At 45.5% G+C, this 72,089-nt stretch overlaps 1 protein-coding gene across 1 annotated transcript; it reads left to right on the top strand.

Moving 5' to 3' along the window:
* The first annotated feature begins 14,646 nt into the window (after positions 1 to 14,646).
* LOC120992081 (zinc finger protein 271-like) lies at positions 14,647 to 69,516 on the top strand. The gene is made up of 6 exons (XM_040420832.1): positions 14,647 to 14,697; positions 19,786 to 19,877; positions 20,013 to 20,133; positions 20,743 to 22,250; positions 45,307 to 45,311; positions 68,382 to 69,516. The coding sequence occupies exons 1-6, from the start codon at positions 14,664 to 14,666 to the stop codon at positions 69,340 to 69,342; spliced, it is 2,721 nt and encodes a 906-aa protein (XP_040276766.1). The 5' UTR covers positions 14,647 to 14,663; the 3' UTR covers positions 69,343 to 69,516.
* The last annotated feature ends 2,573 nt before the right edge of the window (positions 69,517 to 72,089 follow it).

Raw genomic sequence — 72,089 nt, 5'->3', positions numbered from 1 at the left:
ATAGGACACATTTGCACTAGTGACCAGACATGTAGGATAGATGATCCACCAAGTAGGTCAAGGGATCATGTGGAGTATCTATATATATAGGTATATGGGGTCAGTGCATCGTGTCTTCGGCTGGGCAGCCCCCTGGGTGCAAATAGTTAAACCATTGTAGAGAGATCATTCAATAGTTATTGTTACTGCCGGGTATATCCTGAGTAACCTAGTCAAGCATAAAAAAACATCATATTGGATCTCATATTGTGGAGAACCAAAATCGGGTTGAAATCCTGTAATTACCTTAGATGCTGTGTTTCAGGGATATTGCGCTGGATGCACCGGACGGACGCTAACTTGGCGCCTTTTAAAGTGGCGAGGGGCGCCACTGCTCTATAGGTCACGGGGTGTATCCGGGTCACGTGATACTGGTGAGTCGTGCGTGCGTTCCACTTGCGTGTCAGGCACGCAGGCTAGTCGTTCACTCTGTAGTGCGCATGCGCGAGTACGGGACCAGGGCGGAACTGACGTGCGTTCCACCTGCGTGTCACTCGCTCTAGCCGCGCGTGTTTGATTATCAGGGGGCGGGAGTATCAGGTCACGTGACACGGTTGTGTATTTTGAAAAGGGGGGCTAGAATGGACACCCGTGAGTGTCCGGATAGTAAGGGCCAAATGTATATTATTGTATTTTATTTATATGTGCAAATCCTTGGCGAATCCAATGATTGGGGATGGGTTGGCACACTGAAATACACGGCAGTACACCACATAAAATACCATAGCATGCTTTTATGAAAATTGATTAAAGATAGAGACCTGTTGGTATATGATTAATCTATAATGTCCCTATCATAATAGATGATTGGTGGGGTGGATAACGGGAAAGAAGGATAAAAGGGGGGGGGGAAGGGGGGAAGGGGAAAGGGACACAGGAAAAGCTAGGGGGAGGGAAAGGGAAAGAGGGGAGGGGGGGGAAGGAAGGGGGGTTGTGTTATCTCACCCTCGCAGGTCGTAATTTCAACGGGTCTGTAAGGGAAAATGAAAAGTTTGTTAATCACACATAGGAATGATAATCTTAACCGTTACATTAGACATTAATAGAGAAATCACATTCTCGATTGAGACCATGGGGTGAGAGAGTCCCGAGTGTGTGGATCCAGTAAGCCTCTCTTTGTTTTAGATGTAAGATCCGGTTTCCGCCGCGTCTTGGAGGATCGATTTGTTCCAATACCTGGAACCGTAATTGGGATACCCGATGGTTTTTCTCGTTAAAATGATATGGGACAGGTAGCAAAGTGTGTCCGAGTCTAATGGTGGATTTGTGCTTACTTACACGATCGCGAACATGTTGAGTTGTTTCGCCCACGTACGCCAGTCCGCATGGGCACTTCAATACATAAACTACAAAACTGGAATCACATGTAAAAAATTCCTTAATTTGGTATGGTCGTCCAGTTCTTGGGTGGGTGACATGTTCGCCTCTAATAACACTTGAACATTGTGCACAATGTAAACAAGGGAATGTTCCTTGTCGTCGACTCTTTAGGAAAGTTTGTTTTGGTAGCTTAATAAGGCTACCTATGTCAGTTTAACTATGGTTTAACTATTTGCACCCAGGGGGCTGCCCAGCCGAAGACACGATGCACTGACCCCATATACCTATATATATATATAGATACTCCACATGACCCCTTGACCTACTTGGTGGATCATCTATCCTACATGTCTGGTCACTAGTGCAAATGTGTCCTATGTTGGGCAGCACCCCATATGTGAAACTACGGCACCGAAATGTACTACATGCACTAACCCATTTACCTATAGCACCATATTAAATTCTATTGATTCAAACCATAATCTCTAACAAGGTCATGTTCATTCCCAGATAACAACAAACTGTCAATTGTTTTTATACTATGCTCTCTGTAAATAATTTCTTCCCCTATGTTCAATGTACATGTATATACTAAAAATTCTCTCTAACAAAAAAATTTTTTTCTTCATCTAACAAAGATCTTAATGCATATATCATGTGACTTATACAAATATACATTATTTTTATAGATTTAAGACCACTGAAGAAGGCCGTGAAAGGCCAAAACGTCTGGTCATTCTCTTCTATGCATATAGCTGTGAAAGTTGCACTGGAACTCTGATTATGTATAATAACTAAGGATAAGGCGGTCCTTATTCCTGACATAGAGGTCTAATTGTCACAGTCTCTCCCATGAAAGGGGTCAGAAGATCTAAGAGACTGGCTGCACATGATGTGAACTGACAGCCTCTTTGGTTTCACTTGTCTCTGTGTTGTTGCTGGTTATGACCACACCTCTTGTCTCAGATGTAGCTTAAGTAGTCATTCCAACTCCTCTATTTAGTCTTGTCTCACCCATCATGCTATTGCTCTTTATAGCTCCTTTCTGGTTGTGGAAGTGCTGATGTTTGGTTCTCCACTGAGTTCCTGCTCGTCCAAGTACTTTACGGAGTTAAGTGTCTTTTCCTATTTCTAGTTTGTTGTATTTACCTAACTTTTGGTATTAGGCCTGAGGGAGTCTCCTGTTCCTTCAGCTGGAAAGGAACAGGTCACCTGTTGTCCTGACACTATTTCCAGGGCCCTATAGGGTGAGATGGAGTTTTAGGTTCCTGCGTATAAACATTCCTACCATCGAGGTCTGTTCCTACTGATAGTAGTCACTAGGTGGTGACCTTTCCCCTTTCCCTAGTTTCCAGGCCTAGTACCTTTCCCCTTTCCTCCTATGTTTGGTGTGTACCCACACCTCGCCGTGACACTTATACTACTGATTTTGGGGTGTTCACGTTGTTTTATTACAAGTAATTCCATTAGGTTTTGATTCTCTAATTGGAGTGAAAAAACGGTATAATACTACTGCTATTTAAGTCCGCTGCCTTGGAGTGACCTTGGATTCTGCCCTCTCCTTCCGACCACACATCCAAGCCCTTTCAACTACCTGCCGCCTCCAACTCAAAAACATCTCCCGCATCCGCACTTTCCTCAACTTTGAGTCTGCAAAACTAATTGTACATGCCCTCATCATCTCTCACCTAGACTACTTCAACATTCTCCTCTGTGGCCTTCCATCTAGCACTCTCGCACCCCTCCAATCTATCCTCAACTAACTAACGATTAAACTGAAACAGGCTGTTTTTCAGCTGATCCAAATTTTAGGACCACATGCCTTTAAAAGGCCAAATCTGTGCAAAGATGTGGATTCATTGTCATTTTCTGTCAGATAGTCACACGTTGTGATGGCAAGGGCAAAAAAACTCTCCCTTTTTGAATGTGGTCGTTTTGTTGAACTGCATAAGCAGGGTCTCTCACAGCGCGCCATCGCTGCTGAGGTGGGATGCAGTAAGACAGTCATTTGAAATTTCTTAAATGATCCTGAGGGTTATGGAACAAAAAAGTCAAGTGGAAGACCCCAAAAATTTTCATCAGCACTGAGCCGGAGGATCCAATTGGCTGTCCGTCAAGACACTGGACGATCCTCGACCCAAATTAAGGCCCTTACTGGTGCTGACTGCAGCCCCATAACCATCAGATGGCATCTGAGACTGAAGGGCTTCAAAAACAAAAAACGTCTTCAAAGTGTCACGGCCATGCCCATGACCGTGACTCCTTACCGCATGCTGTTGCCTGCGGTTTTGTATGGGTGTTCAACCACGGGTTGAGGGCCGCTGGTCTGTGGCCTCACTTGTGGTTGGCCCGCGGGCAACCAGTGTTGTACTTTGCAGCAGAGCAGCCTGAGCGTCGCTAGGCAGCTTGCTGCCCTGGCATGCGGTCACACCTAGCAACCTTTTATGTTAGGTGTGTGTATGTTATGCACGTTATATGTATTGTGTGCTATTCCCCTTTATGTGTCTTTCCCTTCTGTGGTACTGGAAGGGGTTAACTTCCTTCCCAGTGTGTGTGTGATGTCACTGGGTGTATCCTACCTTTGGGTGTGGCCACTTAGGCCTATATAGATCCTCTCTCTAGCAGGGCTCAGTAGGTTGCTTCAGTCTTACTAGCTGAAGCAGCCTCCTGTGTTTTCCATCCGTCTGTGAGAGCCACCACTGTGGTCATAGGTTTAGGTTTAATGTCTCATTAAGTTTATGTTTAGCTAAGTCTGTGTTATGTTTTCCTGCACATGGATCCAGTCAGCAGGGCTGTGGCAGGTGGCTGGAACTAGTGCAAGCACCTGCCATATACATAGGCTAGGCAATTGTTCCCAGCAGCTTGGCCGTTGAGACTCCTGGCTCCTCCGTGTCTAGGAGGAGTGGGTTGTCTTACTCAGCTCCTAGTTTAGGGCCATCTTGAGTGGCTAGCAGGGACTTCTAGGATCCGGAGCATGCGCCCTCCTACCATCAAGGTTGGCTCATGTAGCTAGGAGCCAGGGTCAGGTTAGGGATGCCTTTAGGAGGTGACCTGCTCCCTAATCCTGTCTTCTTGGTCAAGCAGCCATAACATCTACAGGCTTCACACGGCTGGAGGATTTCCCCCATCCTCAGCCGTGACACAAAGACCTTGTCTCCTTGAACTCCTTGAACTGCTCGTTTTGGACTTTGCAAGAGAGCACCAAACATGGGACATTCAAAGGTGGAAGAAAGTTTTATTCTCTGATGAGAAAAAAATGTAACCTGATGGTCCTAATGGTTTCCAAAGTTACTGGCATGACAAGCAGATCCCACCTGAGATGTTTTCTACACGTCACAGTGGAGGGGGCGCCATAATGGGTCTGTGGGTTCTTTTTCGTTCAGTGGAACAATGGAGCTTCAGGTAGTGCAGGGCGTCAAACGGCCGCTGGCTATGTCCAGATGTTGCAGAGAGCATTCCTCATGACTGAGGGCTCTCGCTGTGTGTGGTAACGACTGGGTTTTTCAACAGGACAACGCTACAGTACACAATGCCCGCAGGACAAGGGACTTCTTCCAGGAGAATAACATCACTCTTTTAGCCCATCCTGCGTGTTCCCCTGATCTAAATCCAATTGAGAACCCTTTTGGAATGGATGGCAAGGGAAGTTTACAAAAATGGACAACAGATTCCAGACAGTAGATGGCCTTCGTGCGGCCGTCTTCACCACTTGGAGAAATGTTCCCACTCACCTCATGGAAACGCTTGCATTCAAGCATGCCGAAACTAATTTTTGAAGTGATAAACAATAATGGCGGAGCCTACTCATTACTGGAGTTCATGTTTGGAAGTTGATTTCCGTTTTGGGGGGTTTAGTTTTTTTTTTGGAGGTGTGGTCCTAAACTTTTGATCAGCTGAAAAACAGCCTGTTTCAGTTTATTCGTTGTTTTCATTAAATTGAATCCTCAAAAAATGTTTTGTCTCACTCCCATTTCTTCTGTTGCATGTTGAAGCTCTACCTTGTTAAGATCCCGCCATGCTAAATATGATTTTTTGCCATTTTTCAAGTGGTCTAAACTTTTGATCAGGACTGTAGTTGTGCTCGCAATAGGTAAAGCATCGCAAGTGGTTTCAGTCGGCCATCTTGGGGCGCCATGCTGTGCAGCACAAGGGTCTCGGCGTCCAAGCTGAGCGTATGTAACTTCAGTACATTTTCATTACATTGAGATTGTGTTTAATACTACTGTTCAGTGATTCTGTTTTTGCAAAAGCTGGTGTCAATGTGCCTTCCGCTTCTGTGACTTTGCTGTATCCTGGGGAGCCCTCCCCGGTTTACGGTCTTACACACGCATCCAACAGCGCAGAAGCTGAATGTGCTCCTGACCAAGTTGCTGGTGCTGACTGTCCCTCCCTTTCCAAGTGGTGGACTCTGCACCTTTCAGAGAACTGTTGGCTTGTGCTGAGCCGAGGTGGAGAGTCCCAAGCCGTCATTTCTTTGCCAAAAAAGCAGTACCAGCCCTGCACACACATGTAGAACAGAAGGTGGGTCAGTCCTTGAGCCTGTCAGTGTCTGCCAAAGTGCACGGCAGCGCCGACATGTGGAGCTGTAACTACCATTAGGGACAATACATGTCCTTTACGGTCCACTGGGTGAATGTGGTTCCTGCACAGCCACACCAGCAACTTGGTCAGGTGACGCCGCTTCCGCCTCCACGTTGTCACACTGTTGGTCCAGCGACAATGTCCACCTCTGCCTCCTCATCCTCCACCGTGTCCTCAGCCTCCACTGCAGGGACAATTCACAGTGCCCCTCCAGCATACCACATGTGCAGGGCACGGAGGTGTCACGCTGTTCTGCACCTGATTTGCCTGGGCGAACTGAGTCACACAGGGGATGAACTGCTCCGTGTGATTTATCAAGAAATAGAATCCTGGCTTTCTCCGTGACAAATGAAAATTGGAACAATGGTGACTGACAACTGGAAGAACATGGTGTCGGTGCTGCGTAAAGGAAGGTTGAGCCATGCGCCCTGCATGGCACACATGTTCAATCTGGTTGGCAAGTGGTTCCTGAAGTCTTCAACCCATCTGCAAGACATCCTAAAAGCCACTCATTCACCGCAAAGCACAGCCTCCCTTGAGCTGCAGCGGCAGGACAGCATCCCCCAACATAGGCTGATATGCGACATTTTCACCCATTGGAATTCTAACCTCCATATGTTGACCAACTATACAAACAGAGAAGGGCCATCAATGATTTCTTGATGATCCAAGCGGATGGGAGTACTCCCCTGTTGTAACTTCGATGTCAGCCAGTGGCAGGTCATGCATGACACCTGCCATTTGCTCAGGCCCTTTGAGGACACCACGTTATTTGTCAGTCGCCAGGGGACTACGGGATGAATTATATCATTCCACTGCTTTATGTCCTGGAAATTAATTATATCATTCCACTGCTTCATGTCCTGGAACAGATGCTGGTAACAATGGCTGGTCAGGGGACTGGAGGACATTGGAGCACAAGCAATGTGTAGCGAAATGGGTGGTTTTTCTACTCAGGTGACAGGGGAGCAGGAGCAGCCAGAGGAGCTTCAGGGCGGTGAGGAAGACGAGGCAGAGGACCCAGACACACCGTGGCAGTATGCAGTGGAGATGGAGGCAGGGAGTCCCTCCGAGTCACTTGCACAAATGGCCTGATGCATTCTCACTTGCTTGCGTAGTGACAGCCGAATTGTCAAGATTCGGCAGAGGGATGACTTCTGGCTCTCCACCTTGTTGCTCTCTTGCTACCGGTCCAAATTGGGGGCCTGTTTTAAACCCACCGAGAGGGAGGACAAACTGAACTACTACAGAGGCATCCTATGTTGTCTATCTGCGCCATCATCCATCCTCTTACGTCTGACCGGGGGTGCCCTCTGCACTCACATTCCACTGCCATGGCTGCTGGGGAGGGATGGGGTGGCAGGAGCAGTACCAACTCCATCAGCAGCAACTTAAGTCTAGAGTTGATTATGAGCAGCTTTCTTCACTCGCATAGTGAAGAAACTACTGTACTCACCAGCCGCAGCAAGTAGACCTGAACCAGCAGGTGGTGGCATACTTGGACAGCACCCTGCCAGCCGTCATTGAAGATCCGCTGGACTACTGGGCAACCAAACTGGATTTAGTGTGGCATCAGAGCGGGGTGTTTAGTGAGGCAGGGGCCCATACTTACCTCAAGAAGAACTCTCCTGTCCTCTGGCTACCTGCCTCAGCTACTACTCTGATGCTGCCACCCGCCTGATGCCATACATCTGTTGCCAAGTGCTCCTTCTTTCACCCACCTTCATCAGTGGGTACTGGTATTTCAACCCACCACCCCACTCTGTCACCGAGTCATTTTGTGGTCTCCTGTTGCTGCTGCTGCCATCTCCACACTATCAGAAAGAAGAAAAGACCCCAGGGGTGCGGAGAGTAAAAGGGGGCGGCGCCCTACCCAATGTATCCACAAACGGTACCCTTGAGAAATAACTCGGCACAAGCTCCCGAGTACAATGGCAGAACAACAAAAGGAAATGGAGCCGAAAGTGCCAAATAAATGGTATAAAAGTAGGCTTTTATTATAATGTAACAAAACACAATTAAAATTGCAATAATATGCATGTGATGCCACAGGACAAGGAACAAAAAAGGAACAGGGAAGGAAAAAACGGCGCCACCCTGGGAGGAACACACCGGTCAAAAAAAAATAAGATCAACAGGGATATATATGGTATGATAACCTACCCTCAGATCACATACATATGCATAATAAATGGCGAGTCACTAATTAACTGCAGAGAACCACTTGCGAACAAGAACTAAAGTATGTGAAACAAGCGGCTGTAGATTAGAAACAAGCAGCAAACCACACTGGATGTGAACCTAAGGTGTCAGTGAACATCCAGGTAGGAAAAGTCAAGGGGGTAAACATGCAGAAGAGACCCACCTAAAATAGACCAGGAGTGTAACAACCAGGATGGCGCTACCCCAACGCGCGTTTCGACGTGCCTTCGTCAGGGGGTGACTTTTCCTACCTGGATGTTCACTGACACCTTAGGTTCACATCCAGTGTGGTTTGCTGCTTGTTTCTAATCTACAGCCGCTTGTTTCACATACTTTACTTCTTGTTCGCAAGTGGTTCTCTGCAGTTAATTAGTGACTCACCATTTATTATGCATATGTATGTGATCTGAGGGTAGGTTATCATACCATATATATCCCTGTTGATCTTATGTATTTTTGACCTGTGTGTTCCTCCCAGGGTGGCGCCGTTTTTTCCTTCCCTGTTCCTTTTTTGTTCCTTGTCCTCTGGCATCACATGCATATTATTGCAATTTTAATTGTGTTTTGTTACATTATAATAAAAGCCTACTTTTATACCATTTATTTGGCACTTTCGGCTCCATTTCCTTTTGTTGTTCTGCCATCTCCACACTATGTCATCTTGCCACTCTGTGGTATACTGATGCTGCTGCCATCTCCACACTATGTCACCTTGCCACTCTATGGTAGCCTGATGCTGCTGCCACCTCCATACTCTGTCATTGTACCACTCTGTGGCCTCTTGATTCTGCTGCCACCTCCAGACTCTGTCATTGTGTGGCTCTGTGGTCTCCTCATGCTGCCGCCACTTCCACCCTCGGTCATTGTGCCACTCTGTGGCCTCCTCCTGATGCTGCTGCTACCACCTCCACCCTCGTTCATTGTGCCACTCTGTGGCCTCCTGATGCTGTCGCCACATCCACACTCTGTCATTGTGCCACCCTGTGGCCTTCTGATTCTGCTGCCACCTCCAGTCTCTGTCATTGTGCCACTCTGTGGACTTCTCAAGCTGCTCTCCCACCCTCCCCACTCCATGATTGGGCCAATATTTAGCCTTTTTGGCCTGGTTGACATCATCATTTATTTGACCATTCTTCTGATCTGTCAGAAGGAAGTAAATATGAGACGCACAACGGATCCTGTCTGTGTAGCAGCTGTAAGGCCTGTATGGTCCCATAAGAACTAGCTTATGATTTGGTAGCCAAAAGTAGAAGTGGGTACAAAACACAGAAGACATGCAAATATTCCATCCACGTGTCATCTCTGTTTTAGATCCACTCCTGTTTTTTTGGCATTAGCAATACTGATGGATTACTGACCAAATTATGACCGAGTGAAGGCGGATGCTCAACAGACAGGATCAGTTTTTTTGGGGGTTATTGTTCTGACGGATCAAGGAAGGGCAAAATAATCTGTGACATCAACACACACTTACTACTGACACCCTCTCCACTCTGTCGGGGGCTCTACTTGTATAAGCGTTTAATAGAACAGGTTCTGTAGACATTAGTGTTGATCGAGCACCACAGTGCTTGGGCCGAACACATCGGGATGCTTGGGTGCTCTACAAAGCACCCGAGCACAATGGAAGAACCAGAGCATTAAACCAGGCACCCCCTGCTCTGAAGAGGGGAGGGAGTCTGGTTCTCAGGAAAAGGACAGAAATTAATGGGAACACCACTGAAATGGTTCGGGAAAAGCATGGGGATGATGTCTGGATGCATCTGGGACTCCCAAGTCGTATACAAGGAGATATATAACTTATACCAGCTGTAAATATATAATTATATACAGGAGATACCCAGGTTATACCAGCATGGTCCATATCACTATATACAAGAAGATGTATAACTGATACCAGCTGTAAATATATAATTATATACAGGAGATACCCAGGTTATACCAGTATGCTCCATATCACTGTATACAAGAAGATGTATAACTTATACCAGCTGTACATATATAATTATATACAGGAGATACTCAGGTTATACCAGCATGGTCCATATCACTATATACAGGAAGATGTATAAGTTATACCAGCTGTACGTATATAATTATATACAGCAGATACCCAGGTTATACCAGCATGCTTCATATCACTATATACAAGGAGATATATAACTTATCCCGGCTGTACATATATAATTATATACAGCAGATACCCAGGTTATACCACCATGGTCCATATCACTATATACAAGGAGATGTATAACTTATACCAGCTGTAAATATATAATTATATACAGGAGATGCCCAGGTTATACCAGCATGCTCCATATCACTATATACAAGGAGACATATAACTTATACCAGCTGTACATATATAATTATATACAGGAGATAGCCAGGTTATACCAGCATGGTCCATATCACTATATACAAGAAGATGTATAACTTATACCAGCTGTACATATATAATTATATACAGGAGATACCCAGGTTATACCAGCATGGTCCATATCACTATATACAGGAAGATGTATAAGTTATACCAGCTGTACGTATATAATTATATACAGGAGATACCCAGGTTATACCAGCATGGTCCATATCACTATATACAAGAAGATGTATAACTTATACCAGCTGTACATATATAATTATATACAGGAGATGCCCAGGTTATACCAGCATGGTCCATATCACTATATACAAGGAGATATATAACTTATACCAGCTGTACATATATAATTATATACAGGAGATACCCAGGTTATACCAGCATGGTCCATATCACTATATACAAGAAGATGTATAACTTATACCAGCTGTACATATATAATTATATACAGAAGATACCCAGGTTATACCAGCATGGTCCATATTACCATATACAAGAAGATGTATAACTTATACCAGCTGTACATATATAATTATATACAGGAGATGCCCAGGTTATACCAGCATGGTCCATATCACTATATACAAGAAGATGTATAACTTATACCAGCTGTACATATATAATTATATACAGGGGATGCCCAGGTTATACCAGCTGTACATATATAATTATATACAGGAGATGCCCAGGTTATACCAGCATGGTCCATATCACTATATACAAGAAGATGTATAACTTATACCAGCTGTACATATATAATTATATACAGGAGATGCCCAGGTTATACCAGCATGCTCCATATCACTATATACAACAAGATGTATAACTTATACCAGCTGTACATATCTAATTATATACAGGAGATACCCAGGTTATACCAGCTGTACATATATAATTATATACAGGAGATGCCCAGGTTATACCAGCTGTACATATATAATTATATACAGGAGATGCCCAGGTTATACCAGCATGCTCCATATCACTATATACAACAAGATGTATAACTTATACCAGCTGTACATATATAATTATATACAGGAGATACCCAGGTTATACCAGCTGTACATATATAATTATATACAGGAGATGCCCAGGTTATACCAGCTGTACATATATAATTATATACAGGAGATACCCAGGTTATACCAGCATGGTCCATATCACTATATACAAGAAGATGTATAACTTATACCAGCTGTACATATATAATTATATACAGGAGATGCCCAGGTTATACCAGCATGGTCTATAAAAATAGATATTATGTAAAAAGGCTGAGATGTACCTTTTCTTCAGAATGTTATTCAGATTCAAAGAATGCGTTTCACCTCATGCTTTGCTTGGACGGACAGTTGACTACCTGAGATATCTAGTAGGGGAGGAGACTCGAGCACGCGGGGTGTTTGGACGAACACCGCTGAGTGCCGAGCTTCGCGGTACTCGAGTCGAACAGCAACCATGCTCGCTCAACACTAGTAGACATCTATGTGGAATCAGCTGACGAGGGTGTAAAAGGAGTGCGATTCTTTCTGACGGTAACATCGACCTGTAAGGCTGAGTTCATACTTGAGTTATTTAGTCAGTTTCGGCCCCGTGACTGCCCAAATAAGTGACATGTGCAGTGATTCTAAGAGCGACGCCTGTCATCTGCATGTCATACTGACTCACAGTATTATTTCACTACCACAGCAGACTCCCTATGCGTGTTACTGCAAGGCACAGTGTCCTACACCACTATACAGGCACAGTGTCCTACACCACTATACAGGCACAGTGTCCTACACCACTATACAGGTTCTCTACAGCCCGGAAATAGGTGTTTTTTTTAACACGATTCACCTCAAATAAATTTGAATCAAACTGAATCTTTTCAAAAAGTTTGCCAAACCGTCCAAATTGAATTTTTGAGAAATTCGCTCATTTCTAATACGTATCTGAGGAACGCTAAAAATGTAGAGAGCTTCCAACCCAACATGTGTCCCAAGAGACACTAAGTCAGGCTGCCCAGAGGGGGGAGAATTACTGCAAACAGATGGACAATAGCAGCAGCTTCCGGGGTCCAGAAACCAGTATTACTACAAACTTCCATCTGTCCTCCTAGTAGACGGGGCAGGAATACCCCCTTATAGTGCTGCTGGTTAGGACGTCAGGGCAGCGTCCTCTCCTGATAATCGCCTGCTCCATTTACAGGCATCGATCCCCTCCACAGTACAGGGATGAGCAATGGCTGCCGCTCTCACTCCTCCCCATACAGAATCATCACTGTTCACACTGCACAATCTGCTGCCCAGAGACGTCTGAGGCGTCTGCGGCTGGTGTGAACCCCGGGCCGTGTATACCGCCTGTAGGAAGCTCTCGGGGGTCTTCCAGTATCTGCTGTGATGGAACAGGGGCTTCCTCTTCAGACCTGCATTCCCGGGAACAACTACATTTCAGTATTTTATGTAATCCATATGAGAGGTGACCACAACTACAACCCCCAGCATGTCCAGACAATATTTCAGAGGTGAGAACTACAACTTCCAGCATTTTTCCAGTTCTATAGGAAAACTATCATAAACTTCTTCTCCATGCAAGGATCATCCCTCTCATGTCACATGACCACAACTACAGCTCTTCCTCCATCTTATCTCCTCTCTACAGCTGACCCCGCCCCCTACACTGATCACATGATGGTGACATCTTCAAAGGTTCTTCACCACCTCTTCATCTCCCCACTGCTGAGCCCCGCCCCGCCCCCTCTACTGATCACATGACAGTGAGGTCACCGCAGGTCCTTCAGCTCTGGCAGCAGATACTGGGCAGGTCCTGGTCGGTAGTCAGGGCTCTTGTTCTCTCTGGTATCAGCCATTCCTCCAGCCTGCAGGTAAGATGAGCTGTGAGGAGACAGTGTGGTGGAGAGCTCAGACATGTCACCTCTGGAGATTCTCCTCCATTACACACAAGGAATCCTTCTCCGCTCCTCAGCTTAGTATGATGGGGGAGGAGTAGTGGGGATAGTGGGGGTTGTCACCATTCGCTGGCCCCTGACTGTCCTGGTGAGGGGCCCCTGCCTCCAGGAGGAGAATGAATGGAGCGGGGGCCCGGCCTGAGCTCAGCTCTCTCCAGTCTCTTCTCTAGGAGTTGTGGACACAGCTGAGCACAGCCCAGAGGTGGGACCTACATCTATCAGACATTTATCTCCTGTGGAGCCACCAGAGATCTCCATGTTGGGGCCCCTGGGATCCATGTGGTGGGGGCTCTGAGAAGCGGGGCCCCTCCAGGCTCAGGAAGTGCGGTTCTGGAGGTGACATCTGGTCTTGTCCCCTGGATGATTTCCTCTCCTCTTCTCATAAAGGCGCCTGCAGTACTAGAAGCCTCCAGCTCCTCCAGTTCTCTCCTCTTCTCCTGAACGACCACCAAGGATGGACAGGAAGGAGATCAGCAGAAGAATATTAAACCTCACCTTGGAGATCATCTCCCTGCTGAGCGGAGAGGTAAACTTTTCTAGATTTCTCTCCTCTGTATTGTATTCTGTAACAAGTCAGACATCGGGAAGGAGAATCCATCATAGGAAGTGATAGGAAGAGTCCAGGGTCCTGGAGAACGGCCTCCAGACCTTCCAAGTGACGGAGAACCTGAAGATCAGCCCCAAATATGGTGAGTGATGTGTCATGTGACCAATAGTCATGTTGTAGGAGCCATGAGAAGGTAAGTAGGCACGTTGTACCAGGAGGAGAGGACGGAGGAGAGCACATGGCCCCTGAAGGGTTTATTCCCTAAGTGTCTCTCTCCATCCACAGGAGTACACAATAGTGAAGAAGACATCGGGGGACTGTGTGACTCCCATCATCCATCTCCAGGAGTCAGGAGGGCGGAGCAGGACCCCTCACCCCATCACAGAGCCTCCCCCTCACCCCCTGATACATGAGCAGAAGATCCTAGAGCTCACCCACAAGATGATGGAGCTGCTGACTGGAGAGGTGACACTGCTGGGAATGCTGGGAAATTCTCCAGTAACAGCACTGGAGGGGTCTGGGTGATGACGGTGTCATTGTGTTGTCAGGTTCCTATAAGGTGTCAAGACGTCACTGTCTATTTCTCCATGGAGGAGTGGGAGTATATAGAAGGACACAAGGACCTGTACAAGGAGGCCATGATGGAGGAGCACCAGCCTCTTATATCACAAGGTAAGAGCCGTCATGTGCAGTGTATACACGTGTGTGCAGTGACATGTAATGGAGGAGCACCAGCCTCTGATATCACAAGGTAAGACCCGTCATGTGCAGTGTATACACGTGTGTGCAGTGACATGTAATGGAGGAGCACCAGCCTCTTATATCACAGGGTAGGAGCCGTCATGTGCAGTGTATACATGTGTGTGCAGTGACATGTAATGGAGGAGCACCAGCCTCTTATATCACAGGGTAAGACCCGTCATGTGCAGTGTATACACGTGTGTGCAGTGACATGTAATGGAGGAGCACCAGCCTCTTATATCACAAGGTAAGAGCCGTCATGTGCAGTGTATACACGTGTGTGCAGTGACATGTAATGGAGGAGCACCAGCCTCTTATATCACAAGGTAAGAGCCGTCATGTGCAGTGTATACACGTGTGTGCAGTGACATGTAATGGAGGAGCACCAGCCTCTTATATCACAGGGTAAGAGCTGTCATGTGCAGTGTATACATGTGTGTGCAGTGACATGTAATGGAGGAGCACCAGCCTCTTATATCACAAGGTAAGACCAGTCATGTGCAGTGTATACACGTGTGTGCAGTGACATGTAATGGAGGAGCACCAGCCTCTTATATCACAGGGTAAGACCCGTCATGTGCAGTGTATACACGTGTGTGCAGTGACATGTAATGGAGGAGCACCAGCCTCTTATATCACAGGGTAAGAGCCGTCATGTGCAGTGTATACACGTGTGTGCAGTGACATGTAATGGAGGAGCACCAGCCTCTTATATCACAAGGTAAGAGCCGTCATGTGCAGTGTATACACGTGTGTGCAGTGACATGTAATGGAGGAGCACCAGCCTCTTATATCACAGGGTAAGAGCTGTCATGTGCAGTGTATACACGTGTGTGCAGTGACATGTAATGGAGGAGCACCAGCCTCTTATATCACAAGGTAAGACCAGTCATGTGCAGTGTATACACGTGTGTGCAGTGACATGTAATGGAGGAGCACCAGCCTCTTATATCACAGGGTAAGAGCCGTCATGTGCAGTGTATACACGTGTGTGCAGTGACATGTAATGGAGGAGCACCAGCCTCTTATATCACAGGGTAAGAGCCGTCATGTGCAGTGTAATCACGTGTGTGCAGTGACATGTAATGGAGGAGCACCAGTTGCAAGTATGTGTTAAGTGAAGACAAATTCTCAATAAATTAAAATCTGGCAAGTGTGGCATACATTTGTATTCATTCCCTTGTACTCTGATACCCTAAGGCCTCATGCACACAGCCGTTGTTTTTGTCTGCATCCGAGCCACAGTTTTTGCGGCTTGGATGCGGACCAATTAACTTCAATGGGGCAGCAAAAGCACTCCGTGTGCTGTCCGCATCCATTGCTCCGTTTCTTAGTCCGCCAAATAATATAACCTGTCCTATTCTTGTCTGTTTTACGGACAAGAATAGGCAGTTATATCAATGGCTGTCCGAGCCATTCTGCAAATTACGGATTGCACACGCACGCCATCTGTGTTTTGTGGATCCGCAATTTGCGGACCACAAAACACCAACGATCGTGTGCATGAGGCCTAAATAAAATTCTGTGTGACCATCACATAGCCGGCTCCCAGCCTCTATGACAGGGAGCTGCGATCAGCGGCAGTTAACCCCTCAGGTGCCGCACTGATCGCAGCTCCCTGTCAGAGGCAGGGGCGCCGACACCCGCCTCCTGTATTAAACGTTAATAATTATTGGTGGCGCAGTGCGCCCTCCCTTCCACCCCCCAGTATTAAAATCATTGGTGGCAGTGGCCGCAGGGTCCCCTCCCCTCCTTTTCATTGGTGGCGCAGTGGCAGCTTCTGATTGAAGCCCCAGCTGTGTAATCCTGGGGCTCCGATCGGTTACCATGGCAACCAGGATGCTACTGAAGCCCTGGCTGCCATTGTAATCTCCCTGCTGCTGTGTGTACTATACAAAGGGCATAGGACAGAGCTCTATTAGGGTGAATAGAACAAGGGATTAAAAGATCCCAGGTTCTAGCTCCTAAGGGGGAATATAGTTATTAAATAAAAAGTAGGAAAAAAACTACAAAAACACCAAAATAATAAGTATAAATCACCCCTTTCCCAATTTTACATATAAAATATATAAACAATAAATAAATAAACATATATCGCCACGTCCGAAAAGTCCAAGCTATTAAAATATTTTTAAAAAACTATGCAGTGAACGCCGTAACATAAAAAAAAACTAAAAACTGCACGATTCTCCATTTTCTTTGTCACCTTTTCCCCCCCAAAAATAGGATAGGACTGTTCGATTATGGGCTGGAAGTTCCATAAAATGCAGAACGCACACAGCTTTTTTTTGGTGTTTATTTTTTTCGCCTGGTATCGAATAGTATCGAGTATCGCAATACTTTTTTATGGTATCAAAACCAAATCAAAAATTTGGTATCGAGACAACCCTAGGTAGGTATAACAGGTTGTGCTTGCCAGCTTCCACTCAGTGAGATGTAACTTGTAGAGATAAAGATGAAGAAGACAACCCTTCTGTAAGTGAAGGCCCGAAATTTCGAGCAGGCTTCAGTAACGGTTCTTAGAGTGTGACCACAAAAACAGGAACCAGACCATGCAAGACCATCATGGGAGAATGCCTATGACTTCTGTCTGCTCCTCCAGCCTCTTCCTGAGCACTCTCAGCAATAATGGAAGCTATATATACACCAGCTTCTCTTCCCAGCTGATCGATAAACTGTCTGATGTTAGAACATGGTGAGAGCAACACACAGAGCAAATTTGGATCTTAGTATTACCTCTCTAGTATTACAACAGCTGCTTTTTTGTTACTCACTTCTTCACTATTCGATAGAAGTTGTAGAGTTGAGGCTCCACTCCTCTGGATAAAGCTTCTTATAGCCTGTTTACTGAAATGAACAATTTGGTAAATTAGCTTGACTGAAGAAGCATTTGGTGGTTGTGAGGCTATGGTTGGAAGTGAGCTAAGGCTAGCCTGAGAGCCCTGGATTTTTCAGGTTGGATGACGATCCCTTTTTATGACTCATATTGTGGACCCACAATCTGTCTACATGTGCACCCAGGTCTCAGGCAAAGTCATCCATAGTGAGGACTTTTCTGAGGCTGGGGAATCAGGAAGTTGTCGCGTAACGGATGTTTGGGTTTTAGCCACCACTTCAGACCTTGGTGAGTTGAAGGATATCTCCAAATGTTTCTTATGTAGGCTCTTGAGGCATCTGTTCCAAGGTGTGTATATTGTCTTGGAGAAAGTGGACATGAGGTATTTTGGCTCCTGTGTTAGGACTAGCTCCCAAGTAATTGATCTGGGAGCCATTATCCTGTAACAGCTGTATGGTTGTGTGCAGATCCATCAGAAGGGAGCCTGTCAGAAACCTGGCTCCGAGCAACAGCCTGGGAGAAGAAGAAACATAGAAGGGCAGACAAGTAACTGGTAGATGAAGAATGCCCGCATTTGTGTGCACTACGAACATGGGAGTTTCCTGTGGCTGGGCAGCATGGGAACGTGCAGGTAGATATCCATGGGATGTATTGTGGCCAGAAAAATGTTACTCTTTTAAACACATGACCAATTGAAAAGTCCTTTTCTTTAATTATCTGTTTCTGAAGAGGACACTTCTAATACTTTTCCAATAATCCATAAACAAAACAAAACCCTGTTCACCGGTTCACTGCTCTGCTTCAATGCGCTTACATATCTAAATAAGTTCAGCGTGAAAAAAACTTCTCCTTTGTTAGTACATATAAAAAAACCAACTTTGGACTGACCACCACTTTTACCACTTAATACACCTCCAACGCGTTTCTGATGCACACTGTGTCCTTAGTCATGGCACTATAATTTCAGATCTGCAGATATTTCTCTGAGAAAACTGAAAATCCCATTTGGTTGGAAGATATTTCAAATGTTGTGTCCAATATGTATAATCCAGGCCCTCAGGGATCCTTCTACATCGGAGGCTTGAAATGACCAAGGTCTCTGTGTACTATAAAAAATGGTGACCGTAGGGAAGTTTCCAGATGAAGGAAGCAGAGCTTGACGACCATCAGAAGTGATGTGCTTATCACCCACTTTGTCCTGGGCAGAAGTGACCAGTTGGTTTCTGGTTGCCCAGCAGAGGCTATAGGGCTGCTTCTCAAATAGTGAAGAAGAAAGGAATGGTCTTCCCAGGGAAAGGCGACTTGGAGGGGGCTATAGATGCAGAGTTTTCTGCAACACCTTGGTGCCTGGTGGACAGGAGATTAGGAGTAGTTGGTTTACTTCTTCCTTGCACACTGACTAATTTACGAAAGTCTTCACTTTGGGTTCTCACTCTCAAAGTTTACCTCATAAGAAGTGGTGTCATTGTGTCAAGACGATGGCCTGAAACCTTGCTGGTTGGTAGGGTGCTGTAAGAAGAAACCTCTAGTACTGACACTTAGGCCTCATGCACACGGTAGTTGAGAAGCCGTTCCGTGCATTGGGGTTCGCAATTTGCGGTCCCCAATGCATGGGAAACGTCCGTGCGGCGACCATGAAGCATTGACACCCATTCAACTTGAATGGGTCCGTGATCCGTCCGCAACACAAAAATATAGAACATGTTCTATTTTTTTCCGGTGCGGAGGTATGGACAGAAACACTGTGGAAGCACTCCGTAGTGCTTCTGTGGGGTTCTGATCCGTACTTACGTTTTGCACCACATCTTCAGGATTGCGGACCCATTCAAGTGAATGGGTCCGTATCCGTGATGCGGGCTGTACGCGGCCAGTGCCCATGTATTGTGGACCCGCCATATGTGGTCCGCAATACGGCCATGGCCGGGCAATGGCCATGTGCATGAGGCTTTATACCTGTGTCCTCATTCTACAAACATGGCCAATTCACTTTCACAGACTAGAAGTTATTTGGGACTGTGGCCTGCTATGAGCTGGAACCTTGGCACAGGTGGTGAGGAGAAGAACTTTGTTATTTATCCCTGATAACTAAATGTAAAAGTGAAGGAGCTGAGAGAAGTGTCCGATCTATAGACAGATCTACAGGAGGCCATGTATTCAGTCACTGTGTGCTTGTGTCTCCACAGATGGATCCAGTAGGAGAAATCCACCTGAGAGATGTCCTCGTCCTCTGTATTCCCAGGACTGTCCAGAGGAGAAGGTCCCAGAGAATCCTCAGGTAGATGGAGCTGAGCCCTATACACATCTATATTGGGGGTCCTTCAGTCATAGAGGGGTCATAGATTATGGGGGTCTCTTCTGTGGATCTGTTAGATTTCCCACCTGTCTTCTGTATTGTACTGAATTGTTACAGATGACAAATCAGGGGGAAGATCTGACTGATATTAAAGTGGAGGATGAAGAAGAGAGGATGATGGGCGATCCCCCGTGTAAGAGTGAGGTGGAGGAGGACATTCCTGGAGATGTCACTACAGGTATGTAATCGTAAATGGAGAAAGTGACTCCAGATTCTGTCCTTGGTGCCTTTAGGGCAGGAGGATAATCTGATCACCGGCTGCTGCGCTTCTCTTTGATTGGAGATGTCCCCATCACATCATGAAGTGTTCCTCTTATCCAGCTAACGGCGATCTCTGATCAGATTCTTCTTTGATCCTGGCTGTTCCTGCAGGACATGGCGGTCAGTCATATCCACATCCAGTTTGCAGCATAAAAGTTATTTGTTCCACAGTCTGCGATTTTCTCCGCTCACACCAGGTCTAAAAAAGGGTGCATGGCGGGACATTCATTATTTTCTATTCCTGTTTTAGGCCTAGAAAATGGTCTAAATCTAAGACAGCAAGGAAGCTGGTTTACATTTAGACCCGTGGTGGAAACGCTGAAGTTATGTAAAGGCTGGCGTCTCTACATAACTTCGGCAGATCCACCACCAGCTAAAGGGGTTATTAAGATGCCGGTCTTAATAAATGACCCTTTGTTTCTCCTTCCTACCAGATTCATTTCCAGCCTAATTGGAATATTATAATGTATTTTGTGTATTGTATGGTTTAAAAAAATATTACAAATTCAAATTTTTATATCAACAGGAAATCCCAGTAGGAATTCTGAAGGAAACTTCATGTTATCACTAAATTATAATGAAGATATCATGCAGCGCTCTTCAGGAGAAAACCTTAATGTACATCCAGGACTTCACAGTACAGATCTATTATATAATCCCCTTAATGATCAAGAACCTTTTCCTGACCAATCACAAATTGTGACCACAACTAAAGGTCAGAAAGGGGATAAAAGGTTTCACTGTGTTAAAGAGTTCACAAAAATCTCAGGTCATTCTACAGACAGAGGATTTCACACAAGGGAAAAGCCATACTCCTGTTCAGAATGTGGGAAATGTTTTACAGATAAATCAAATCTTGTTATACATGAAAGAAGTCACACAGGAGAGAAGCCATATTCATGTTCACTTTGTGGGAAATGTTTCACACAGAAATCAGATCTTGTTACACATGAGAAAATTCATACAGGAGAGAAACCATATTCATGTCCTGAATGTGGGAAATGTTTTACAGAAAAATCTAATCTTGTTAGACATGAGAGAATTCACAGAGGAGAAAAGCCATATTCATGTTCAGAATGTGGGAAATGTTTTACAAATAAATCATGTCTTGTTACACATAAGAGAAGTCACACTGGAGAGAAGCCATATTCATGTTCAGAATGTGGGAAATGTTTTACCGATAAATCTAATTTTGTTAGACATAAAAGAAATCACACAGGAGAGAAGCCATATTCATGTTCAGAATGTGGAAAATGTTTTACAGATAAAACAGATCTTGCTAGACATGAGAGAATTCACACAGGAGAGAAACCATATTCATGTTCAGAATGTGGAAAATGTTTTACATATAAATCAGTTCTTGTTGGACATAAGAGAACTCACACAGGAGAGAAACCATATTCGTGCTCAGAATGTGGCAAACAATTTACACAGAAATCAGATCTTGTTACACATGAGAGAATTCACACAGGAGAGAAACCATATTCATGTCCAGAATGTGGGAAATGTTTTATAGATAAATCATGTCTTGTTGCACATAAGAGAAGTCACACAGGAGAAAAGCCGTATTCATGTTCAGAATGTGGGAAATGTTTTACAGAAAAATCAAATCTTGTTAGACATGAGAGAATACACACAGGAGAGAAACCGTATTCATGTCCAGAATGTGGTAAATGTTTTACAGATAAATCATGTCTTGTTGCACATAAGAGAAGTCACACAGGAGAAAAGCCGTATTCATGTTCAGAATGTGGGAAATGTTTTACAGATAAATCATGTCTTGTTAAACATGCGATACGTCACACTGGAGAGAAGCCATATTCATGTTCAGAATGTGGGAAATGTTTTACCGATAAATCAAATCTTGTTAGACATGAGAGAAATCACACAGGAGATAAACCGTATTCATGTTCACTTTGTGGGAAATGTTTTACAGATAAATCAGATCTTTCTAGACATGAGAGATATCACACAGGGGAGAAACCATATTCATGTTCAGAATGTGGGAAATGTTTTACACGGAATTCACATCTTGTTAAACATGAGAGAATTCATAGAGGAGAGAGGCCATATTCATGTTTAAAAACTGGGAAATATTTTACAGAAAAGTCACATCTTGTTACACATGCGATAAGTCACACAGGAGAGAAGCTGTATTAATGTTTAGAATGTGGGGAATATTTTACAGATAGATCTTGTTATATATGCGACAAATCACATAGGAAAGAAAACAAATTCATGTTTAGAATGAGGGAAATGTACAGATCTTTTTAGACATGACAAGACATGACCTGCCACCAAAAAGTGTTTTGTTTTTTTTTGTGACCATCATGGTATATCACATTGTCAAATCATTTTTTAGTATCTTTATTGATTAATTTCATATGAGCAAAATTAAAAAAATAAACCATTTAATTATCAACAATTCGTAATTAACAATACAATACAACCTCCCTGAAACAATTGAGACAACCTATAAAGGTATCAGAAAGACACAAAAGAGTCCCTGTATTTTGTATGCAGCAATACATTTATTAAGGGAGGGAAAGCCTGTGCCGCCTACGAATTCCAGGAAAAGGAAATTTCATTGAGTAAGTTTTGGATTTCCTGATAGTCCTGTGGCAGCATAGCATACAATGGGACTTGAAAAGCAATATTATTTGGAAGGAGGGAGGGGGGTACTGTACTTTAAGTCGCCAACTGTAGCACTCTTCTGCTGCTATAACATCCAGACAATAGTGTCTGATGAATGTTGAAGACGGGGCCCATATTGCCTGTATGCAAATCCATCTCATAGACACCTGAGCCAGTTCAGCCAAGGAGGAGGAATTGGACCGGGTGGAGTGCGCTTTAACTTGCAATGGAGACCGCAGATTCAAAAGGTCATAGCAGTAGTCAATGGTTACCTTTTTACCAATTGCAATGGATGCTTTACTGGCCTTCTTGCCCTTATTAGGTCCTTGGAACTGTAAGAAGAATTTTTCTGCCTTCCTATTTGTTTCTGTCTTTAGGATGTAAATAGGAAAAGCCTTTCTGACATTCAGGAAATGACAGTTTATTTGATCATTGTGAATGGAATCAGAGGCAAAAACAGACAAAGAGATCTCTTGATGAATATAAGAAGTGGAGGCAACTTTTGGAATGAAACCAGGCATGGTACGCAGAACCAGACAATCTCCAAGATCTCTGCAGTATGGTTCTCTACAGGATAGCGCCTTTAACTCACTAACAGATTTCGCACATGGGATGGCTATTAGAAATACTTTTTTATAGGTCAATATTTTTTGAGAGGCATCTTCCATAGGCTCAAATGGATGCATGGCAAGGGATTTAAGTACAGTTGAAAGATCCCAGGATGGCAAAGACGGATAAAAACTGGTTTAAGATTTCTAAGAGCTTTAAAAAAAAGTTCTGACTAAAGATTGACCTGTAAATTTCCCTTGTAATTGGGCATTGATAGCCGTAAATGGATTTTAGGAGTGTTGGGTTTCAGCCCTTTATCAAACCCCTTTTTAGTGGTGTCACGTGCCCGAGGCCCAAGGCAAAGCTCTGGGACGTCTCGCCAACAGGCAAAAACAGACCAGGGACCAACAGAGTACTTTATTACACATGTAATAAAAGAACATGACAGTAAAGCAGGTTAAGCAGTAGTGGTAGCACTACCACAGAACCAAGTTCACCAGCAGACCAGAGGCAAACCCAGAGGCGGAGAGCCAGTTAGCCTTGTTCTTCACAGAGGTGGTGGTGGGGATGAACTGGGCCAAGGGCTGACTGGTCTGTTTTTGTTGCTTTGTCTGTTCTCCGTACCTGTCCTGTGATGATATTGATGTTGTTATCCTTGTCCATGCCTTGCCTGTTCTTCTGTTCCTGTTCTGTGTCTGAGTCCACTCTGTTCAGCCTAGCAGTGTTCTAACTGCGTCTGATAGCCTGGCAGTGCCGACTGCTTCTGATCTAGTCTGTTCCTTGTCTGTCCAGCAGTGTCTTACTGCTCCTTCTCCTGTGTTTGTCCTTCCTTCATGAGAGCGCCTTGGGTTCTTATCTCACCGTTCTGAGTCTTAGCATATCAAAGGAGACACGTCCAGGATGCTCGGAAGGTGAGATCCTTCTTTTAGGAAGATAAAGGCGAGTTGATACACCATGTCTGGTGTCCATGCAATGCCCCATCATACCAGAGGTGATGAGCTGGATTCTGGAGACATCCGCCCCCTCCTGAACAAGTTATGAAGGACAACATATTATTGTTCATTCTCTGGTTAGGAACCTCCCTGCTGACAAAAGGGGCCAGAGAGTCTGCAGTCCCCTGTCCTGAAGTGTGATCAGAAAACGTGCCCATCATCGTTAGCATCTCTGTGCTAACTATCTCCAGGGGAGCAGTTTGGCTGTTTCCCAGGTACGAGGCAGACAGCTCAACTCACTCTATGCAGTCTTAAACCAATTCATAAATCAATTACCCCCAACATGGCTGCTGGCAGGGGCGTTGCTAGGGTCTCAAAAGATCCGGGGCCCAAGCCCCAATAAAAATGCCGCCCCCCCCCCCCCCACCGCATTTTGCTGTATACAGCAGCACTTACCTATCACATCCAGGGCCTCCAGGTGACGTCTCCTCTGATGTAGATCTTCTTTGTCATCATCTTCTCCATTTGGTCCGTACAACTTCTTTCAGCAACGACTTGTCTCTGCAGAGTATGACACACAGACATCTTACCTTCATCACTTTTCTATCATCATCCCCCAACTGGAGTCCTCACAGTGTAATCCTGCTGCTCGCTGTGCTCCCTAATACCCCTAAATACTATCCTGAAGAAACATTACTGCCCCCCCCCCCCATAGTAATAGTGCTCCTCATAGTCCCACCAATAGTTTCTCCCTTCTAGGATGCCCTCATTAGTAATACTGCCCCCTATAGTGCCCCCAACAGTGATAATGCTCCCCAAGAATGCCCCCATTAGTAGAAGAGCCCTTCAGTATTAATAATACCCTCACAGAGCCCCCAGTAGAAATAAGGCCCCCTATTTTTCCCCCAGTGGTAATGAAGCTCTCTACAGACCACTTAGTAGTTATAAGGCCCCCATAGTGCTCTTAGTAGAAATAAGGCGGATCTTTAGGTCCATTCTATAGAGCCCCCAGTAGTAATTAGACCGCTTATAATGTCCCCTGGATTTGCAGTGCCCCCTGCAGTTATATACCCCCCCTCCACCATACAGTCCCATGTAAATAACATCACACCATCTCTCCAGCCCCCTCCAAAATACAGTCCCATGTAAATAACATCACCACCTCCCCAGCCGCCTCCAACGCACAATCCCATGTAAACATCACCCCCTCAACATTCAGTCCCATGTAAATGACATCATTCCCCCCACCATCCACTTTCAACATACAGTCCCATGTAAATAACATCTTCCCCTAAACATTCAATCCCATGTAAATAGCATCACTCCCTCCCTCCCTCAGACCCCTGTAATATTCAGTCCCATGTAAATAACATCACTCCCTCCCACAGCCGCCATCAACATACAGTCCCATGTAAATAACATCACCCTCCCCCAGCCCCCTCCAACATTCAGTCCCATGTAAATAACATCACTCCCTCCCCCAGCCGCCTCAAACACTCAGTCCCATGTAAATAACATCACTCCCTCCCCCAGCCGCCTCAAACACACAGCTCTATGTGAATAACATCCCTTCCTTCAGCCCTTATATACAGTCCCAGTTAAATAACTACAACTCCCAGCATTGCTTTGCCTCTCCCTTCACTTACCTCTCCTCAGCAGTTGGCATGGCCCAAGCTGTCATTACTTCCCAAAAACGACTGTACCAACCCTGCACACGTATGTTGAGCAGACGGTGGGCTAATCCTTCAGCCTGTCAGTGTCTGGTAAAGTTCATGGTACCGCCAACGTGTGGAGCTATAACTATGGTCAAGGACAATATATCTCCTTTATGACCCACTGGGTAAATGTGGTTCCTGCCCAGGCAAACCAGCAACTAGGTGACGGCAGTGCTGCCTCTGCGTTCTCAAACTGTGATTTCTGCACCAACGTCCTCCTCTGTCTCCTCATCCTCAACCTTGTCCTCAGCCTACACTGTAGGCACAATTAGGAGTGGTCCTCCAGCATATCACCTATGCAGAGCATGGCGGTATCATGCTGTTCTGCATCTGGTTTGCCTGGGCGAATGGAGTCACACTGGGGAGGAGCTGCTCCGTGTCCTTCAAGAGGAAATCGAATCCTAGCTATCTCCTCACCAACTTCTCAAAAGACAGAATCAGTTTTTTGGGTTGTCCTTGTGATGGATCAGAAGAAGGGCAAAATAATCAGTGATGTCAACACAAACTTACTTCTGACACCCTCTCCACTCTGTCGGGGGGGCTCTACTTGTATCAGCGTGTAACAGAACAGGTTCTGTAGACATCTATGTGGAATCAGCTGACGACAGTGTAAAAGGAGTGCACGGTTAAGTACATTATATTTGATACTAACATTGACCTGTAAGGTCTCATGCACACGATAGTTGTTTTTCTCGGCCTCCGTTCCGTTTTTTTTGCGGATAGGATGGGGACCCATTCAATTCAATGGGTCAGCAAAAAAATGCTGATAGTTCATCCGTTTGTGTTCCGCGTCTGTTGTCCGTGTTTCCCTTCAGCAAAAAAAATAGTGCATGTCCTACTTTTTTCACATTTGCAGACAAGGATAGGCATTTATTACAAGGGATCTGTGGGAAAAAATGGATCCTCCAAAAAAACTGATGCTGCATCAGTTTTTTTTTTTGCGGACGCACAATTTGCGGATGCAAAAAACAACTGTCGTGTGCATGAGGCCTAAGGCTGAGTTCACACTTTAGTTATTTGGTCAGTTTTGGCCCCGTAACTGACCAAATAAGTGAAGTGTGAACTGATTCTAAGACTGACGCCTGTCAACTGCCTGTCATACTGACTCACATTAACTGTTTCACTACCACAACGAACTAGCTATGCATGTTTCTGCAATGCACAGTGTTGTACACCGAGATACAGGCTCTCTGCAGCCAGGAAATAGCTGATTTTTTATGCGCTTCATCACAAATTAATTCGGGTCTAATCAAATTCAGTAAAGTGTCCGAATTGAATTTTTGAAAACCTTGCTCATCTCTAATATATACCCTGGAGGACTGTGTAATGATCTTCATTTCATATCAGATAAGGTCTCCATTATCTTATCCAGCTCTGAAACCATGAGTCTACTCGACTCATACCAGAAAGCAACTTACCTATAGTAAATTAGGCCAATGGATTGTCCAACAGATTATCTGTTAGGAGTTGGCATCACCGTAAATATATCATAGCTGGAACTCTAGATCTGAAGGATATATTTATTTAGGACTTCAGAGACATTAGCAGCCACAGCAGCCTGAGGGTAGGGTTCTCTAAGAGCACGCTCAGCTTGGAGGAGGGACCCACAGACAATAGAAGGTACAATAGAATGGCATTTGTAGGTAGAACAGGAGTGGTGATTTGTAGTTAAAACTTAACTTTTAATTATTATATATAGAATAAGGTCCCTAAGTATTTGGATACAAAATAAGTGCTAATAACACAAGGGATACAAAAAATAATAATTGATTGGTGCAAGGCCGCACCTTACATAAAGAGAGGTTAGTGCACGGCGGCACCTTTGATAACCAGTGGTCCTACCGTTTTAGGCCAGGGTCCTCTGGTCACTGTCGATGTTCAGGTAGCATTCGATTTGCTGTGGAAAAGAGCAATTAGGGCTGGGCGGGGGTATTAATGGGTCGGAGGTACCTAGACAGCCCTAGTATATGGGTACTATCTCAGCCCTAGCATCCTATTCACGGAGCATCCGTTCTGATAAGAACGACCCCGTCCGGAACCTTGCCCTTTTGCTACTTGGCCCTATTGTGCCCTAGTGTAGCTAATCCCTACACGCATGTTTCGTATAACAGACTCATCAGGGGCATATAGGCACACATAAAGGGGCAATGCAATGTAATAACATACAGTGTTTGTCTTAATTTTAGTGGTCAAACACACGCAGTTATATACAGTTATAATTAACAATATTTGACACAGTCGATACCTTGAAGCGGTAGCCTTTAGTCCAGGCAACGCTTATGTATCAGGGCGCCGTTCTTGCCTCATGATATAAAGGCAGCATTGAGAGGATAGCCTGATGGTGACAAATCCTTCTCATGAAGCGCAGCGGTATGTCCAGAGGCCGTGATAAAGCCTGCTTGCCGGACATCGCTCGCTTCTATTTAAACATCATTTGGCCTCAGAAAGAGGCTTGGAGCACAGCGCGATGACGTCAGTGCCGTAGTCGACGCCATCGCGCATGCGCTGTCAGTGTGGGAGATGGACACCGTTGAGCCTCAGAAGGAGGCTTGGAGCGCAGCGCGGTGACGTCAGCGGGCCAGCCGACGCAGCGGCGCATGCGCTGTCTATGCTGAAGATAGGCAGCGAGTATACTTGCCTAGTTAGATAGCAATACGTCATTACTCCTGGACGGGAATTAGGTCATCAGCCCGGGACAGATAGTTTCCATCGGCCAGTATTTGATAGGTTGCCTAGTAACCGGGACGCTGTGTGGCAACCATTATAATAGCACCGTCTATAGCAAGTGCGGTGTATCTTAGAGTGGCATTTGTTGCAGTATAATTGAAATAAAGGTATTCTGGTCAGTTTGGTCCAGACACGGGTACATTGGCAGCAGTGTTCAGTGAGTGATTCTTATATATATTACAGTAAGCCTGTCCGGGGTCTAGGACAGGAGTTTACATCCTTATTGGCATTTGCTTACTTTTGATATAAAACAAGGTATTTCTTACATCACAAGTGTATATACACAGAAGGGCTGCATACAATAGAGTTGTTGATATGTTAGATGTATCGGGTGACATAATGATATGACACATAGTGGGTGTGGTCATTTTAAGGGGATAGCACCGGCATGATTGTACGGTGTGTCCCTGAGACAGCATGTGCCATTTTTATAACGCATGGCATAAGCTCAAACGTGCCTCTTTGAGTCATATGTGGGGATACAAGTCCCTTATTATGTTATTGACTCCTCTGATGGCTCTCAGATAAAGCAGCCAAAGCAAAGTTGTTCATTTAGGCCTTTGGGGGCTGCAGTACGCAGAGTATGGATCCATCGTGCTTCATGTTGTAAAAGCATACGGTCCCAGTCTCCTCCCCGCAGAGGGGGGGCGACTACCTCGATACCCATAGCTTTAATGCTCCGCGGGTCTCCATGATGGTATTCGTGTACGTGACGCGATACAGCTGTGTCTCTTCTGTTACTGATGTCCCCCAAGTGTTCGCCAATACGTCGGCGTAGTTCTCGCTTCGTTTTGCCAATATATTCTAGGGGGCATTCGCAGGTGATTCTGTAGATGACTCCCCTAGTGCGGCAGTTTACAAAGTCCTTGATTTTAAAAGACTTTTGTAAATTGATGCTGACAAATTCCTTGCCTGTTTGTAGCGTATTACACGCGATGCATCCGCTACACCTAAAACACCCTAGTGGTCTTCGATCCAACCAAGTTCCTTTTGCGTTTGGCTTGTGATGGCTGTGCACCAGTATGTCTTTAAGGCTCTTTCCCCTCCTAAAGGTGATCTGGGGATAGTCAAAGATCCTCTCCTTAATGTCCGGATCCATCATTAGGATGGGCCAGTGTTTCTGGAAAATGTTTCTAACATCGCTGGCCGCCTCATCGAATGTGCCTATTACTCTGATCTTTTGTCTGGTATCTGGAGGTTTAATTCTGGGTACCAGCAATTCAGTACGTGATGCTGTTAATGCCAGTTGGTATGCCGACCTCAGTACTGAGTCAGGATAACCTCTGGAAAGGAATCTGTTCCTCAGGATCCTGGCCTGGTTAACAAATTTCGTTTTTTCAGAGCAATTGCGTCTTAGACGCAAGTATTGCCCTCGTGGTATTCCCCTCTTGAGCGGTAGCGGGTGGCTGCTGTTTCAATGTAAGACCGAATTTGTTGCTGTGGGTTTACGAAATATGGTGGTGGCCACCTCATCCGAATCGCTTCTCTGGATTAGTATGTCCAGAAAGGGTAACGTATTTTTGTTTGTCTCGTAGGTGAAGTGTAGGCCTAACGCGTTTTCATTAAGTTTGCCCACAAACGTTGTGAAGGCTGGTAGAGATGCATTCCAGATGATGAATATGTCGTCGATGTACCGGGCCCACAGTACAATGGGCCCGGTCCATGACGACATCCCCTCACTGAAAACGTTATTGGTCTCCCACCAGCCCAGGAGCAAATTTGCATATGATGGTGCACAAGAGCATCCCATCGCGGTGCCCCTGAGCTGGTGGTACCACTTGCCGTCAAAGAGAAAAAAATTATGTGTAAGGATGAATCTAAGGATTCTAAGGACAAACCGGTTGTGCTCCCCAAACTGTTGGCCCCTCATACTGAGATAGTATTCTACTGCTCTGAGGCCTGCCTCATGAGGTATAGATGAGTACAGGGCCTCTACATCTATGCTTGCTAGAATCGATTGTTGGTCTAGTGTGATGCCGTCTATTCTTTTGAGGAGGTCCATGCTATCTCGTGTATAAGAGGGCAGCGAGGTGACGAAGGGTAGGAGTATCTGGTCGACATATTTGCCCACATTCTGACAAATGCTCCCTATCCCTGATACTATGGGTCGTCCTTTCAGGGGGTTTGTCCCTTTGTGTATCTTGGGGAGACTATAAAATGTTGCTGTCACTGGGAACTTGGGGTATAGAAAATCAAATTCGGTCTCTGAAATGATCTTGTTCATTTTCGCCTCTGTTAGGATATCACGTAGCTCGACCAGGAAGGGGGTTGTCGGATAGCAGGTGAGTGTGCTATAGTTCTGCTTATCTCTCAGAAGCTGTAGGCACATCCTGCAATAATCCTCCGTATCCATAATAACGGTGTTGCCCCCTTTGTCTGAGGGTTTAATCGTGACTGTTTCATCCTTTTGTAAATTTGACATGATTTTCTGTTCTCTGCTAGAGAGGTTACCCGATAGTCCGGAGGCTGCTAGTTCGCCCAGATCTGTAGTCACTAGTTGTAGAAACACATCCAGACATGAGATGTCTCCTACCGGGGGCATTTTTTTGCTTTTTGCCCTTAGGGAGGTGAACGGTCCTTTTCCTTCATCCTGGTCGTTGGTGTCGGATAGACTATTTAGTAGTCTCACATCTTCCAGCATATCCACAGGGATTCCCAGTTCACGGCACTGGCGCTTGTCTCCTGTTTTAAAGCATTTATGCCATCTCAGTTTCCGGATGAATAAGTTTAGGTCTTTTACCCATGAGAACTCATTAAAGCGCTGTGTCGGGACAAATGAGAGTCCCTTACTCAGTACCGCCCTTTCTGAAGGTGATAGCGGCCTTTTTGATAGGTTGATTATTTCGGGCCCTGTTGCTCCCGTTGTCTGGAGCGGTTCCTCAGAGGGTAGGAGATGCCCTGATCTAAAAAATTAGACGGAGCACTACCAGATTGGCCTCTTCCCCTGTTTCCCCTACCTTTTCCTCTTCTGTATGAGTTTCTGGTTTTGTTTCCATTGGGTTGTTCCCGCTCGCTGTCTGAGATATCCGTTTCTGTGGTAGAGAGGTCGGAGGCTGCCTCTCTCGCTGTTGATTTTTCGCGAAGTACGCAATAAGCCTTATTTTCTTCGAATTCTCCCAGATCGTGATTGAATTGTCGATGTTTTCTGTCTCGTAAGAAGAATTGGAATTTTTCAACCGATGTCTGCAGTAGTTTTTCTGCGTTGCTAAATTCCGGGTCTTGTGAGAATGTTTTTGTTATCTCGATTTGTGCTTTTAGTTTCTCACTGAGGCTCTCCAGTTGAATTTTTTCCTCCTCGAGCAGTAGAGTCATAAATTGTAAAGAGCTCGATGTCGCTAGTTGTTCCCATCTACCGTTGAATCCTGCGCTCCTTTGTTTGGGTACTGGGACAATGGGAATTCTTAGACCTCTTGGGACAATTCCATGTTTAATGTAATTGTCTAGGCTTTGTACCTCCCACCAACTGGAGGTGTGTTCACGGTATAATTTATTTAGTTCTTTGAAGGCGGATTTGAATGATGGTGTGAATTTTTTCTGAGTATATGTTTTATCTGAAAACACTTCCTTAGCTTCTGCAAGCCATGCCTCCGTGTCTAGACCCCCCGCCAGAAACCCTGCCATGCCACAGGGAGAGTTACTAATAGCTAGGGGGAGCTATATGTTTGATTGATGACTTAATCACCAAATTTTATAAACTTTTGTAGGTAGAACAGGAGTGGTGATTTGTAGTTAAAACTTAACTTTTAATTATTATATATAGAATAAGGTCCCTAAGTATTTGGATACAAAATAAGTGCTAATAACACAAGGGATACAAAAAATAATAATAGATTGGTGCAAGGCCGCACCTTACATAAAGAGAGGTTAGTGCACGGCGGCACCTTTGATAACCAGTGGTCCTACCGTTTTAGGCCAGGGTCCTCTGGTCACTGTCGATGTTCAGGTAGCAATATCCGACACCAACGACCAGGATGAAGGAAAATGACCGTTCACCTCCCTAAGGGCAAAAAGCAAAAAAATGCCCCCGGTAGGAGACATCTCATGTCTGGATGTGTTTCTACAACTAGTGACTACAGATCTGGGCGAACTAGCAGCCTCCGGACTATCGGGTAACCTCTCTAGCAGAGAACAGAAAATCATGTCAAATTTACAAAAGGATGAAACAGTCACGATTAAACCCTCAGACAAAGGGGGCAACACCGTTATTATGGATACGGAGGATTATTGCAGGATGTGCCTACAGCTTCTGAGAGATAAGCAGAACTATAGCACACTCACCTGCAATCCGACAACCCCCTTCCTGGTCGAGCTACGTGATATCCTAACAGAGGCGAAAATGAACAAGATCATTTCAGAGACCGAATTTGATTTTCTATACCCCAAGTTCCCAGTGACAGCAACATTTTATAGTCTCCCCAAGATACACAAAGGGACAAACCCCCTGAAAGGACGACCCATAGTATCAGGGATAGGGAGCATTTGTCAGAATGTGGGCAAATATGTCGACCAGATACTCCTACCCTTCGTCACCTCGCTGCCCTCTTATACACGAGATAGCATGGACCTCCTCAAAAGAATAGACGGCATCACACTAGACCAACAATCGATTCTAGCAAGCATAGATGTAGAGGCCCTGTACTCATCTATACCTCATGAGGCAGGCCTCAGAGCAGTAGAATACTATCTCAGTATGAGGGGCCAACAGTTTGGGGAGCACAACCGGTTTGTCCTTAGAATCCTTAGATTCATCCTTACACATAATTTTTTTCTCTTTGACGGCAAGTGGTACCACCAGCTCAGGGGCACCGCGATGGGATGCTCTTGTGCACCATCATATGCAAATTTGCTCCTGGGCTGGTGGGAGACCAATAACGTTTTCAGTGAGGGGATGTCGTCATGGACCGGGCCCATTGTACTGTGGGCCCGGTACATCGACGACATATTCATCATCTGGAATGCATCTCTACCAGCCTTCACAACGTTTGTGGGCAAACTTAATGAAAACGCGTTAGGCCTACACTTCACCTACGAGACAAACAAAAATACGTTACCCTTTCTGGACATACTAATCCAGAGAAGCGATTCGGATGAGGTGGCCACCACCATATTTCGTAAACCCACAGCAACAAATTCGGTCTTACATTGGAGCAGCAGCCACCCGCTACCGCTCAAGAGGGGAATACCACGAGGGCAATACTTGCGTCTAAGACGCAATTGCTCTGAAAAAACGAAATTTGTTAACCAGGCCAGGATCCTGAGGAACAGATTCCTTTCCAGAGGTTATCCTGACTCAGTACTGAGGTCGGCATACCAACTGGCATTAACAGCATCACGTACTGAATTGCTGGTACCCAGAATTAAACCTCCAGATACCAGACAAAAGATCAGAGTAATAGGCACATTCGATGAGGCGGCCAGCGATGTTAGAAACATTTTCCAGAAACACTGGCCCATCCTAATGATGGATCCGGACATTAAGGAGAGGATCTTTGACTATCCCCAGATCACCTTTAGGAGGGGAAAGAGCCTTAAAGACATACTGGTGCACAGCCATCACAAGCCAAACGCAAAAGGAACTTGGTTGGATCGAAGACCACTAGGGTGTTTTAGGTGTAGCGGATGCATCGCGTGTAATACGCTACAAACAGGCAAGGAATTTGTCAGCATCAATTTACAAAAGTCTTTTAAAATCAAGGACTTTGTAAACTGCCGCACTAGGGGAGTCATCTACAGAATCACCTGCGAATGCCCCCTAGAATATATTGGCAAAACGAAGCGAGAACTACGCCGACGTATTGGCGAACACTTGGGGGACATCAGTAACAGAAGAGACACAGCTGTATCGCGTCACGTACACGAATACCATCATGGAGACCCGCGGAGCATTAAAGCTATGGGTATCGAGGTAGTCGCCCCCCCTCTGCGGGGAGGAGACTGGGACCGTATGCTTTTACAACATGAAGCACGATGGATCCATACTCTGCGTACTGCAGCCCCCAAAGGCCTAAATGAACAACTTTGCTTTGGCTGCTTTATCTGAGAGCCATCAGAGGAGTCAATAACATAATAAGGGACATGTATCCCCACATATGACTCAAAGAGGCACGTTTGAGCTTATGCCATGCGTTATAAAAATGGCACATGCTGTCTCAGGGACACACCGTACAATCATGCCGGTGCTATCCCCTTAAAATGACCACACCCACTATGTGTCATATCATTATGTCACCCGATACATCTAACATATCAACAACTCTATTGTATGCAGCCCTTCTGTGTATATACACTTGTGATGTAAGAAATACTGTACCCTGTTTTATATCAAAAGTAAGCAAATGCCAATAAGGATGTTAATTCCTGTCCTAGACCCCGGACAGGCTTACTGTAATATATATAAGAATCACTCACTGAACACTGCTGCCAATGTACCCGTGTCTGGACCAAACTGACCAGAATACCTTTATTTCAATTATACTGCAACAAATGCCACTCTAAGATACACCGCACTTGCTATAGACGGTGCTATTATAATGGTTGCCACACAGCGTCCCGGTTACTAGGCAACCTATCAAATACTGGCCGATGGAAACTATCTGTCCCGGGCTGATGACCTAATTCGCGGCCAGGAGTCATGACGTATTGCTATCTAACTAGGCAAGTATACTCGCTGCCTATCTTCAGCATAGACAGCGCATGCGCGGCTGCGTCGGCTGGCCCGCTGACGTCACCGCGCTGCGCTCCAAGCCTCCTTCTGAGGCTCAACGGTGTCCATCTCCCACACTGACAGCGCATGCGCGATGGCGTCGACTACGGCACTGACGTCATCGCGCTGCGCTCCAAGCCTCTTTCTGAGGCCAAATGATGTTTAAATAGAAGCAAGCGATGTCCGGCAAGCAGGATTTATCACGGCCTCTGGACATACCGCTGCGCTTCATGAGAAGGATTTGTCACCATCAGGCTATCCTCTCAATGCTGCCTTTATATCATGAGGCAAGAACGGCGCCCTGATACATAAGCGTTGCCTGGACTAAAGGCTACCGCTTCAAGGTATCGACTGTGTCAAATATTGTTAATTATAACTGTATATAACTGCGTGTGTTTGACCACTAAAATTAAGACAAACACTGTATGTTATTACATTGCATTGCCCCTTTATGTGTATGCCCCTGATGAGTCTGTTATACGAAACATGCGTGTAGGGATTAGCTACACTAGGGCACAATAGGGCCAAGTAGCAAAAGGGCAAGGTTCCGGACGGGGTCGTTCTTATCAGAACGGATGCTCCGTGAATAGGATGCTAGGGCTGAGATAGTACCCATATACTAGGGCTGTCTAGGTACCTCCGACCCATTAATACCCCCGCCCAGCCCTAATTGCTCTTTTCCACAGCAAATCGAATGCTACCTGAACATCGACAGTGACCAGAGGACCCTGGCCTAAAACGGTAGGACCACTGGTTATCAAAGGTGCCGCCGTGCACTAACCTCTCTTTATGTAAGGTGCGGCCTTGCACCAATCTATTATTATTTTTTGTATCCCTTGTGTTATTAGCACTTATTTTGTATCCAAATACTTAGGGACCTTATTCTATATATAATAATTAAAAGTTAAGTTTTAACTACAAATCACCACTCCTGTTCTACCTACAAAAGTTTATAAAATTTGGTGATTAAGTCATCAATCAAACATATAGCTCCCCCTAGACAATAGAATGGCAGGATAATCTGGCTATAAATGTATTAACTTTAGTAGGAAGAACCCACTATGTAAGTTATACTCTATAGGCCTGAAGCTGTGCACTTTACACACCTTTTTGTACTTTAACCTCAATAGATGATTCACTTTATGCAGATGAATGATCTGATGAAGTATACACTTCCACAGAACAAAAGTGAGCAGATGACTTTCTGGCCTTATTCTCTCAAGTACAGTAGCTCCTGAGTAGAGGTGTAGGTCCCCAACCCAGACCAGAACATAGCACTCTCTGCTTAGCTTCCCACAGAAGAAGACCTGTTCAGGATTGAGAGGCGGTCTATAGTGAATCTGGACTGAATAAGTCAGTAAGGATCATTTCCAGGATGTTTCCATTCTGCCATCATAGCTTTTTTTCAAAGTTTCGACCACTTTGAAGGCTCTAGGCCCCCTAGAGGTAGATACCCCGTGGTCATCATCCTGTTCTCCCAACCAGATGGACATGAACAATTTCTTTGTTACTTTCTTTCCTTAGAATGTTATTTCCCTCATCCTTCTTCTTCTTGTCAGAGGAGGAAAACAGTTTATCCTGAATTCTTCGTCAGAATGGTGCACTGACCTGGGTTGTTGCACCTGGCAATTCTTTGCGTTTTCCTGAAAGAAGAGAGACTGACTCCTGTCATCTGGATCTTCAAATCAGTCAGCACTGCAGAGATGGTTCACAGCGAGGTCACGAGGGCGACATTCTGGCACCATAGTAATTCCTAGCTATAGGACAAGACATATATCAGATTTCTTGCAGCAAGGTGCTTTCATTTGGAAGTTGTCTTCCTTACCTCTAAACCTCTGTCACCAGGACCTGCTGAAGAAAATACATTAGTTAAAAATGTATACCAAGAAAGGAAAAAACATATAAAATTATACAACCAAGTGAACTGCTATCAAAGAAGCAGCGCAGCCCAATGTTCAGACTAGACAGTGTGAACAGGACCAGAGAGGTGAAGCTTCATCTGTACCACGCTCAACAAAAGGAACCGACCTCCCAGACGTACAGGCTTTTATAGGGATACAGACATTGATCTTCTCAGGAATACGTAGAGAAGAGTGAATCGAAGCTGACAAAGTGGAATTCGATCTGAATTTCAGGAAAAATTAAATTAGCAACAAATGCGAGTTTCCTCGCACTTTGTGGTAACAAATCAAATTTTTTCCTAAAATGGCTGCTAAAAATGTCCGCTACACGTGTGAGGACATGGGGCAAGGAACTCTGGGAAGGCGGGATGACCCATAATGCCAAGCATGCAGCCAATCAGCAGGCAGCCAGCCCTGTGATGTCACAGCCCTATAAATAGCCTCAGACATCTTGGATTCAGACAGCGAGAGACGTCAGAAGGCACTAGGGACAGTAATAGGAAAAACCTCATTGTGGAAAAAAAAGCGATTTACAAGTGCAGGGATACATTGTTCAAGGTGCAGGGAGAGGATAGGGAGGAATCATTCCATGGCATTTATGTAGAACAGGGTTCAGTAGGGGAGGTTACAGCCTGGGTGATAGAAACAATTCTATTACACCTTGCTGCACTGAATAGAGATCCAAATAGCCATTATACAGCTCTGTAATTCCAAACTGTTCTTGTTATTGGGGCTGAAAAAGAAAAATATATTCTGCGTTCAGCACTGCAGTTATCTGTTTAAAAGCCTTTAGTGTCGTACCGTATATCATTAGAAAAATTTAAATACATTTGCCATTCGTTGCTGCAATTATATGTTGAAAAACCTTTATTGACGTATATCAGTGTCACTCCCTGCCCTGTGAGTGATCTGAGAAGATCTGTCAGACTTGCTGCACGTGAATCTATCTGACAGCTTTGTTGTGGCTTTGGGCTGGATCCCACCCCCTCACAGGTTCTGCTTATTAGTTAGTTAGTGATGCTATTTATACCTGCCTCTCACTATAGCCCTTACGGTTTATAGTTTCTCCTGGAGTTCTCTGCTGATGTTTGGTGGATCTCCTGCTCCCAGTTCGTCTTCAGTTAAGTCCTCCCTCCTTCCCCGGTGTTGTTTGTACTGGCTAGGCCTTAGGTTGATGCTGGTTCCTTCATCTTGTGCAAGGAACCGGTTGACTTTTCGCCTGCTCCCTAGCTGAGGGTTTGTGTCAGTTGCAGCAGGGCTTAGGTTCGTGTGCATGAACACTTCTACCATTGAGATTTGTTCATGTTGGTAGCAGTCAGGGATTGTCAGAAGGTGACCTTTCCCTGTTCCCTAGCTGTGGGGCCTAGCCTGCTGTTTTGTTTAATTTTGTTGTGTTTGGTTTGCTTCCCTTCCCTCACCACCCGTGACATTATAAACCGCCCGTACCGTTATTTTTTTTTCCTTGCTCTGTGCAAAATGATGCTCTGGTTGGTCGCATGCAGGGATTGTCTTTGCAGGTTGCTGACCTTCGTAATTCAGTTTCACTGTGTCAGAGATTTCTGGCATCAGGCGCCGCTGGTGGGAACCAGATCATCCTTGAACCAAAGGTCGCTCTCCCAGATAGGTTTTCCGGGAGAAGTGATAAGGGAGTCTTGTAAATTATATTTTCGTCTGCGTCCGATTTCATCTGGTGACAAAAATCAAAGAGTGATGCTCAGTCTTGGGCTTTTTCTCTGCCGATCGGTTCTCAGTCCCTCCGATCGGTGGACGAATTTTTCAGAGCACTGGGCCTGATTTATGATGACCCAGACCGGGTCTCTCTGTCGGAATCAAAGCTGCATAGCTTGTGTCAGGGAGTCATATTGTGCTGAATTTAGAAGATGGGCGACTGACTCGGAGTGGAATGACCCTGCACTCCGTAGTCAGTTCTGTCAGAGGCTGTCTGAAAAACTTGAAAAACGCCCTTGTTTTTCATGAAAATCCCGATTCTTTGGAGGCGGCCATGGCTCTAGCCATAAGGATTGATAGACGTCTGAGGGAGAGGTTCAAGGTTCCCCTCAGGCAGGAGGCACTGTCATTTGGGGAATCTGTCCCTCGGGGTACAGTGACACCTGAACCAGGGACTGGAGAGGAACTTAGGCAGTTAGGTCAGGTCTCTTCTTGCCTTGGTAATAGAAACTCTAGAGTGCAGAGAAGACTGTTATTTCTGTGGTAAAGAAGGACATTTCGTTAATGTGTCCTTTTCTTAAGCCTCAAAGTGGTAACAAAAATAAAAAGGGGGGTTCTTTAAAAAAAAAAAAAGTTCCCTTACTCTTTGTAGCGTGAATGAAGAGTCAGAACAGGTATATTTGTATTCTACCTGCAGTACCTGATTCCTCCTACCTGCCATGGTGACGCTAGACTTTGTTGACAGTGGCGCAGGCATTAATCTTGTTGATTATCAATTTGTTCAGAGTCATGGTTTTAGAACTAAGCGCATTAAGCAAAGAGATATCAGTGTTTGCTATAGATTCCGCTCCTCTCTCGCAAAAATGTCTAACTCATATTGTGCAGGTTTTTCATTTGAGGGTGGGTGATTCTTATGTTGAATCCATTTCTTGTTTTGTTTTCAAAGGTTTACCTGCTCTGCTGGTTCTGGGTTTACCATGGTTGACCAAACATAATCCTAACATTGATTGGCAAACTAGACGAATCAGTAAGTGGAGTGATTTTTGTATGGACAACTGTCTTGGCGCATCTATTTCTGGGGTATCCACTAAGGTGTTACCTCCGTTTCTTTCTGATTTTTCGGACGTATTGTCGGAGGGTGGAGATCAGGAGTTGCCCCCCCACTGAGAGTATGATTGTTCGATCAATCTTATTCCCGAAGCAAAATTGCCAAAATCTTGGTTATATAATCTTTTCCAACCTGAAAAAGTAGCTATGCGGGAGTATATTGCCGAGAGTTTGACAAAAGGACATATTAGACCATCTAAATCACCTATGGCAGCGGGCTTCTTTTTTGTAAAAAAAAGACTGGTCCCTTAGACCGTGCCTAGATTTCCGGGAACTGAATCTCATTACTGTCCGTGACCCTTATCCCCTTCCCTTGATTCCGGATCTATTTGATCAGATTGTCAGTGCCAAGGTGTTTTCTAAGTTGGATTTAAGAGGAGCTTATAATCCGATAATAATCAGGGAAGGGGATAAATGGAAGACGGCCTTCAATACTCCTGAGGGTCACTTCGAGAACCTGGTTATGCCCTTTGGTTTAACTAATGCCCCGGCAGTCTTCCAGCACTTTATCAATGACATTTTTCATCATTTGGTGGGGAGGTTTATCGTTATTTACCTCGATGAAATACTGATTTACTCACCCGATATGGAGTCTCATCAGGATCATTTAAGACAAGTATTATTGATCCTTCGGGAGGATAAATTGAATGCTAAGTTGGAAAAATTTGTGTTTTCTGTTCAGGAACTGCAGTTTCTGGGTTACTTACTTTCTGACTCAGGTTTTTTCATGGATCCCGAAAAGGTCCGTGTGGTACTAGAATGGGTCCGGCCGGAGAATCAGAAAACTCTGATGCGGTTTTTAGGATTTACTAATTAATACAGGAAGTTCATCCTGAATTATTCCACTATTGTCAAACTTTTGACCGATATGACTAGGAAGGGCGCTGACTTCTCTTTCTGGTCGGAAGAGGCATTACAGGCTTTTTCTGCAATTAAGGAATGTTTTGCTTCCGCTCCCATTCTGATGCATGATTCTTGTGAGACCTGTGCACGCGCTAAGGTGGCTTACACTATGCCATCAGGATCTCTTCTTCCTTTGTCCATTCCATCTCGTCCTTGAATGCATTTGTCCATGGACTTCATCACTGATTTACCAAGTTCCTCTGGGAAAACTGTGATTTTGGTGGTGGTGGACCGCTTCAGTAAGATGGCTCACTTTGTACCATTATTAGGTTGGCCCAATGCTAAAACTGTCGCTCAAGTGTTTATTGATAACATCGTTAAATTACACGGCATCCCCTCTGATGTGGTGTCTGATAGGGGGACGCAATTTGTCTCCAGGTTTTGGAAGGCGTTTTGTACTTGTCTGGGTATTCAGTTGTCTTTCTCTTCGGCTTTCAATCCTCAGTCGAATGGTTAAACTGAGCGCACTAACCAGAACCTGGAGACGTATTTGAGGTGTTTTGTCGCTGAGAATCAGGAAGAATGGTCCTCGTTTTTGTCCTTGGCTGAGTTTGCCTTGAATAACCGTAGACAGGAGTCAACTGATAAGTCACCATTTTTTGTCGCATATGATTTTCACCCTCAGTTTGGTACTTTTTCTGTGACTGAATCTACTGGTATACCTGAAGAGAGATTCTCTTCTTCGTTTTCTTCTATCTGGCGGAAAATTCAGGTTAATTTGAAAAAGATGGGCGAAATATATAACCGGATGGCTGACACGAGACGTATGACTGGTCCAGACCTGTGTGTGGATGATTTGGTGTGGTTGTCCACTAAGAACATTAAGTTGAAGGTACCCTCTTGGAAGTTGGGCCCAAGATGTATTGGGCCATTATTAATCCGGTGGCATTTCGTCTAGAACTTCCGCAGGCCTGGAAGATCCATAATGTGTTTCACAGGTCCTTGTTGAAGAAGTATGTTGAACCTGCTGAACCATCTCCTCTGCCTCTTCCTCCTGTCTTGGTAGATGGTAATCTGGAGTTTCAGATCTCCAGAATACTCAACTCGCGTGTTCTTCGGAGTTCCCTTCAGTACCTGGTGCTTTGGATGGGATACGGTCCTGAGGAAAGAATGTGGGTTCCGGCTACCGATGTCAAAGCTAGCCGCCTTGTGAACGCCTTTCACAGGGCACACCCGGATAAAGTTAGTCTTAGGTGCCCGGAGGTCACCCGTGTGTGTGTGTGGGGAAGGGGGGGGTACTGTCACGCCATGCCCTGTAAGTGATCTGAGACTTGCTGCACGTGAATCTATCTGACAGATTGCTTTGTTGTGGCTTTGGGCTGGATCCCACCCCCTCACAGGTTCTGTTTGTTAGTTAGTGATGCTATTTATACCTGCCTCTCACTTTAGCCCTTGTGGTTTATAGTTTCTCTTGGAGTTCTCTTCTGGTGTTTGGTGGATCTCCTGCTCCCAGTTCATCTTCAGTTAAGTCCTCCCTCCTTCCCTTCTGTTGTTTGTACTGGCTAGGCCTTAGGTTGACGCCTGTTCCTTCTTCCTGTGCAAGGAACGGTTGTCTTTTCGCCTGCTCCCTAGCTGAGGGTTTGTGTCAGTTGCAGCAGGGCTTAGGGTTGGACGATATCAAAAATATTCCCACGATAACGATATTAAGAAATTTATCGCGATAACGATATATATCGCGATAAATGCCCATTTAGAAGAAAAAAACACTTGGGGCCACAAGGAGACATTATACTGTATGGGGGCAGCCACAAGGAGACGTTACACTGTATGGGGGGCAACAAGAAGACGTTACACTGTATGGGGGGGGGCACAAGGAGACGTTACACTGTATGGGGCAGCCACAAGGAGACGTTATACTGTATGGGGGCAGCCACAAGGAGATGTACACTGTATGGGGCAGCCACAAGGAGACGTTATACTGTATGGGGGCAGCCACAAGGAGACGTTATACTGTATGGGGGCAGCCGGGCAGCCACAAGGAGACGTTACACTGTATGGGGGCAGCCACAAGGAGACGTTACACTGTATGGGGGCAGCCACAAGGAGACGTTATACTGTATGGGGGCAGCCACAAGGAGACTTTACACTGTATGGGGGCAGCCACAAGGAGACTTTACACTGTATGGGGGCAGCCACAAGGAGACGTTACACTGTATAGGGGCAGCCACAAGGAGACGTTATACTGTATGGGGGGCAGCCACAAGGAGACGTTATACTGTATGGGGGCAGACGGGCAGTTCCCCAGCCTCTGATCAGCCCCACCCAGCCTCTCCCTCTTATCAGCCCCCTCTGGTAACCCCCCCCCCTAGTATTAATCATTGGTGGCAGTGGCCACAGGGTCCCCCTCCCCATCATTGGTGGCAGTGCCCCTTCCCCCCAGTATTAATCATTGCTGGCAGTCGCCACCGGGTCTCCCCCCCCATCATTGGTGGCAGTGGGCAGTGCACCCCCCCCCCAGTATTAATCATTGGTGGCAGTGGCCACAGGGTGCCCCTCCCATCATTGGTGGCAGTGCCCCCCCCCCTCCCCAGTATTAATCATTGGAGGCCACAGGGTCATCCCCCCATCATTGGTGGCAGTGGGCCCCCCCTCCTTCCCCAGTATTAATCATTGGAAGCCACAGGGTCTTCCCCCCGATCATCGGTGGCAGTCGGCCCCCCCTCCTCCCTCCCCAGAATTAATAATTGGAGGCCACAGGGTCGTCCCCCCATCATTGGTGGATGTGGGCAGTGCCCCCCTCCTCCCTCCCTCCCCAGTGTTAATCATTGGAGGCCACAGGGTCGTCCCCCCATCATTGGTGGCAGTGGGCCCCCCCTCCTCCCTCCCTCCCTCCCCAGTATTAATCATTGGAGGCCACAGGGTCGTCGTCCTCCTCCTCCCCCCATCATTGGTGCCAGTTTGCAGTTCCGATCGGAGTCCCAGCAGTGTAATGCTGGGGCTCCGATCGGTTACCATGGTAGCCAGGACGCTACTGAAGCCCTGGCTGCCATGGTATGTTAGTGAGCAGCATTATACTCACGTGCGTCGTGGCCGCCGGTCGCTCCTTCTTCTGTCTGTGCGGCGCATTGCTAAGGCTTATAGCATTAGCAATGCGCCGCACAGACCTATGAGAAGAAGGAGCGCCCGGCGGCCACGACGCACGTGAGTATAATGCTGCTCACTAACATACCATGGCAGCCAGGGCTTCAGTAGCGTCCTGGCTACCATGGTAACCGATCGGAGCCCCAGCATTACACTGCTGGGACTCCGATCGGAACTGCAAACTGCCACCAATGATGGGGGGAGGAGGAGGACGACGACCCTGTGGCCTCCAATGATTAATACTGGGGAGGGAGAGAGGAGGGGGGGCCCACTGCCACCAATGATGGGGGGACGACCCTGTGGCCTCAATGATTAATACTGGGGAGGGAGGGAGGAGGGGGGCACTGCCCACATTCCCGGCACCCGACCTCTGAGAGGACGCTGTGATCACCTGAGGGGTTAATTGCGCGGATCACAGCGTCCTCTCAGAGGTCGGGTGCAGGAAATTCCTTCCCTCCCCCACGCCGGCCGAACTGCTAAGAGCGCCGCCGCAAGCGGCCAGCAGGTATCGGGGACATTTGCACGAGTAGAAGTACTCTGCAAATGTCCCGTATCGGTTCATGCTGGGGCGGGCGGCCGCAGATTTAGAAGCGGTCAGCGTACATGACCGCTCCTATGACGTCACGAAATACCGCGGTATTTACAAAACGGCGATATCGCCATATCGCCGTTTTTTTAATACCGCGGTATATCGTGATACCGGTATATCGCTCAACCCTAGCAGGGCTTAGGTTCATGTGCATGAACACTTCTACTATCGAGATTTGTTCATGTTGGTAGCAGTCAGGGAAAGGCTTAGGGATTGTCAGTAGGTGACCTTTCCCTGTTCCCTAGCTGTGAGGCCTAGCCTGCTGTTTTGTTTAATTTTGTTGTGTTTGGTTTGCTTCCCTTTCCTCACCACCCGTGACAATTAGTAGAAAAATAAAAATACATTCGCTCGTGCACTTATATGTTGAAAAACCTTTAGTGACATATATCAGTAGAAAAATAAAAATACATTCGCCATTCGTTGCTGCACTTATATGTTGAAAAGCTTTTATTGACGTATATCAGTAGAAAAAGAAATATACATTCGCTGCTGCACTTATACGTCACTAAAGGTTTTTCAACATATATAAGTAGAAAAATAAAAATACATTTGCCATTTGTTGCTGCACTTACAGTTGCAAGAAAAAGTATGTGAACCCTTTGGAATGATATGGATTTCTGCACAAATTGGTCATAAAATGTGATCTGATCTTCATCTAAGTCACAACAATAGACAATCACAGTCTGCTTAAACTAATAACACACAAAGAATTAAATGTTACCATGTTTTTATTGAACACACCATGTAAACATTCACAGTGGAGGTGGAAAAAGTATGTGAACCCTTGGATTTAATAACTGGTTGAACCTCTTTTGACAGCAATAACTTCAACCAAAAGTTTCCTGTAGTTGCAGATCAGACGTGCACAACGGTCAGGAGTAATTCTTGACCATTCCTCTTTACAGAACTGTTTCAGTTCAGCAATATTCTTGGGATATCTGGTGTCAATCGCTTTCTTGAGGTCATGCCACAGCATCTTAATCGGGTTGAGGTCAGGACTCTGACTGGGCCACTCCAGAAGGCGTATTTTCTTCTGTTTAAGCCATTCAGTTGTTGATTTACTTCTATGTTTTGGGTCGTTGTCCTGTTGCAACACCCATCTTCTGTTCAGCTTCAGCTGGTGGACAGATGGCCTTAGGTTCTCCTGCAAAATGTCTTGATAAACTTAGGAACTCATTTTTCCTTCGATATAGCAATCCGTCCAGGCCCTGACGCAGCAAAGCAGCCCCAAACCATGATGCCCCCACCACCATACTTCACAGTTGGGAAGAGGTTTTGATGTTGGTCTGCTGTGCCTCTTTTTCTCCACACATAGTGTTGTGTGTTTCCTCCAAACAACTCAACTTTGGTTTTATCTGTCCACAGAATATTTTGCCATTACTGCTGTAGAACATCCAGGTGCCCTTGTGCAAACTGTAAACGTGCAGCAATGTTTATTTTTGACAGCAGTGGCATCATCTGTGGTATCCTCCCATTAAATCCATTCTTGTTTAGTGTTTTACGTATCGTAGATTCGCTAACAGGGATGTTAGCATATGCCAGAGACTTTTGTAAGTCTTTAGCTGACACTAGGATTCTTCTTCACCTGATTGAGCAGTCTGCGCTGTGCTCTTGCAGTCATCTTTACAGGACGGCCACTCCTAGGAAGAGTAGCAGCAGTGCTGAACTTTCTCCATTTATAGACGATTTGTCTTACCGTGGACTGATGAACAGGAAGGCTTTTGGAGATACTTTTATAACCCTTTCCAGCTTTATGCAAGTCAATAATTCTTAATCGTAGGTCTTCTGAGAGCTCTTTTGTGCGAGGCATCATTCACATCAGGCAATGCTTCTTGTGAAAAGCAAACCCAGAACTGGTGTGTGTTTTTTATAGGGCAGGGCAGCTGTAACCAACACCTCCAATCTCATCTCATTGATTGGACTCCAGTTGGCTGACACCTCACTCCAATTAGCTCTTGGAGATGTCATTAGTCTAGAGGTTCACATACTTTTTCCACCTGCACTGTGAATGTTTACATGGTGTGTTCAATAAAAACATGGTAACATTTAATTCTTTATGTGTTCTTAGTTTAAGCAGACTGTGATTGTCTATTGTTGTGACTTAGATGAAGATCAGATCACATTTTATGACCAATTTGTGCAGAAATCCATATCATTTCAAAGGGTTCACATACTTTTTCTTGCAACTGTATGTTTTGAAAAACCTTTATTGACGTATGTGACGAATACCGCACCTCGCTGCCGCCGGACGTCAAATACGTAGAGCCAGCAATATGGTACGGTATAGTCACTGGTTACCAAGGCGTGACGTTATGCCGTCCCTGAGGAGCAGGTAAGGTCAGCTTGGTACAGTGTTCACAGACTCCTCCTGTCCACATGGGCACAGAGAGGCAACAAGCTGAGGGGAGCCTTTTCACTGCCCCAGTGAAACAGCGCTTGCTCAGCCCGGGAAGACTGACACCAGCTTCTCGTTTGATATAAGCCCGGTCCGCTAACAGGATTATATAGGGTGAGAAACCAACTCGCAGTAGCGTATAACTAGGCTGAAACACGGACGTGGGAATTCGTGATCGAGATACAAGACAGCATAAGATTAAATTATATATTTAATCGCCTTAAGGGATCACTAGAAATAACACTATACACACAAAGAATATATACAGTGGTCTGAAGTTGCAAATACAGGTAGTATAGTACAAACAGGATTAAACAGAGCAAGAAGGTCAGTTTAACAGATGGATGAGTCCTTTGGGTTGAGGAATAATGGTACGGTAATCCTTGGCCGTCGTCACCTGGGAAGCAGTGATGTCAGCCGTTTCCAGGTCCCTTCCAAACACGTATGCAGCATGTCCCCCCTTCAGAAAAAAGAAACGCCCGCTGGCTTGCATTGGCTTTTTTGACCTGTAGCTGGCCCCTCCCCTCCCGGTCTCTGGGAGGGGTCCACGACTCCTCTTCTGGGCTGACAGCCAACGACCCACAAAACCTATTAGGGCTCATAGCTCCAGACCAGAAGGTCACATGGAGATGGTTCTGGGACCAACGGACCCGCCTGGGTCTTCCAACAGTCTTGAAGGAGTTCCCAGAGATGCTTAGCACTTGTTGGCCCTTTTGCCTTCACTCTGCGGTCCAGCTCACCCCAAACCATCTCGATTGGGTTCAGGTCCGGTGACTGTGGAGGCCAGGTCATCTGGCGCAGCACCCCATCTCTCTCCTTCATGGTCAAATAGCCCTTACTTTCAAAGTTTTCCCAATTTTTCGGCTGACTGACTGACCTTCATTTCTTAAAGTAATGATGGCCACTCGTTTTTCTTTACTTAGCTGCTTTTTTCTTGCCATAATACAAATTCTAACAGTCTATTCAGTAGGACTATCAGCTGTGTATCCACCTGACTTCTCCTCAACGCCACTGATGGTCCCAACCCCATTTATAAGGCAAGAAATTCCACTTATTAAACCTGACAGGGCACACCTGTGAAGTGAAAACCATTTCAGGGGACTACCTCTTGAAGCTCATCAAGAGAATGCCAAGAGTGTGCAAAGCAGTAATCAAAGCAAAAGGTGGCTACTTTGAAGAACCTAGAATATGACATATTTTCATTGTTTCACACTTGTTTGTTATGTATATAATTCCACATGTGTTAATTCATAGTTTTGATGCCTTCAGTGTGAATCTACAATTTTCATAGTCATGAAAATAAAGAAAACTCTTTGAATGAGAAGGTGTGTCCAAACTTTTGGTCTGTACTGTATATCAGTAGAAAAAGAAAAATATGTTCGGCGTTTAGTGGAGCAGCTATATGTGTTAAAGCGTTTAGTGGGTTATTTCAGTAGAAAAAGAAAAATATATTCAGCGTTCACTGTTGAAGTTACATTGCCTTCCAAAAGTATTCACCCCCCCCTTGACTTTTTTTGTATTTTGTTACATTACAGCCTTAAGCTCAATTTTTTTGAATCTGAATTTTATGTGATGGTTCAGAACACTTAGTCTAAGTTGGTGACGTGAAATGAGAAAAATATATAAATAAAACTATTGTTTAGAAATCAAAAACAGAAAATTGGCATGTGCGTATGTATTCACCCCCTTTGTTAGGAAAACCATAAAAAGCTCTGGTGCAACCAATTACCTTCAGAAGTCACATAATTAGTGAAATGATGTCCACCTGTGTGCAATCTAAGTGTCCCATGATCTGTCATTACATATACACACCTTTTTTGAAAGGCCCCAAAGGCTGCAACACCTAAGTAAGAGGCATTACTAACAAAAAAACTGCCATGAAGACCAAGGAACTCTCCAAGCAAGTAAGGGACAATGTTGAGAAGTATAAGTCAGGGTTAGCTTATAAAAAAATATCCAAATCTTTGCTGATCCCCAGGAGCACCATTAAATCTATCATAACCAAATGGAAAGAACATGGCACAATAGCAAACCTGCCAAGAGACGGCCGACCACCAAAACTCATGGACCGGGCAAGGAGGGCATTAATCAGAGAGGCAGCACGGAGACCTAAGGTAACCCTGGAGGAGCTGCAGAGTTCCACATTGGAGACTGGAATATCTGTACATAGAACGACAATAAGCCGTACACTCCATAGAGTTGGGCTTTATCGCAGAGTGGCCAGAAGAAAGCCAATACTTTCAGCTAAAAACAAAAAGGCACGTTGTGAGTTTGCAAAAAGGCATGTGGGAGACTCCCAAAATGTATGGAGGAAGGTGCTCTGGTCTGATGAGACTAAAATTTAACTTTTCAGCCATCAAAGAAAATGCTATGTCTGGAGCAAACCCAACACATCACATCACCCAAAGAACACCATCCCCACAGTGAAACATGGTGGTGGCAGCATCATGCTGGGGGGATGGGACTGGGAAACTGGTCAGAGTTGAGGGAAAGATGGATGGTGCTAAATACAGGCATATTCTTGAGCAAAACCTGTACCACTCTTTGCGTGATTTGAGCCTAGGATGGAGGTTGGAGGTTCACCTTCCAGCAGGACAATGACCCCAAACACTGCTAAAGCAACACTTGAGTGGTTTAAGGGGAAACACGTAAATGTGTTGGAATGGCCTAGTCAAAGCCCAGATCTCAATCCAATAGAAAATCTGTGGTCAGACCTAAAGATTGCTGTTAACAAGCTCAACCCATCCAACTTGAAGGAGTTGGAGCAGTTTTGCAAGGAGGAATGAGCAAAAATCCCAGTGGTAAGATGTGGCAAGCTCATAGAGACTTATCCGAAGCGACTTGGAGCTCTGATTGCCGCAAAAGGTGGCTCTACAAAATATTGACTGTAGGGGGGTTAATAGTTATGCACATCGCCTTTTTCTGTTATTTTGTCCTATTTGTTGTTTGCTTCACAATAAAAAAAAAAAAAAAACATCTTTAAAGTTGTAGGCATGTTCTCTAAATTACATGATGCAAATCCTCAAACAATCCATATTAATTCCAGGTTGTGAGGCATCAAAATACGAAAAAAGGGGGGATGAATACTTTTGCAAGGCACTGTATATGTGGTAAAGCCTTTACTGGCGTATTGCAGTAGAAAAAGAAAAATATATTTGCCATTTAGTGCTGCAGTTATATGTTGGAAAGACTTTAGTGGCGTATATCAATAGAAAAAGAAAAATATATTCAGCATTCATTGTTGTAGTTATATGTGGTAAAGCCTTTAGTGGCGTATTTCAGAAGAAAAAGAAAAAAATATTCTCCGCTTTTAGGGGTGTTTTAATTTCTTTTTTTATTTTAGCTAACAATATGTCAGACAGAGAAGTGCCAGGCCCTGCACAGGAGAGTGCAGAGGCCTAAATGTTTCTGGCGCAGGCACAGGTTGCAGCAGAGTAAGGGGCGTGGCACCAGAAGTCGCAATGTCATCTAGCGGTCGTGTCTTGACAAGCAACCCAGCGGTTCTTGATTGGTTAACTCGGTCATCCACTTCATCCCAAGTGAAATCATAAACCCCCAGCCAAGAGTCAGTGGGTTCGTTAGACACAACCCTTAGTTGGTAGAGATGTCGCAAACATAAAATTTTCCGTTCACAAATGGCGAATGCGAATTTACGCAAATGTTCGCCAACAGGCGAACCGCCATAGACTTCAATAGGCAGGCGAATTTTAAAACCCACAGGGACTCTTTCTGGCCACAATAGTGATGGAAAAGTTGTTTCAAGGGGACTAACACCTGGACTGTGGCATGCCGGAGGGGGATACATGGCAAAACTCCCATGGAAAATTACATAGTTGATGCAGAGTCGGGTTTTGATCCATAAAGGGCATAAATGACCTAACATTCCTAAATTGTTTGGAATAACGTGCTTTAAAACATCCAGTGTGTGTATACGATCAGGTATGATGTTGTATCGATCAGGTAGTGTAAGGGTTACGCCCGCTTCACAGTGACAGACCAAACTCCCCGTTTAACGCACCGCAAAGAGTTGTCAATAGTTGACACACTCATGACATAAATTTTATTCCTCTATGCGTCAATCTTGGTGTAGTGATGACTGTGCTCGTGCGCACGTTCGGGAGATTGTAGGCGATGGCGGTTTTTCAAAGCCTATGGTCGTGCTGAGGTAGTTCAGTGACAGTTAAGTGACCCAGAAAGCAATGATTCTGCAGTGTGGGCCCATTGTTGGCCTAGTAGGCTTTAATGATCACCTTAGATGATCACAAAGAAAATTAATGTTTTTTCTATGAAAAATTATCCAGCCGATCGCTTTTGGTCTGTTCACAATGAAGCAACGACCTTATCATCTGGGGTGTGCCAACATTGCCAACCCACTCATAGAGGTGATCGCTTCATTGTGATACGCAAGCCCCTTCACCACAAGGTAACGATCACGAAGGGGAATTGATACATGTATGTGCCTTTTTTTTTGTTTTTGCAGCACCAAAGGCCAGAAAAATTAGGCATGTACACATGCCTGAAAAATTAGGTATTGTTGCAGTCGCTGCTGTAGCAGCGCCCGGAAAAATGTATGTTTTCCAGGCAGAAAGTGTACTAAAACATTGCGGCTTGAACCCTAGTTGGTGGCGGAGAAGTCACGCAAGTCATCCGGCATGCAGAGATTAAATACAGCAGCGTGGGGACCATTTTTAGCCCAAGGCATCTCATCAGGCCTTTTTTAGTCAAATGCATCCCCCACTGTCAGTCCCTTTGGGATCCATATGTATATATACGGTAGTGCCTGCGCTAACGCTATTAAGTTTTCTCTATATGCACTCAGGCAGACAGAGCCGCTGCTTGGTACCTAAATGGATTACGGCTGCTCCGATCCAAAGTGGTAAATATAACAAAGAAAAAGAACAAACTAATGTTCGGTACCAGCGCTGGGGATGTAGTAGATTGAATAGATTTGGTAATTACCTTGTCCCGGCGGGACCTGGGGTATGGTCAAATGGGATATCCACCGACTGTCCAGTCTGGCAGTGGGATGGAATAATTCTGCAGTGCTTCTTGTTTGCTTGTTGCTTCTTGCTCGGAACCCCATATAGATGTGTTCCGGGCAGCTGCTGCAAAAAAAGTGTCCTTACTGAGGTCGTCCGATCCTCTGCGGCATGTAGCGGTGGTGCGCACGTGTTCTTCGGCGTCTTCTTGTGTTCCGGCCAGAACACAAGAAGACGCCGAAGAACACGTGCGCACCACCGCTACATGCCGCAGAGGATCGGACGACCTCAGTAAGGACACTTTTTTTGCAGCAGCTGCCCGGAACACATCTATATGGGGTTCCGAGCAAGAAGCAACAAGCAAACAAGAAGCACTGCAGAATTATTCCATCCCACTGCCAGACCGGACAGTCGGTGGATATCCCATTTGACCATACCCCAGGTCCCGCCGGGAGAAGGTAATTACCAAACCTATTCAATCTACTACATCCCCAGCGCTGGTACCGAACATTAGTTTGTTCTTTTCCTTTGGGATCCATGCCTCATTCATCTTAATAAAGGTGAGGTAATCTAGACTTTTTTGACCTAGACGACTTCTCTTCTCAGTGACAATACCTCCTGCTGCGCTGAAGGTCCTTTCTGACAGGACACTTGAAGCGGGGCAGGCCAGAAGTTCTATCGCAAATTGAGATAGCTCAGGCCACAGGTCAAGCCTGCACACCCAGTAGTCAAGGGGTTCATCGCTCCTCAGAGTGTCGATATCTGCAGTTAAGGCGAGGTAGTCTGCTACCTGTCGGTCGAGTCGTTCTCTGAGGGTGGACCCCGAAGGGCTGTGGTGATGCATAGGACTTAAAAAGCTCCACATGTCCTCCATCAACAACACGTCTGTAAAGTGTCCTGTCCTTGCCGGCGTGGTCGTGGTAGGAGGAGGATTACTTTCACCTCTTCCACTGTTAGATTCCCGTTGTGCTGTGACATCACTCTTATACGCTGTGTAAAGCATACTGTTTTGGAACTGCTGCATCCTTTCCGACTTTCGGTAACATTTCAGCCACTTTCTGCTTATACCGGGGGTCTAGTACCGTGGCCACCCAGTACAGGTCGTTCTCCTTCAGCCTTTTTATACGAGGGTCCCTCAACAGGCATGACAGCATGAAAGACCCCATTTGCACAAGGTTGGATGCCGAGCTACTCATGTCCTGTTCCTCGTCCTCACTGATCTTATTGAAGGTCATTAAATGACTTTTATCTGCAAGGTACTGTGCCACCCTATATGAGTGGTGGGCAGTGGGCACAGTACAGTCAGTGGGCCTGACACTCACTGGCAGGCAACTGCAATTATATTACAGAGAAAAAATAAAATGACTTTTTTTTATCTGCAAGGTACTGTGCCACCCTATATGAGTGGTGGGCACACAGTACAGTCTGTGGGCCTGTGGCCTCTCACACACGGGCAGGCAACTGCCATATATATATAGAAAAAATAAATAAAAGCAGACTGATGTACCAGCCCTAAAAAGGGCTTTTTGGGGTGCTGTCAGGACGCTGTCCTTACAGCAGATGAGTCTTTGAGGACTGGAGTGGACACAGAACACTGGCCTAGCTAACGCTTTCCCTATTAATTCAGCAGCAGCAGCACTCTCCCTGCTCTAACACTGCAGCTTCAGAATGAATCTAAGATGGATGCTGTCCTTGCTTTTTTATAGGAGGTGGGAGGGTCTGGGAGGGAGGGTATGCTGATTGGCTGGAATGTGTCTGCTGACTGTGAGGTTTAGGGTCAAAGTTTGCTCAATGATGACGTATAGGGGGCGGACCGAACATCGCATATGTTCGCCCGCTGCGGCGAACGCGAACAAGCGATGTTCGCCGGGAACTGTTCACCGGCGAATAGTTCGGGACATCTCTATTAGTCGGCATTGCCCGGGAGCAGCCCCTGTGCCCTCACCTGTCCTCAACCTGCCTCTGTCCTTTTCTGTTCCATCAGCCAGAGAAGTATTATATGCTGTGGGCTCAGCTCCACTATACAGCGAGGACAAGCTACTAGAGGACAGTCAGCAGCTACTGGCCAGACAAGATGTGGAGGAGACTTCCGCCGCTTCCTCCGCTAGGCGGGCAAGTAATGATGAGGAGAGTGGCGTGGGAGCTGGTTTTGCGAGCGGTCAGGCTCCTGACCCAGAGACCGTTAAGGAGGACATCAGTGACGTGCAGACAGTACTCGATGATGAAGCCGATCGCACTTGGGAGCCGGGTGAAGAAGGGTCTTCATCATCATCAGGAGAAGAGGGTGGCAGCTTGCCCGTGAGGCAGCGGCGGAGCCAGCAAGGTGGTAGCGTTGTCGGGAGTCAGCAGGGTGGCAGCAGTGGGAGGTTGTGAGCCAAACAGGCCTGGGGTAGACCACCCGCTTCGCAGGAGCCTACCTGCCTGGGAAGTAGTGGTGCAGGGGTTCATGGAGAAAGTGGCAGTAGCAGTCAGTCTGTGCGTAGTGTAGAGGGTAAAATCAGCTACTCAGCAGTGTGGCAGTTCTTTGTAAAGCTGCCGGAGGAGGTTAACATGGCCATATGTAGAATATGTGGGCAGAAGGTGAAGGTTGGCCAGGGTGCCAATGTTGGCATCACGGCCCTGCGTCAACATATGCAGCATCACCATAAAGTGGCCTGAGACAACCATTGGCTCCGATGTGGTGGTCCAGCCTGCTGCAGCAACTGCTGCATCACCCGGTGGCACACCGCACCCGATTTCACACAGTCAAGGCTCTACCACCTCAGCCGAAGGGAGCTATCTGTCCTTCCCATCATCTGCTGGGCCCAATGCTCCTGCATCGCGATGCTCGAGTCAAACTGGTGTTCGGCCAAGCATGCTCGCTCAACACTAGTAGACATCTATGTGGAATCAGCTGACGAGGGTGTAAAAGGAGTGCGCTTTTTCTCGACGGTAACATCGACCTGTAAGGCTGAGTTCATACTTGAGTTATTTGGTCAGTTTCGGCCCCGTGACTGCCCAAATAAGTGACATGTGCAGTGATTCTAAGAGCGACGCCTGTCATCTGCATGTCATACGGACTCACAGTATTATTTCACTACCACAGCAGACTCCCTATGCGTGTTACTGCAAGGCACAGTGTTCTGCACCACTATACAGGCACAGTGTCCTACACCACTATACAGGCTCTCTGCAGCCAGGAAATAGGTGTTTTTTTTAAAAGCGATTCAACACAAATAAATTTGGATCGAACCAAATTTTTTCAAAAAGTTTGGCAAACCGTCCGAATAGAATTTTTGAAAAATTCACTCATTTCTAATACGTATCTGAGGAACGCTAAAAATGTAGAGAGCTTCCAACCCAACATGTGTCCCAAGAGACACTAAGTCAGGCTGCCCAGAGGGGGGAGAATTACTGCAAACAGATGGACAATAGCAGCAGCTTCCGGGGTCCAGAAACCAGTATTACTACAAACTTCCATCTGTCCTCCTAGTAGACGGGGCAGGAATACCCCCTTATAGTGCTGCTGGTTAGGACGTCAGGGCAGCGTCCTCTCCTGATAATCACCTGCTCCATTTACAGGCATCGATCCCCTCCACAGTACAGGGATGAGCAATGGCTGCCGCTCTCACTCCTCCCCATACAGAATCATCACTGTTCACACTGCACAATCTGCTGCCCAGAGACGTCTGAGGCGTCTGCGGCTCCATTACACGGAGGGAGCGTTGGTATGAACCCTGGGTCCTCTTCAGACCGGCACTCGCGGGAACAACTACATTGCAGTCTTTTATGTCGTCCATATGAGAGGTGACCACAGCTATGTACAGAGAACTACAACCCCCAGCATGTCCAGACTGTTATATTTCAGAGAACTACAACCCACAGCATGTCCAGCATGTTATATATCAGAGAACTACAACCCCCAGCATGTCCACTGTTAAGTACCTGAGAACTACAGCCCTTAGCATGTCCAGACAATATTTCAGAGGTGACCACAACTATGTACAGAGAACTACAACCCCCAGCATGTCCAGAATGTTATATATCAGACAACTACAACCACCAGCATGTCCAGAATGTTATATATCAGAGAACTACAACCCCCAGCATGTCCAGACTGTTATATATCAGAGAACTACAACCACCAGCATGTCCAGAATGTTATATATCAGAGACCTACAACCCCCAGCATGTCCAGACAATATTTCAGAGGTGAGAACTACAACTCCCAGCATTTTTCCAGTTCTATAAGAAAACTATCATAAACACCTTCTCCATGCAAGGATCATCCCTCTCATGTCACATGACCACAACTACAGCTCTTCCTCCATCTTATCTCCTCTCTAAAGCTGACCCCGCCCCCTCTACTGATCACATGACAGTGACATCACCCAGGTCCTTCAGCTCCGGCAGTGCAGCAGATACTGGGCAGGTCCTGGTCGGTAGTCAGGGCTCTTGTTCTCTCTGGTATCAGCCATTCCTCCAGCCTGCAGGTAAGATGAGCTGTGAGGAGACAGTGTGGTGGAGAGCTCAGACATGTCACCTCTGGAGATTCTCCTCCATTACACACAAGGAATCCTTCTCCGCTCCTCAGCTTAGTATGATGGGGGGAGGAGTAGTGGGGATAGTGGGGGTTGTCATCATTCTCTGGCCCCTGACTGTCCTGGTGAGGGGCCCCTGCCTCCAGGAGGAGAATGAATGGAGCGGGGGCCCGGCCTGAGCTCAGCTCTCTCCAGTCTCTTCTCTAGGAGTTGTGGACACAGCTGAGCACAGCCCAGAGGTGGGACCTGCATCTATCAGACATTTATCTCCTGTGGAGCCACCAGAGATCTCCATGTTGGGGCCCCTGGAATCCATGTGGTGGGGGCTCTGAGCATGGGTGTAGGAACCCCCATTAATCTGGGGGGACAGCATTTTTGCTCGCCGGGTATATTCTTATTCAGTAAACTGCGGGTTGTTTATATCGTTAAATTTTAAGTGTGTGTGTGTGAAGATACAAGCGGCACTTTTGCTCTCAGTGATGCGATGCGCGTGTCCCGGAGAAGATCCACAGATAGTTGTATAGTAAGGACCAGCACTCGCTCTAATAGTAATTTCAAGTAGATTTAATGGTCACATACAAGTGATAAGTGACGCCTTTCGGCTACTGTGAGCCTTTGTCAAACGTAATGGATACAAGTTGCAAACAATTTAAATAGCCCTCGGTGGAGCCGGAAATGACATCAGGTTACCATGACAACATTGTAAACAGAGGACACAACAATGCAGAAATGGTGATTAAACAAGTGGATGAACAGATAACTATCATTGCTTTAACAGGGCACCATGCTTTGCAGTGCTACATTCTATTGATCATCATAATAATATTATAGTATAATGTTCCATACTGGATGCTAGAAACTGTACCAAACTTATACAGAAGAAAAAAGGAAAAAAAGAACATAATTAATTCTCAGTGCACCATGCTTTACAGTGCCACATTTTGCTAAACCTTATATAATGATGTAAAATACTGAATGCAGAAGTGCTACAATTTTGCGTGGTAAACTTACGCCCTGATCAAGCACTAAATGACATGGATTGGAGTCAAGTTCTCTGTTAAAGAAAGAAAGAGGGAACATGTTGAAAGGGTTACTGCACACTGTGGCTTACAGAAAACTATTTAAATCATAATCACGATTTAACCCCTTAGGTTCTAGGGTTTGGAGGCGATGAATCCAAAAGGCTTCTCTTTTTTTGAGCATCTTACACCCGTCTCCTCCTCTCCGGGGCAGTGACACGCGCTCTATTATCTGGAAGCACAGCTGGGAGATGGCATGTCGGTGTTTCTCAAAATGATATGGGAAGGGAAGTAGTACATTTTTCTTTCTAATGGTAGATTTATGTTTGCAGAAACGGTCTTTCATCCTCATGGAGGTCTCACCGACATACACAAGTCCACAGGGACACTTCAAGAGATAGACCACGAAATTGCTATTACAGGTAAAGAAGCCATTTATTTTAAACTTTTCCCCTGTGTACGGGTGGGTGAAGTGTTCTCCTTTAATAGCACTAGAGCAGTGTATACATTGAAGGCATGGATATGTCCCATTCTTGGGTGTTGAGAGGGCGGCCTGGCGTAGAGGGTGTCTGTCGCTACCTACATCAGCCCTGACTAGGATGTCTCGAATATTTTTACACCTTTGGTAGCATATCATAGGTGGAGATTGAAATTCCGTAACATTGGGGTAGGCTCTGCTGAGAATACTCCAATGTTTGTTGAGGTCAGTCCTGCATTTATTGATCCAAGGGTCGGTATTTCACCACAAAGGGAACTCGTGGCTGTTTATCACTAGTAGTGGTGCTGTCTTTAGGTGGTTTCGCCTGTTGTGTATTTAATAGGTCTTGCGGATAACCTCTGTTACGGAATTTATCTATCATTTCTTCCTGACGCGCCGTTCTCATGTCGGTGTCGGACACTATCCTGTTCACTCTCTGGAGTTGTGAATGGGGGAGTGATTTGTTGACTGCAGGAGGACGGTTACTGGTGAAGTGCGGCAGACTGGTGCGGTCAGTATTCTTGGTGTACAGGTCTGTGTGTATCTGCCCCTTCTCATCCTTTATAACCCATGTGTCCAGGAAATAGATTCTAGACCCATCTGAGTGCACGGTGAACTGCAGTTCCTTCCAGACAGAGTTGATGTACTGCCTGAATTGTTCGAGGGTTCGAATGTCGCCCCGCCACACGCAAATAGGATAGTGTCTGACACCAATATGAAAACAGCGCGTCAGGAAGAAATGCTAGATAAATTTTGTAACAGAGGTTATCCGCAAGACCTATTAAATACACAACAGGCGAAACCGCCTAAAGACAGCTCCACTACTAGTGATAAACAGCCACGAGTTCCCTTTGTGGTGAAATACCGACCCTTGGATCAATAAATGCAGGACTGACCTCAACAAACATTGGAGTATTCTCAGCAGAGCTTACCCCAATGTCACGGAATCTCAATCTCCACCTATGATATGCTACAAAAGGTGCAAAAATATTCGAGACATCCTAGTCAGGGCTGATGTAGGTAGTGACAGACACCCTCTACGCCAGGCCACGCTCTCAACACCCAAGAATGGGACATATCCATGCCTTCAATGTATACACTGCTCTAGTGTCATTAAAGGAGAACACTTCACCCACCCGTACACAGGGGAAACATGTAAAATAAATGGCTTCTTTACCTGTAATAGCAATTTCGTGGTCTATCTCTTGAAGTGTCCCTGTGGACTTGTGTATGTCGGTGAGACCTCCATGAGGATGAAAGACCGTTTCTGCAAACATAAATCTACCATTAGAAAGAAAAATCTGTTACTTCCCATTCCGTATCATTTTGAGAAACACCGACATGCCATCTCCCAGCTGTGCTTCCAGATAATAGAGCGCGTGTCACTGCCCCGGAGAGGAGGAGACGGGTGTAAGATGCTCAAAAAAAGAGAAACCTTTTGGATTCATCGCCTCCAAACCCTAGAACCTAAGGGGTTAAATCGTGATTATGATTTAAATAGTTTTCTGTAAGCCACAGTGTGCAGTAACCCTTTCAACATGTTCCCTCTTTCTTTCTTTCTTTCACAGAGAACTTGACTCCAATCCATGTCATTTAGTGCTTGATCAGGGCGTAAGTTTACCACGCAAAATTGTAGCACTTCTGCATTCAGTATTTTACATCATTATATAAGGTTTAGCAAAATGTGGCACTGTAAAGCATGGTGCACTGAGAATTAATTATGTTCTTTTTTTCCTTTTTTCTTCTGTATAAGTTTGGTACAGTTTCTAGCATCCAGTATGGAACATTATACTATAATAATATTATGATGATCAATAGAATGTAGCACTGCAAAGCATGGTGCCCTGTTAAGCAATGATAGTTATCTGTTCATCCACTTGTTTAATCACCATTTCTGCATTGTTGTGTCCTCTGTTTACAACGTTGTCATGGTAACCTGATGTCATTTCCGGCTCCACCGAGGGCTATTTAAATTGTTTGCAACTTGTATCCATTACGTTTGACAAAGGCTCACAGTAGCCGAAAGGCGTCACTTATCACTTGTATGTGACCATTAAATCTACTTGAAATTACTATTAGAGCGAGTGCTGGTCCTTACTATACAACTGTTATGTACTGCTGACATCAGCCCATCGCTATATCAGTCAGCTACATAACATAACGTTTTTTCTGATGATTCAGATACCTGTTTAAAGGGTTTCTACCACCAGAAATACCGTTATGTAGCTGACTGATATAGCGATGCGCTAATGTCCGCACTACATAACAGTGTATTTCTAACATTAGTCCCTGCAGACATTTTTGCTAAAAAAGCACTTTTATTATATGCTAATGAGCCTCTAGGTGCTATGTGGGCGTAAAATCAGCACCTAGAGGCTCCGTCCACTCGCCCATTATCCCGCCCAGGTCCAGTGTTCTGCCCGCCCCGCTCCTCTTGATTGATGGCACGGTCCGCCGCATCGCTGCCGAAATCCCGCGCCTGAGCCGTTCACTTCTGTCTTCGGCGCAGTGAGTGAATGATGCGATCCTGGTGCCGGATTCCTCACTGCGCCTGCGCTGACTACGTCACAGTGAGGAAGCCGGCATCAGGAGAGCGGCCTTCACTCACTGCGCCGAAGACAGAAGTGACCGGCGCAGGCGCGGGATTTTGTCAACGCTGCGGCGGACCGTGCCATCAATCAAGAGGAGCGGGGCGGGCAGAACAGGGGACCTGAGTGGGATAATAGGCGAGTGGACGGAGCCTCTAGGTGCTGATTTTACGCCCACATAGCACCTAGAGGCTCATTAGCATATTATAAAAGTGCTTTTTTAGCAAAAACGGCTGCAGGGACTAACGTTAGAAATACACTGTTATGTAGTGCTGACATGGGCGCATCGCTATATCAGTCAGCTACATAACGGTATTTCTGGTGGTAGAAGCTCTTTAAACACTGTTACATTTACACACTTCAAATGTTTTATATACCTTTTTAGAAGTGCCTATCTAGGACAGGTGTCAGGACTGTCTTGGCCACTCTGCAGGCAGGGCACAGTGGGCACTACTTGGGCAGGCTGCTGGAGCTGGACTGGAGTCTGGAGAAGAAGAATGATTTCAATTCTCCCTCCCTGCCTCTCTCTCTGATGTCACTTCCTGTGGACCTGACTTCCTTATCAGAGAGAAGGAGGGAGGGACTGGGAGGCAGAGGAGGAGCGAGGAGACCGGAGACTGAACAGTGAGTGAACCACTGCGCTGGCAGCCGCATCACTGACTGTGAGGAGGAGGGAGGAGGGAGGAGGGAGGAGGGGGAGGCTCGGGAGCGCAGCTCAGCTGATCACCCGGCCACCGCAGAAGTAAGTGACTGACAGCTTTAAATATGCGATCGGAGTCTCGGACGGGTGGCAACCCTGAAGCCTGGGGGGGATTTAACCAAATCTGTCCCCCCCGCATTATTTCCTGGGGGGGATCCGTCCCCCCCGTCCCCCCCGCTTCCTACGCCCATGGCTCTGAGAAGCGGGGCCCCTCCAGGCTCAGGAAGTGCGGTTCTGGAGGTGACATCTGGTCTTGTCCCCTGGATGATTTCCTCTCCTCTTCTCATAAAGGCGCCTGCAGTACTAGAAGCCTCCAGCTCCTCCAGTTCTCTCCTCTTCTCCTGAATGACCACCAAGGATGGACAGGAAGGAGATCAGCAGAAGAATATTAGACCTCACCTTGGAGATCATCTCCCTGCTGAGCGGAGAGGTAAACTTTTCTAGATTTCTCTCCTCTGTATTGTATTCTGTAACAAGTCAGACATCGGGAAGGAGAATCCATCATAGGAAGTGATAGGAAGAGTCCAGGGTCCTGGAGAACGGCCTCCAGACCTTCCAAGTGATGGAGAACCTGAAGATCAGCCCCCAATATGGTGAGTGATGTGTCATGTGACCAGTGACCTATAGTCATGTTGTAGGAGCCATGAGGAGGTAAGTAGGCACTTTGTACCAGGAGGAGAGGGCCGGAGGAGAGCACATGGCCCCTGAAGGGTTTATTCCCTAAGTGTCTCTCTCCATCCACAGGAGTACACAATAGTGAAGAAGACATCGGGGGACTGTGTGACTCCCATCATCCATCTCCAGGAGTCAGGAGGGCGGAGCAGGACCCCTCCCCCCATCACAGAGCCTCCCCCTCACCCCCTGATACATGAGCAGAAGATCCTAGAACTCACCCACAAGATGATGGAGCTGCTGACTGGAGAGGTGACACTGCTGGGAATGCTGGGAAATTCTCCAGTAACAGCACTGGAGGGGTCTGGGTGATGACGGTGTCATTGTGTTGTCAGGTTCCTATAAGGTGTCAGGACGTCACTGTCTATTTCTCCATGGAGGAGTGGGAGTATATAGAAGGACACAAGGACCTGTACAAGGAGGCCATGATGGAGGAGCACCAGCCTCTTATATCACAGGGTAAGAGCCGTCATGTGCAGTGTATACACGTGTGTGCAGTGACATGTAATGGAGGAGCACCAGCCTCTTATATCACAAGGTAAGAGCCGTCATGTGCAGTGTATACACGTGTGTGCAGTGACATGTAATGGAGGAGCACCGGCCTCTTATATCACAAGGTAAGAGCCGTCATGTGCAGTGTATACACGTGTGTGCAGTGACATGTAATGGAGGAGCACCAGCCTCTTATATCACAAGGTAAGATCTGTCATGTGCAGTGTGTACACGTGTGTGCAGTGACATGTAATGGAGGAGCACCGGCCTCTTATATCACAAGGTAAGAGCCGTCATGTGCAGTGTATACATGTGTGTGCAGTGACATGTAATGGAGGAGCACCAGCCTCTTATATCACAAGGTAAGAGCCGTCATGTGCAGTGTATACACGTGTGTGCAGTGACATGTAATGGAGGAGCACCAGCCTCTTATATCACAAAGTAAGAGCCGTCATGTGCAGTGTATACACGTGTGTGCAGTGACATGTAATGGAGGAGCACCAGCCTCTTATATCACAAGGTAAGAGCCGTCATGTGCAGTGTATACACGTGTGTGCAGTGACATGTAATGGAGGAGCACCAGCCTCTTATATCACAGGGTAAGATCCGTCATGTGCAGTGTATACACGTGTGTGCAGTGACATGTAATGGAGGAGCACCAGCCTCTTATATCACAAAGTAAGAGCCGTCATGTGCAGTGTATACACGTGTGTGCAGTGACATGTAATGGAGGAGCACCAGCCTCTTATATCACAAGGTAAGAGCCGTCATGTGCAGTGTATACACGTGTGTGCAGTGACATGTAATGGAGGAGCACCAGCCTCTTATATCACAAGGTAAGAGCCGTCATGTGCAGTGTATACACGTGTGTGCAGTGACATGTAATGGAGGAGCACCAGCCTCTTATATCACAGGGTAAGATCCGTCATGTGCAGTGTATACACGTGTGTGCAGTGACATGTAATGGAGGAGCACCAGCCTCTTATATCACAAAGTAAGAGCCGTCATGTGCAGTGTATACACGTGTATGCAGTGACATGTAATGGAGGAGCACCAGTTGCAAGTATGTGTTAAGTGAAAACAAATTCTCAATAAATTAAAATCTGGCAAGTGTGGCATACATTTGTATTCATTCCCTTGTACTCTAAAAACCCTAAATAGAATTCTGTGTGACGATCACATAGCCGCTCACAGCCTCTATGACAGGAAGGTGCGATCAGCGGCAGTTAAACACTCAGGTGCCGCACCTGAAGGGTTAACTACCGCTGATCGCAGCTCCCTGTCAGAGGCAGGGGCGCCGACACCCGCCTCCTGTATTAAACGTTAATAATTATTAGTGGCGCAGTGCGCCCTCCCTTCCACCCCCCAGTATTAAAATCATTGGTGGCAGTGGCCGCAGGGTCCCCTCCCCTCCTTTTCATTGGTGGCGCAGTGGCAGCTTCTGATTGAAGCCCCAGCAGTGTAATCCTGGGCCTCCGATCGGTTACCATGGCAACCAGGATGCTACTGAAGCCCTGGCTGCCATGGTAAGCTCCCTGCTGCTATGTGTACTATACAAAGGGCAGCAGGGAGAGTGCGAAGTCCTATTCACCCTAATAGAGCTCTACTAGGGTGAATAGGACAAGGGATTAAAAAATCCCAGGTTGTAGCCCCTAAGGAAGAAATAGTTATGAAATATAAAGTTAAAAAAAAAAACCCCACCAAAATATTAAGTATAAATCACCCCTTTCCCAATTTTATGTATAAAAAATGAATAAATAAACATATCCTATATCGCCACGTCAGAAAAGTCCAAGCTATTAAAATATAAAAAAAAATCATATGTGGTGAACGCCGTAACAGAAAAAAATAATAATAAAAACTGCGCAATTCGCAATTTTTTTTGTCACCTTGTCCCCCCAAAAAATAGGATAGGACTGTTCGATTATGGGCCGGACGTTCCATAAAATGCAGAACGCACGCAGCTTTTTTTTGGTGTTTTATTTTTTTCTCGTGGTATCGAATAGTATCAAGTATCGCAATACTTTTTTATTGTATCAAAACCGAATCAAAAATTTGGTATTGAGACAACACTAGGTAGGTATAACAGGTTGTGCTTGCCAGCTTCCACTCAGTGAGATGTAACTTGTAGAGATAAAGATGAAGAAGACAACCCTTCTGTAAGTGAAGGCACGAAATTTCGAGCAGGCTTCAGTAACTGTCCTTAGAGTGTGACCACAAAAACAGGAACCAGACCATGCAAGACCATCATGGAAGAATGCCTATGACTTCTGTCTGCTCCTCCAGCCTCTTCCTGAGCACTCTCAGCAATAATGGAAGCTATACATACACCAGCTTCTCTTCCCAGCTGATCGATAAACTAACGCTAGAACATGGTGAGAGCAACACACAGAGCAAATTTGGATCTTAGTATTACCTCTCTAGTATTACCAGAGCCGAATGAACCATTTGGTAAATTAGCTTGACTGAAGAAGCATTTGGTGGTTGTGAGGCTATGGTTGGAAGTGAGCTAAGGCTAGCCTGAGAGCCCTGGATTTTTCAGGTTGGATGACGATCCCTTTTTATGACTCATATTGTGGACCCACAATCTGACTACATGTGCACCCAAGTCGCAGGCGAAGTCATCCATAGTGAGGACTTTTCTGAGGCTGGGGAATCAGGAAGTTGTCGCGTAACGGATGTTTGGGTTTTAGCCACCACTTCAGACCTTGGTGAGTTGAAGGATATCTCCAAATGTTTCTTATGTAGGCCCTTGAGGCATCTGTTCCAAGGTGTGTATATTGTCTTGAAGAAAGTAGACATGAAGTATTTTGGCTCCTGTGTTAGGACTAGCTCCCTAGTAACTGATCAGGGAGCCATTATCCTGTAACAGCTGTATGGTTGTGTGCAGATCCATCAGAAGGGATCCTGTTCAGAAACCTGGCTCCGAGCAACAGCCTGGGAGCAGAAGAAACATAGAAGGGCAGACAAGTAACTGGTAGATGAAGAATGCCCGCATTTGTGTGCACTATGAACATGGGAATTTCCTGTGGCTGGGCAGCATGGGAACATGCAGGTAGATATCCATGGGATGTATTTTGGCCAGAAAAATGTTTTCCCTTTTAAACACATGACCAATTGAAAAGTCCTTTTAATTTTCTGTTTCTGAAGAGGACACTTCTAATACCTTTCCAACAATCCATAAACAAAACAAAACCCTGTTCACCGGTTCCAGACTGATTCACTGCTCTGCTTCAATGCGCTTACATATCTAAATAAGTTCAGCGTGATAAAAACTTCTCCTTTGTTAGTACATCTTTGGACTCACCACCACTTTTACCACTTAATACACTTCCAACGCGTTTCTGATGCACACTGTGTCCTTAGTCATGGCACTATATTTTTAGATCTGCAGATATTTCTGATCTCTGAGAAAACAGAAAATCCCATTTGGCTGGAAGATATTTCAAATGTTGTGTCCAATATGTATAATCCAGTCCCTTAGGGATCCTTCTACATAAGAGGCTTGAAATGACCAAGGTCTCTGTGTACTTTCAAAAATGGTGACCGTAGGGAAGTTTCCAGATGAAGGAGGCAGAGCTTGACGGCCATCAGAAGTGATGTGCTTATCACCCACTTTGTCCTGGGCAGAAGTGACCAGTCAGTTTCTGGTTGCCCAGCAGAGGCTATAGGGCTGCTTCTCAAATAGTGAAGAAGAAAGGAATCGTCTTCCCAAGGAGACTTGGAGGGGGCTATAGATGCAGAGTTTTCTGCAACACCTCGGTGCCTGGTGGACAGGAGATTAGGAGTAGTTGGTTTACTTCTTCCTTGCACACTGACTAATTTACGAAAGTCTTCACTTTGGGTTCTCACTCTCAAAATTTACCTCATAAGAAGTGGTTTCATTGTGTCAAAACAATGGCCTGAAACCTTGCTGGTTGGTAGGGTGCTGTAAGAAGAAACCTCTAGTCCTGACACTTAGGTCTCATGCACACGGTAGTTGTGCAGCCGTTCTGTGCATTGAGGTTCGCAATTTGCGGTCCCCAATGCATGGGAAACGTCCGTGCGGCGACCATGGAGGAATGACAGCCATTCAACATGAATGGGTCCGTGATCCGTCTGCGCCGCAAAAAAATAGAACATGTTCTATTTTTTTCCGGTGCGGAGGCACGGACAGAAACACAGCGGTTCTGTGGGGTTCTGATCCGTACTTCCATTCTGCACCACATCTTCAGGATTGCGGACCCGACATATGTGGGCCACAATACGGCCATGGCCGGGCAATGGCCATGTGCATGAGGCCTTATACCCGTGTCCTCATTCTACAAACATGGCCAATTCACTTTCACAGACTAGAGGTTATTTGGGACTGTGGCCTGCTATGAGCTGGAACCTTGGCACAGGTGGTGAGGAGATGAACTTTGTTATTTATCCCTGATAACTAAACGTAAAAGTGAATGAGCTGAGAGAAGTGTCTGATCTATAGACAGATCTACAGGAGGCCATGTATTCAGTCACTGTGTGCTTGTGTTTCCACAGATGGATCCAGGAGGAGAAATCCACCAGAGAGATGTCCCCGTCCTCTGTATTCCCAGGACTGTCCAGAGGAGAAGGTCCCAGAGAATCCTCAGGTAGATGGAGCTGAGCCCTATACACATCTATATAGGGGGTCCTTCAGTCATAGTGGGGTCATAGATTATGGTGGTCTCTTATGTGGATCTGTTAGATTTCCCACCTGTCTGCTGTATTGTACTGAACTGTTACAGATGACAAATCAGGGGGAAGATCTGACTGATATTAAAGTGGAGGATGAAGAAGAGAGGATGATGGGCGATCCCCCGTGTAAGAGTGAGGTGGAGGAGGACGACATTCCTGGACATGTCACTACAGGTATGTAATCGTAAATGGAGAAAGTGACTCCAGATTCTATTTTGGTGCCTTCAGGGCAGGAGGATAATCTGATCACCGGCTGCTGCGCTTCTCTTTAATTGGAAATGTCCCCAACACATCATGAAGTGTTCCCCTTATCCAGCTAACGGCGATCTCTGATCAGATTCTTCTCTGATGCCGGCTGTTCCTGCAGGACATGGCGGTCAGTCATATCCACATCCAGATTGCAGCATAAAAGTTATTTGTGCCACAGTCTGCGATTTTCCCCGCTCACACCAGGTCTAAAAAAGGGTGCATGGCGGGACATTCATTATTTTCTATTTCTGTTTTAGGCCTAGAATGGTCTAAATGTAAGACAGCAAGGAAGCTGGTTTACATTTAGACCGGTGGTGGAAACGCTGAAGTTATGTAAAGGCTGGCGCCTCTACATAACTTCGGCAGATCCACCACCAGCTAAAGGGGTTATTAAGATGTCGGTCTTAATAAATGACCCCTTATATTTCTCCTTCCTACCAGATCCATTTCCAGCCTAATTGGAATATTATAATGTATTTTGTGTATTGTATGGTTTAAAAAAATATTACAAATTTTATATCAACAGGAAATCCCAGTAGGAATTCTGAAGGAAACTTCATGTTATCACTAAATTATAATGAAGATGAAGATATCATGCAGCGCTCTTCAGGAGAAAACCTTAATGTACATCCAGGACTTCAGAGTACAGATCTATTATATAATCCCCTTAATCATCAAGAACCTTTTCCTGACCAATCACAGATTGTGACCACAACTAAAGGTCAGAAAGGGGATAAAGGGTTTCACTGTGTTAAAGAGTTCACAAAAATCTCAGGTCATTCTACAGACAGAGGATTTCACACAAGGGAAAAGCCATACTCCTGTTCAGAATGTGGGAAATGTTTTACAGATAAATCAAATCTTGTTAGACATGAGAGAATTCACACAGGAGAAAAGCCATATTCATGTTCAGAATGTGGGAAATGTTTTACAAATAAATCTCATCTTGTTGCACATAAGAGAAGTCACACTGGAGAGAAACCATATTCGTGTTCAGAATGTGGGAAATATTTTACTGATAAATCAAATTTAGTTAGACATAAAAGAAATCACACAGGAGAGAAGCCATATTCATGTTCAGAATGTGGAAAATGTTTTACAGATAAATCAGATGTTTCTAGACATGAGAGAATTCACACAGGAGAGAAACCATATTCATGTTCAGAATGTGGCAAACAATTTACACAGAAATCAGAGCTTGTTAAACATGAGAGAATTCACACAGGAGAGAAACCATATTCGTGCTCAGAATGTGGCAAACAATTTACACAGAAATCAGATCTTGTTAAACATGAGAGAATTCACACAGGAGAGAAACCATATTCATGTCCAGAATGTGGGAAATGTTTTATAAATATATCAAGTCTTGTTGCACATAAGAGAAGGCACACAGGAGAAAAGCCGTATTCATGTTCAGAATGTGGAAAATGTTTTTTAGAAAAAGCAAATCTTGCTAGACATCAGAGAATTCACACAGGAGAAAAACCGTATTCATGTCCAGAATGTGGAAAATGTTTTTCAGATAAATCATGTCTTGTTGCACATAAGAGAAGTCACACAGGAGAAAAGCCGTATTCATGTTCAGAATGTGGGAAATTTTTTAGAGATAAATCATGTTTTGTTAGACATGAGAGAAGTCACACAGGAGAGAAACCATATTCATGTTCAGAATGTGGGAAATGTTTTACAAGGAATTTAAATCTTGTTAAACATGAGAGAATTCATAGAGGAGTGAGCCCATATTCATGTTTAAAAACTGGGAAATGTTTTACAGAAAAGTCACATCTTGTTACACATGCGATAAGTCACACAGGACAGAAGCTGTATTAATGTTTAGAATGTGGGGAATGTTTTACAGATAGATCTTGTTAGATATGCGACAAATCACATAGGAATGAAAACAAATTCATGTTTAGAATGAGGGAAATGTACAGATAAATGTACAGATATTTTTAGACATGACAAGACATGACCTGCAACCAAAAATCCAAGTGTTGTTTTTTTTTTTTTGTGACCATCATGGTATATCACATTGTCAATCATTTTTTTGTATCTTTATTGATTAATTTTCATGAGCAAAATTTTAAAATAAACCATTTAATTATCAACAATTAGTAATTAACAATACAATACAACCTCCCTGAAACAATTGAGACAACCTATAGAGGTATCAGAAAGACACAAAAGAGTCCCTGTATTTTGTATTTTGTATACATTTATTAAGGGAGGGAAAGCTTGTACCACCTACGAATTCTAGGAAAAGGAAATTTCATTGAGTAAGCTTTGGATTTCCTGATAGTCCTGCGGTAGCATAGCGTACAATGGGACTTGAAAAGCAATATTATTTGGAAGGGGGGTACTGTACTTGAAGTCGCCAACTGTAGCACTCTTCTGCTGCTATAACATCCAGACAATAGTGTCTGATGAACTTTGAAGACGGGGCCCATATTGCCAGTATGCAAATCCATCTCATAGACTCATAGACACCTGAGCCAGTTCAGACAATGAGGAGGAAGTGGACCGGGTGGAGTGCGCTTTAACTTGCAATTGAGACCGCAGATTCCAAAGGTCATAGCAGTAGTCAATGGTTACCTTTTTACCGACTTGCAATGGATGCTTTACTGGCCTTCTTGCCCTTATTAGGTCCTTGGAACTGTAGGAAGAATTTTTCTGCCTTCCTAATTGTTTCTGTCTTTAGGATGTAAATAAGAAAAGCTTTTCTGACATTCAGGAAATGACAGTTTATTTGATCATTGTGAATGGAATCAGAGGCATAAACAGACAAAGAGATCTCTTGATGAATAAGAAGTGGAGGCAACTTTCGGAATGAAACCAGGCATGGTACGCAGAACCAGACAATCTCCAAGATCTCTGCAGTATGGTTCTCTACAGGATAGCGCCTTTAACTCCCTAACAGATTTCGCAGATATGATGGCTATTAGAAATACTGTTTTAGAGGTCAACATTTTTAGAGAGGCATCTTCCATAGGCTCAAATGGATGCATGGCAAGGGATTTAAGTACAGTTGAAAGATCCCAGGATGGCAAAGACGGATAAAAACTGGTTTGAGATTTCTAAGAGCTTTAAAAAAATGTTCTGACTAAAGATTGACCTGTAAATTTCCCTTGTAATTGGGCATTGATAGCCGTAAATGGATTTTTAGGAGTGTTGAGTTTCAGCCCTTTATCAAACCCCTTTTTAGTGGTGTCACGTGCCCGAGGCCCAAGGCAAAGCTCCGGGACATCTAGCAAACAGGAAACGGACAAAAACAGACCAGGGACCAACAGAGTACTTTATTACACATGTAATAAAAGAACATGACAGTAAAGCAGGTTAAGCAATAGTGGTAGCACTACCACAGAACCAAGTTCACCAGCAGACCAGAGGCAAACTCAGAGGCGGAGAGCTAGTGAGCCTTGTTCTTCACAGAGGTGGTGGTGGGGATGAACTGGGCCAAGGGCTGACTGGTCTGTTTTTGTTGCTTTATCTGTTCTCCGTACCTGTCCTGTGATGATATTGATGTTGTTATCCTTGTCCATGCCTTGCCTGTTCTTCTGTTCCTGTTCTGTGTCCACTCTGTTTAGCCTAGCAGTGTTCTAACTGCGTCTGATAGCCTGGCAGTGCCGACTGCTTCTGATCTAGTCTGTTCCTTGTCTGTCCAGCAGTGTCTTACTGCTCCTGTGTTTGTCCTTCCTTCATGAGAGGGCCCTGGGTTCTCATCTCACCGTTCCGAGTCTTAGCATATCAAACGAGACACGTCCAGGACGCTCGGAAGGTGATATCCTTCTTTTAGGAAGATGAAGGCGAGTTGATACACCATGTCTGGTGTCCATGCAATGCCCCATCATACGAGAGGTGATGAGCTGGATTCTGGAGACATCCGCCCCCTCCTTAACAAGTTATGAAGGACTAAAAATTATTGTTAATTCTCTCATTAGGAACCCACCTGCTGGAAAAAGGGGCCAGAGAGTCTGCTGTCCCCTGTCCTGAAGTGTGATTAGCAAACGGGCCCATCATCGTTAGCATCTCTGTGCTAACTATCTCCCGGGGAGCAGTTTGTCTGTTTCCCAGGTACGAGGCAGACAGCTTGACTCACTCTATGCAGTCTTAAACCAATTCATAAATCAATTACTACCAACATGGCTGCTGGCAGGGGCGTTGCTAGGGTCTCAAAAGATCCGGGGCCCAAGCCCCAATAAATGTTGCCCCTCTTCCCCCCACTGCATTTTGCTGAATACAGCAGCACATACCTATCACATCCAGGGCCTCCAGGTGACGTCTCCTCTGATGTAGATCTTCTCTGTCATCATCTTCTCCATTTGGTCCGTACAACTTCTTTCAGCCGCGAGTCTCTGCAGAGTGTGACACACAGACATCTTAGCTTCATCACTTTTCTGTCATCATCCCCCAACTGGAGTCCTCACAGTGTTATCCTGCTGCTCGCTGTGCTCCCCAATACCCCTAAATAATATCCTGAAGAAACATTACTTCCCCCCCCCCCCATAGTAATAGTGCTCCTCATAGTCCCACCAATAATAACTCCCTTCTAGGATGCCCTTATTAGTAATACTGCTCCC

The sequence above is a fragment of the Bufo bufo genome, chromosome 2 (assembly GCF_905171765.1).
Source record: "Bufo bufo chromosome 2, aBufBuf1.1, whole genome shotgun sequence".
NCBI lineage: Eukaryota > Metazoa > Chordata > Amphibia > Anura > Bufonidae > Bufo > Bufo bufo.
The sequence above is the reverse complement of the archived record's forward strand: the minus strand, read 5'-3'. Positions and strand labels throughout refer to the sequence as shown.

Bases quoted from the DNA above. Each gene is read 5' to 3' on its own strand.
- LOC120992081 (XM_040420832.1), top strand. From the start codon at position 14,664: ATGATGGAGGAGCACCAGCCTCTTATATCACAAG. The intron at 14,698-19,785 runs GTAAGAGCCGTC...GTGTCTCCACAG, and splicing joins CCAGCCTCTTATATCACAAG to ATGGATCCAGTAGGAGAAAT. The intron at 20,134-20,742 runs GTATGTAATCGT...TTATATCAACAG, and splicing joins TCCTGGAGATGTCACTACAG to GAAATCCCAGTAGGAATTCT.